Source organism: Pseudopodoces humilis, chromosome 8 (genome assembly GCF_049639895.1).
Source record: "Pseudopodoces humilis isolate 2021_Gansu_Grassland_sample_001 chromosome 8, ASM4963989v1, whole genome shotgun sequence".
Lineage (NCBI taxonomy): Eukaryota > Metazoa > Chordata > Aves > Passeriformes > Paridae > Pseudopodoces > Pseudopodoces humilis.
In genome coordinates, this window is record NC_142207.1 from 11,926,712 (window position 1) to 11,987,659 (window position 60,948).

The 60,948-nt window shown below is 44.1% G+C and overlaps 1 protein-coding gene and 1 long non-coding RNA gene across 2 annotated transcripts; both read right to left on the reverse strand.

Annotated features, from left to right (window-relative positions):
• Window positions 1-22,820: 22,820 nt before the first annotated feature.
• Window positions 22,821-36,360, reverse strand: LOC148183839 (uncharacterized). Its single transcript, XR_015773128.1, has 4 exons — window positions 36,137-36,360; window positions 24,560-24,863; window positions 23,325-23,425; window positions 22,821-23,223 (listed from the first exon to the last, which is right to left on the reverse strand). It is a non-coding gene; the product is annotated as an uncharacterized LOC148183839 (long non-coding RNA).
• A 4,681-nt stretch (window positions 36,361-41,041) lies between these two features.
• INHBB (inhibin subunit beta B) lies at window positions 41,042-46,744 on the reverse strand. Its single transcript, XM_005519665.2, has 2 exons — window positions 46,342-46,744; window positions 41,042-43,703 (listed from the first exon to the last, which is right to left on the reverse strand). Exons 1-2 carry the CDS (start codon window positions 46,742-46,744, stop codon window positions 42,928-42,930), a joined length of 1,179 nt encoding a protein of 392 aa, XP_005519722.1. The 3' UTR covers window positions 41,042-42,927.
• Window positions 46,745-60,948: the final 14,204 nt, after the last annotated feature.

The window sequence follows — 60,948 nt, forward strand, 5'->3', positions numbered from 1 at the left end:
AGAGAGTTAAAATCCATTGTAATTGGCCAGGTTGCCATTTTCAATACAGATGGTGCAAAATAACTTTACAAAAACATGACTTGCTGAGCCAACTGGACAGGAGATGTCAGTGAATATTAAATAAATGCTTACAGGTCTCTTGGGCAGCAGGTTATATATTTTTGTGGCTTCAGCAAATCAAACCCTTCAGTCCTGTCACCGCATTTAGTATGGATTATCCTAGGCCTGGACATTTGGAAACAAATTAAGAAAACAGAGCCAGGATTCCCTGGTTCCCTCCCCATTCTGCCATGGGCTTTGGCTCTGCCTTCATGCACAGACCCCAGGTTGTCACAGAAACCTGATGCAGGACTAGCTGATCCACCCACGTACAAACTATCCCCCAAAAAGGCTTCCCTCACAGGAATATGGTCTGATCCTGACCTTGGTCAAGTCACTTAACCTCTGCTAATCCACCTGTGAAATGGAACTAATGAAATACAGAGGTATTGTCAGGCTTAATTATTTAATACTCTTTCAGGTACCTAGAGATCCTTGTGGGAGAGACAGTGTACAGCTGCACAGCATTATTATTTTATTAAATGAAGTACCTATCAGTATTTCACCCTCAGCAGAATGACTGCTGAGACTGAATTGCCTCTTCACATTAGTTGTACGCCTTGATGAACAAAAATGCATTAAGAAGTGGTGCCGAGGGAAATGAACTTATGCTTCACCCAGCACTTCTGCAAAATGATGTCACCAAATCTTGGAAATGAAGCTTGAGTTTCTGGGGAAGGGGCTGCAGTTAACCCCCAATTTGGGGGACAGCCTGGGTAAGAGAGGCTCTTTTTTACTGTTTCCTGTAAGCAAAGAGCAGATGAGCAGGCAAGAGTTTCTAGTAGTGTCTTGGCTGTGTTCAGGTTTTCCAGTCTGATAGTGGTCCAAAAAAACTCCTGATCCATTAAAAGGAAGAATACACACAGTCTAAAACTCAAACATCATTAATGCACAGCATCTGAGAAAACAAAGACTTCTTGGACAATAAGTTACCCAAATTATAGCCACACATGCTGCAGGGGGAAGGACAGATGGTACAAGAACTGGAGATACAAGAAACAGATTTGTGACCACAAGGAAAAAGAATCAGGAGACATTTTTACCCAGCTAGAAATATCCAATATTTAGCAAAGCAAATACCAAGGAATCCTTCTTGAGGGGAACAATAAAAAAAAAGACTGAGGGGTAACAGATAAAAAAAAAAAATTATGATAGGAATTAAGCAGCAATGAAAGGAGGCCTTTCAGCATTCCTAAAAGGGCAAGTAATCCTCAAGGACTCCACAGTAGGAAATACAGAAAGAAAATTTAGCGACGTGCACAAAGACAACAGGCTGGTATGCTCCCTCCCCGAAACACAACCATGAGACAGAGGCAAAACTGAGTGGGAGGATGAAGTCACCTGGCAAACCTCCACTGGTGATGATACCTTTGGAATAAGTGACACAGCATCTCGTTGTATTACATGGCTTATATAAGACTTCAGGGAAATGTAAAGCCCAGATGGGGAAATCTTAGTCCACGTTATTTTAGACCACCAAAACACATCAGGGAGCAGGATGATTTAATCCTTGAACACTTGTTAAACGTTCAGAATTAAAAACTGCATTACATGAATCCAGTTTGCTGGAAGCCCTCACAGACGGTACTGAGACATTTCCGAAAATCACCGTTAACATTTAACACAACATTCATGCATGAAAACCTTTACAGACAGACTTTCTATTTTGTATTCACTATGTTTTTAAGGGTTCAAAATAAACTAGTCACCAAACCACGTATCAGCAGTTCCCAAAAGGACTACTCAGACCCAAACTCATTCAGCATCAGCACAGGCAGCCCATGGCCAGTAGTACTAATAAGGTTTTGTTTCAAAAGACAGGGATAATGCTTAGTAGATACAAGAGATGCAAAGGAAAGTCTGAATTTTTTAATGAGGAGTTAATCAGAAGGTCATAAAGCCAGTGCTGCTTCCTCAAAGAAGTAAAAACTATTTCTGCTGTTTCTGCAGTTTTTCTGACCATTTAACCACCTCCCTGTAGCAACCACCCTTCAATATTCTTACAGTTTATTCTTATGTATACGAACTACAAAGATTAAGTACTTCCCATTAGAAATTAAGACTTCCAATTTTTTCTATTGATGGGGAAGAGTATTCATTATTAAAAACTGTTAAGCAATGTTTATTAGTGAATAGGTCCAGATAATTTGTAACTAAAAATACCAAAGATAGTCAGCTGAAAAATGTCTTACTGATGTTATTATTTTTTAGAGTGGAACATCAAATCAGTCCCAGAAGATCCCAAAGATAAGGGTAAGTACACAAAGTGATAAATATTCAAGTAGAGTAGTCAAAAAACCTGTACATTTTTCAGAGTAATGTGGTTGAGTGAAAACAAACAAAAATCCCAATAAACTTGCTAACAAAAAGTTTAGATTATTGTTTCAGTCAACACCTGTCAGTATTATTTTAGTGAAAACAATTGTATATAACACAAATATAAAATTTTACACATGCATACACACGCACATATAAAATATATAAATTCTTTGCAACAGTGACAAGATCAATATAGCTACTTGCAGAAAAATACAGGGATTGCAGCATTTGGTCCAGTGTGACATTTTGACATTAGAATGTTGCAACAGTATGAGTAGCACACATTTCCCAACTAATGTATAATTAGCTATGGTACAGAAAGCAATCACAGAGGGGAGTTCTGAGCAGCTCTCCACATCTGAATGCACATCCAGCTTTGAAACTTTCACTGACATAAAATTATCACATACAAGACAAACCATCATAAAATGCATGAGACACCCCGCTAGGTTGACAGATAGTAAATAACAGTAAATGCACAGCTGCTGTACAAAATAATTCACATCAGTTGCTAACGTGGACTCACTCAAACACTGCATTTCAGTAGAGATATATATATAAAACTATGGGAACAAGGAAAATCAGATAGAATAGAGAATCAGGTACTTCTGCAGTTCTGAAAGCTGATGTTAGAGAAGTCATCCATGAGTAAACCATGCTGCTCTTGAGTTTGCGGGGGACTAGTTTTGCATCTGTTATACTATGATATGTCAAGTCAAAAAATACAGACAAAAATGGAAGTGAGATAGGATCAGATTTTCAGATGGTGTCAGCATAGCACTGCTATACCAGCTGAAGACAGCCCTTGAAGTTTGTAAAGGCCTTTGAGCCACGAGGACAGACAATACCATACAAATGCAAAGTGAGGTATCCCTGCACATTGGTGATGAATCACTCCTTTGTTCCTCCTAAGAACAAAGATAAACAAAGTGAGGGACCTAAGTCAATATAAAAGCAAGAAAAAATACATGCAGATACAGTAATGTCCCATTGAAATATACTTAAATGATCATTTTCCTCTTCTCTTGCTTCTGAACAAAGTTTCTCCCTCACCCCAAAAGTCTGCAATACTGATGCTGATCTCTCTTGCAATGGTAGGGAAGTCACGCACTTAGACATATTTTTGCACGAGGCGGCAAAAATCAGTCATCAGTTATTTGCTGGGTTGTTCCTTTCAGCAAATCAACAGTGCCATAAATGCAGAAACATTTTCAAGCTTTATCAAGTATAATCTGACAACCCCCTCTGGTAAAACCACAGATATAAATAAGCATATTCTTCACACGCATTAGTCTGCTCCTCATGACAAGACAGGGGTGACCTACAGGCTAAGAGATCCTATATGTCCTTTCTCTTTGGGCCATCTCAAGGTTTTCACTACTGTAGAAGTTTCACTCTCCATTCCTTTTGCATACATAGCTAACCTCTATTTTCAGTGTAACACTGGGTATCCTGAAGGCTTCCCTAGTGCATATAGAAGGTTTTCTGGTTCTAATTGCTTTTGCCCATTAAAAAATAAAAAAGCCTATTATTAAACCAACTGCTACATAATATTCTCCCATCCCCTAGTAACACTTTTCCAAGATAGGAGAGAATCAATTCTTTAGCTGTATGTCAAGGATAAGTCACGTAGGTCATGAGACCTACAGTGTTAAAGGAGGCCAGGGACCAAGCTCAAGCGGAAGAATCCCAGTTGTCCACTGTAGTCTGCTGTTAGTTCAGTCTGTTTCAGGCCACCTCCATTCCTTCCAAGACAAGCCTGTAAAGAGAGAACCACCTCTACAGCTGGAGGGGATCAGCCAGTGCTGCTTAAGCAGTACAGGCAGTAAGGCAGTAACCAACCCACATCTGTATAGGAACCCAGAAGAAAGGTCAGGTACCACACTTAGACTCATTGCACACCACTAAGAACAAGAACCACAAGTAGAAATACTTTTTTTTCATCAAGTTGAATGATACAAAACTTGGGAAGGGAAAGTCAATGTAATCTGTCTGTTGTTGCTACCAGTCCAGTCATATTTATTCCCTTTTTGAACTGCCTGGGTCACTGCCTATGAAAGCAGACCCAAACCCAAAGATTTCATGACTTTAATATAAATCATCAAATTATGCAGTTTAAGTGTGTGTGGCTCCATTATTCCTCTATGCTCAAAAAGTTTAAGCCATTTTCTCAGAAAGAATGAAAGTGCAGCCAGTCAAGCACATCATGAACAAATACCAGCTAGTTACAGAGCAGAGCCCTCATGAGCAACTCATCAGCTGAAAAATGTTCAGAAGCAATTTGGCAGACACTAAGAAGTTGAAAATAGAAGAGAGGACTGGATTATGAAGGATTTAAAAATGGAAAAAAACAATGATAGGTTTTGCCATTAGTTATTTGATCATCTTCAGCAATATGTGAAAAGATTTATCCATTTTGATGTCTGTTTATTCTTCTATTGTTCCAGAAAAGACATCTACGTGTTGCTACATGGCATTCAGTAATAACATTACTCCTGTCTTAATGTGTGTTTTTCAGCCAAACTGTACCTTAATTAAGTTATGTTATCTAATCCCAACAGCTGATAAATTATCTGACATATTTTATACCCTCTGGTATTGAATCTGACAGGACAGGATCTATTACCCTACAAACTCCTGAGCTCACATTTAAACTTTCCATTGTCCTGAAAACAAGTTCCCAGCATTTACTGCTTGAAACTCCGTGAAAAATGGTAACAGCACTGTTCATTTCAGGTCAGGAACTACCAGGAAAGGGTAGCATATAGCTCAGCATGCACTAACCCACACACACCCCAACAGCAGTGAAGTATTCAGTAGAAGAAACCTTACTTCATGGATGCAAGAATTTGAAATGATTTCTACCTCCATGGCTTCATGGGCAACACAATAGAGATTCCTGGTCAAATGTTATTTGAGTTATGATCTATATGGGTCCAGGGCTTCTGTATGAGAGATCCTTCCAGTAAGTACTAAATTCGCATTATTTGGGAAACTCCTTCCATGGAGCAGAGTTATCCACAATATCCAAAGTGTCCAGGTGCTATGATGAACAGAGAGCTGGGGGAGGGGGTGCAATCTCTGTGGCTGCCAGTACAAATGGATCTTGAAGTGTACAGATAGTGTATCTTCCCTTTTCCCAAAGGGCTGTAAGACACTCCACTGCTCATGATAACGTGTTTTCACAGGCTACTTTAACCCTTCAAGGAGGTACTTAATGAAGCAGAATAATACAATAACTTGTCTTCTGCTGGGATTTTGGCCTCTAGATGCCGATAGAAAGTCTGGCTTCTCATAGCCCCTTGACTTTGGCAGGATTTCTAAAAGCATCAAAAAGAACAAACGGCACAAACCCAAATGCACACCCAGATCCAGGCTTAGCTGTGTTTACTCTGGACATCTCTGTTATCAACTGTGAGTTACCACAGGAGCCAAGGATATTGCATTACCATCCCCACTTCACAGCAGTAAAGCTTAAGCACAGAGCAGTTAATGGATTTGCCCACGGTCCTTCATGTGACCCGACCCACCCCCCAGCGAGTCCTGCAGCACTGACCTTGCATTCCCCTTCATTCCCTCATCACAGAGGCATTTCTGCACCATCTCCCACACCTTCTCTCATGCTTGGAACAGCTTTCTAAGCTCTAGTCAGCACACATCAGCCCCTCACCTCATTCAAACTGCTCCTGAGAAATCCCTTTGCCTACAAACATCAAAGAGCAGGCCCTGCACCAAGCTCGTCGTTCACACAGCATGAGAATCTGGCCTCCCGTGTTGGTATAAACAGAGGACCCAATAAAAATATAGGTGCATCTAAACTCAAACCACAAATCTGCAAGCTGCAGTATGCTGCTCCCTCCATTTCTGATGTCTGTTGTATTGTCATTTGTCTCATCTGTCATTTAGATCAGTAAGTAATTCATGACAGGGTCTCCAGTCTCTGGCTATTTCCTAAATTATACCTAGAGCAAGCATGGAGATTACAAAGCACGATAGAGTTCTGAGTCTCGTGCTGTAACAGCAGAGTTACAGTTTCAGACAGCCTGACCAAAATGCCATGAATGCATGAAAGAAATGGAAACTTTCTTTTGAGAATGTGATGTCTGGGCACTTTCCCCTGCTTGAACTTATTTTTCTAAAGAGTGTGTGTTGAGAGAGAAGCTAAGCCTGCTGAATTTTCTCCAAGACTAAAGAAAGCATGTAAGTCCAGACATGAGTCGTCCCAGTGAACAATTTTTCTGACTCTGTCCCTGGGCTTCCTAACATCTCCACCAGCGGAGCCATCCTGGGCTGAAGCTGTTCCAGCAGCCCAGTCTGTAGAGGTCAGAGGTACCACACGATCAAGCTGCTATTGCAAACACCTCCCCAGGATTACAGCATACTGAGAAAGGGCAAACTCCCTGGTAATCTCAGCGTTGCTACACATGCCAGGAATAATGCAAAGTGCCTCTTTGATTACTCTTGGAATATACCACAGCATGCAGGAATCCTTCATTTTCAGCTCCCGTGGATGGCCTCCTGCTTGCTTTTCACAAAGATTAGTGAAGCCAACAGCACAGGTTAATCCCAGGTGTAATTCACTGGAATAACTAACAGGCTGGGAAACTTGTTTGTTTAGCAATGGGAAAAGAGAAAAAGGAAGCAGCAGCTCCCTATTTGCCACTGCTTCAGTGCAAAGGGCATTAGTTACTGGCACACAAATCACCCAATTTGCAAATCCCTAAAGTGTAGCTGTAAGAATACTTTAGAGAATTATCATGGTGAAAGGAATAATTTTGGCAGTGCTGATTAAAAATGTGATCTCTTTACCTAGAGGCACCTTTGCTGTCAGGCTATCTCAGCCCTACCCTGACCTGCAGGGCTAAGTTTCTCACAGGAGATGAGAGCAGAAGTTGGTATCTGCAGCCTTGATCTCTCCCGAGTTGCCCAGCTCACAGCAGTGAATTTGTCTGCAGTGTTGAAGCCACAACAGAGATTCCTGCAGTGAGCAGTCACCAGGCAAACATTGGTTTAATTTACTTTCTTACAACTGCTGTAAACTGGGCTGGAGTCAGACCTAAAAAAAAAAAAAAAAAAGAAAAAAAAAAAAAAAGGCAGCTTAATGCCATTCCATCAGATATCTAGGCCAAAAAAATCATTGGGTTTTGGAGAGAGATCTGTCTTTGGAAGGACAAGCCAGTATCAAGAAAACTTCAATATTTTGGAGCTCACTTGAGTTTGCAATGCTACACTTGCTGCACTCCCATGTCTTCTCAGCCAGCATCTCCACCTCTCTTCATTTTCAGAGGTTGATTTAATCAACTTTAGCAATTAATCAGGCATCTCAACTCCACCCAACCTCAAATGCCACCTTGCAGTACATGCTTCACTCTAAAATGATCCTTATAAAAGCAATTTTTCCAGGACCTTACAGGACTTTTGGCATACATGCCCCCAGGTGGACCATCCCTAGAAAACACCAAATCATCACATCCACAGAATAAGTCTCCCCCACTGCAGCTCATGAAAGGCATGTGTCATCAGGTGCATCAACCAAAATTGGTAGACCACAGAAATCCAGTTATTTGGAAATGACTGAACTACTACTGAATGCCAAGTAACCCCTCAATTGGCATCTTCTTGGATCTTGGCACACTGAACAATCTGCTATTCAAGGAGGACAGCCAGGTATGATAAAGATTCATTGCTATCACCTTCAGGGATCACATTTAGAGGGTCTTCCAAATACTGGAAGCACTGTCCATAGAAAAAGGGTTGTCATTGCCTCTTTGTCAATAAGACTATATTGAACATTTTCCTGTGGTTAAGTCACTACAGACACTTTGCTTCCTGAAAATAATGTGGAAAAGTGACAAAAATATAGGTTTATCTTAGCATACACTTGGATCCCCAGATCCAGCCCTGGCCAGTGCTCCCTTCCCAATTTCATATCTGCTATGATTATATGCAGAAGGATTAGTCTGAAAAGTCTTGAAGTGCACAGAAAGGTTATGAACAGTCAGTAAGGGAGCAGAGATTAGATCCCATGGGTTGTTAGGCACTAGTAGAGTGCATTTGCCTAAGGCTATTCTGTGTAGGAAAGGCTGTGTTGTGCATGACATTTTCCTAGTTGGCCAGGAACACAACAGGATATCTGACAGGAATATGACAGCAGGGTCTTTATATGGCTCAGCAATCTTCATACGGATCAATGAAGCAGCACCAGTCCAAGTCAGATTGAAAAAAAAAGCCAAAAAAAAAATTAATTACAAAAGTGAGAGGAGTGTCCCCCTTTTTCTTTCTAAGATTCCTAAAATCCACAAAGAACTACATACTCTATTTTCAAACTATTCCATGGCCCTTGAGGCTGATAATGCAGACAGGCTAAAAGCCGTCTCTTGTGTTTTGCTTCCTACCAGGTAGGAAGGATAAGCGCAACCCGAACCCATGGCCAAACAGGTCAGGGATTCTCAGAAAATGAGAAGGTGAAGAAGATGGACAGAGAGAGCAGCCCTCAGCTGGCAGCCCCACAGATCAGCTCTGCTGCAGCCAACCGTGAGCAGCCTCCTTCAGCATCCACAGCAGAGTGCTGACATAACTAGACTGTAGCACCAGCTCCCCTCTGAGCTCTCTGCAGCAGAAGAGACTGTGCTGGAAAAATATTCTTCATTCTGTGGGTGGCAACAGGTGCCAGTAGGGCTTCCAAAGACAATCACACTTGCTTAATCAAGGTCAGAGTTCCAGAAACAATTCATATTACATATTCAGCCAATTCTTTTCTGTCCAAACTAGTCAAACACTGCCACTGGTATTTCCTTTTGCACTGTTTAACTTTTCACCTGAAACCATAAGGCATAGATTGTATGGTCTGACCAAAAGATGGCATACCTTATGCCATGGGGCAAGTCTTGAAGGTAAAACACAGAGGTCCAGAAGGTTCTGCCACTCTCTCAAGTATTTCTTCAAGTAGAGGCAGTAGGACCCAAAGACACCAAAACTGGAAGCATAACTTGGGGGTCTTTGCTCTGGCTGCAAAAACAAGAGCATTCCTCCAACCTGGTCCCCTTGGGGAATACTGTGAATGTGCAAGTGGCCACACCATGACCAGCCCCTACTCTAAAGGATGATTATCTACCCATCATGGGCTCTAAACACAGTGTAAGGTTCAGCTGGAAAGGCAACCTGCAATAGCTTAGAAGTCAAATGCTGCCAATTAAATAAAATTCTGGTGGCCCACTTAACCTCTCATTAGGAAAAACAGAGCACCCTTGAAAATTTGGTTTGCTGAAGTTAGTTAAAATTAATTGCAGAATTTTTATTATTCAAACACAGGAAAATGTATTGTTAAATAAGTCAGAGATCTTGTAACTCCTGTCTTTTGGCCTAAACTTACAAGAGATGATGATGTTGGTCTTCAAGATGCCAGTCCTCATTTTGGGGACCTAAACCTCTTACAAAATAGACAAATCCTAAAAACAAGAACCAAATGCAGCTGGCACACAAAAGTCTACATGAGAAGGGCTTGGCAACAATCTTGACAACTATTTTATTTATCAATTTATTTAAAATCAACAGGGTTTGCTATTGCATGTCAAACTTGGATCTGTCTATCGAAAGAATTGAGAACAACTTATACTAGTCAAAATGCTTCCCTCAGGCTTTTAAATGAGTTCTGGGTTTGGGAGGGAAGAGCTAAAATACAAAATGGAGTTTCATTTGATTTTTTTTTTTAATAAAACTTAATGAAGGTTCAGATAACAAGAAATTAAAGACACTGGTTTGGCCAGAAGCAACTTCTGCTTGTGATGAATTTTCACTAAGAAGAATTAAGTCCATTTCAATTGACCCAAAGCAGACTTTTACAAGGAGATGCTAAATGGAGGAGTCAGGGGATCTTTGCTGCATTTAAATTGTCAGCATTTCTATCTATTTCATTTCCTATATTAAAAAGGGACAAAGGAAAAAAGAAATTAAAACAATGAAGCGACTGAGCAAAACTGGACAGTCCCCAGGGACGCCAGCAGAGACCACCTGGACACAGCTTGAGGCCAGTCCCCACTACAGCATGTGGACAGCCCTGGACCCCACAGCAACCAGTAAGCCTGTCCTCACTCTCTGTTCCTGCACCATCCTGGACACCCATGGTTGTACAAAACCACTGATGCAGGCAAAGGCTGGACCCCACCACCCACCAGTCCCTCTGCTTTTCCCCTGCCACGGGCCCATGGGAACACCAGTGTCACGAGAAGCCAGCCAGCTCAGAGAACCTGTGGAGCGAGCACGGCCACGTCCCACAACTTCTCCTCAGGAAGGCATGAGAGCAGGGCACACAGCCCTTTACTTATTTAAAGACCATGCACTTTGCGCAACAGAAACCACCTCACTCCACTGCTGCTCGCAGGCACAGAGGCTGATTTCCGCATCTGCAGCTACACCCCTGATCTTGCCCAAGAGCAGCTGCTCTATTTCTCCGCTACAGAGAGCGGTGGTTTATCTTGGCATGTTGTTCTTATTTTGTAAGAAGTATTTTGTATTTGTATATCCATATAATTTTGTAGCTGGAACTTTCCCTTCCTTACTTAGCAGGTGATGGCGTACAAGGGCATATGGCAGTTCTTGGTTTGACATGTTGAGGCTCATCAGTTTTTTGCTGGGGAACAGTCTGTTTCCAAGGTCTAGGCCAGAGAAAGACCCTCACGGCAATGTGAACTCAAGCCTCACAAAACAATGATGCAGAAAAAAACCCCAGTCTTCTGTGGGTTAAAACTGGATCTCGGGTACCTGCATTGCCTCTGGGCTCTTTTTGGCTCAGAGGCATGGAGCTAAGTCTTTCTGGTTCCCTCTGCTCTAAATAAAATAAAAAGAAAAATACATATTGAGAGACAGCCTGCAGCACACAGTGATGCTGAGGCCACTTCAGTTGATAAAAAGTTTTTAAGTGCATGCACATAGAAGCAGGCAAGAAGGTGGCAGATATCTATGGAAAAAGTACGAAGACAAGAAAACAAACCATGCCCAGTTTTGAGAGCTAAAGCCATGTCAAAATTCAATCCAGGAACAAACCTAAAATGCCCTGCAGTCCCAGTGGGAACAACCACCAGCAAGAGATGTCTGCTCAGATAAATCAGGAGAAAATGTTCTCTTCCACAGGGAACTTCTCTATTCACCCAGGATGTGGTTCAGGCTCTTCTGAGGAGAGGCCATAGTAACAAGTCTCTGATTTTGCTGGCAACAGAAAGGCACATGAACTTGGGGCTGTGACTCAGCCCATGCCAAAAAGAGCCCTGAGTCACGCCACTCTCACCCACACCTGACCTTCCCCAGGAGTCAACAGCTCCAGAGCCAGTTATGGCACCACAGGCTCACTCTACTTCCAGTTTCTTCAAGTAAGAGGACAGTTTCGATAAAATCAAATAAGCCTGCACCTGACACTAGTTTCTTTCATCATAGCTTTCAAACAATGCTCAGTTCAAAACAGTCTCATTTGTACTTGTTGCATAAAGCCATATATTTTACCTACATGTCACTCTGCTATGGTGCAGATACAGTTGCACCCAAGGCACATGAAGGAATCTCAGTTTCTGTCCAGCACACAGATGTTGGAGACTAAGCAGACATTATCGCTGCAAAAACACATTAGATCGGTTGACAAAGGAATGACTTAAATCACTCAAAGACCAAGGGGGAGAGTGACAGTCTTTCTAAATTTACATTTTTTACTCTTTAGCAGGAAACGAAACAAAATCTACATTAAGGACGCGATTGAGATTTACAAAGTGTAAGCACTTGGAGTTACAAACTGCCAGAATTTCAGATGTCAGTGTAATCTCAGTTCAACACTCTTGTGAATGCGCACTACGAGACAGGTTTTACTTATTCGTATCACCCACCAATGAATGCAGGCACCTCACGAGTGGAAAGCCGAGCTGCATTACCATAACACATTGACAGAAGTTTAGGAAGGGGAGAGAGGAGAAGAAAAAAAAAACACCACTGAAAATAAACTGGGTAACATAATACTGGAAAGAAACAAACTGAAAATGCATGAGGAGTTACTAGCACAATAGCCCATACCAGACAGACACAGTTAGAAGCCACACTTCTGCAGCCTACTAAGAGTGATCTTTAGTAGTTAAAAGTAGAGTGGACCTTGGATGTTTTTACTGAGGCTTTTTGTGTGCCTAATATAAAAACAAACCCAAAAAAACCCCAAACAACAGTATTTTCAGCACCATTGCCCCCTAAATCTCAAGGAGCATTTCTGAGCACATACTTCAAAGTAAATTACTTCACAGATGAAGCCAAGCAAAAATATAAGTAGCCCACAAGTATCTCCTCTACAACTGCTTATCTTAATTTTGATCGTCTACATTGATGCATACATGTTTTGAAGTCAAAAATGAACTTGTGTATTTCTGAAGCTCCAGACAAAACAATTGTTTAATATATTATCCAACTAGTATGGCATTGCTTTTTACCTCTAGGACTGAGAAACAGAACTTTTTCCTTAATTAGAACTGCAGCTTGGTTTAATTTTTAGGGCTACTCCTGGACATCCTTCTAAAACATATTCAAGAAAATGGCTGGTCTCAGACACAATCGACTACAGGTATGGCTGAAAGAAAAGTCCTAAACCAACCAAAATATAGAGTGCATCTCTAAGGAATAACTGTATATTCTTGGAACAGATAAATTAAACACAAATGTGAAAATGCCATTTCGGGCTTTTTTATTACATATTTTCTCTGTAACTGAAAAGAAAAACCCTACAAGATGAAGAGGTAAAATAGATTCTGTGGAGTTGCCCAGAAATGCACCCTCATTAAATGTCATTTTAAGTAGTGCTAGCTCTGCCAGCTCAAAGCATTTAAGCACCATCATGACTTTTCAAGCCCTGAGAATCTTGTTATTTGCCTTATGGCTTTTTCACACATTAAATGCAATCAGATCACAATTTAAGCCTGACTTCATAACCATCTCGGTAATATTGAGACTCAATAACATTTCAGTAGAAACTTAAAAGTCAAAAATACAGAAAACCAAAGGATTTTCATGTAACCATGATTTGATGGACCAGGGGGTGTGAACACAAAATACTGCAGAATAATTAAAATCACAGGAGCTGAAAGTGCTCAGGCAACCTTCTGAAATTTATTGTATTTTCTGGAATGGATTGAATCAAGCTCACATACCTTCAAGGGCAAGGGTATCACAGTTTTCATCAAGGTGTTACTGTCACCTTATCATCAAGATTTTGGTTTAGGCCTATTTCTTCCCCACAATTCTAGCTCACACATCTTTCTGTTTACTTCCCTCCTCCAGCATTGCAGCCATTCAGATATTAAGAGAGGGGCTTCCTAACTCGCACTCCCTCTGCTGACTCTCCAGTGGTGCAGTGTAAATTTTTTTTTTTTAAATTTTATTTTTAATGGTCTCTACACAACACTCGTCACTCTAAAAGCATCCTGACACACTCACACATGTTTTTCAAGCTGAAAACAAGACTAAAACACACTGATCTTTTAGAGCTTCCAGTCAGGTAGGTCTGTGGATTTTTTTGGTGACTTGATGCAACTGGACAGTGTCACTGATTTGTCTCTGTGTTTAATTATGTGTTCTGAGCAAACTAGAGACTATTCACAGTTCCTGTAGTATCAGCATAATGCATAAAAGCAGACAGCTGCTTGTTCTTCCCAGAGACCTTGATATCATCAGTAGCCCTGGATTGCACACACCACAACCTTGTTATATATACATGGTGTTGCATAGTGCTTGACCTAATATTATACTGATGAGCTCACTCTGTATCTAAAGGATGCTGTAGAGAAGGAAAGGATGAGAGGATTTGTGCCTAACACACTTGCAAGGTTGAGTTTTGTGGACCTCAAATTCAGGTATGGAAGAGGACCAGGAGGTCTCCTGCTCCGTCTTTCTTCACATGGTACGTGTGCATATATATAGATAGGTATAGACATAAATGCATGCATACAGACAGCTAACCTTCAGCAAGATCCTTTGTCTTCCCCACTTGACCATCACATATCCCACCTTCTCAGATGGTTGTAGTGAGGTCATAAAAGAAATACAGCACCTGCAGGTTCTTTTTTCTTGTCTGATATACACCCCAACCCTCTACCACTTTATGGTATCCTTGCTACACTCCTCTTATACCACAGCCTCTCCACTTGGTCACCGGGTTTGTGCCACTGTTGTTTACTTGTGGTCACAATCTAAGCTCTCCTGCTAACTTCCATCCATTCTGAATTTAACCTTTTCCAATTACTAAACCTTTCTGGTTTCAATTTTCTCCCCCCTCCTCCCCACAAGTTAACTTACAATTAAAATCACAATTTGACATTGCACCATAAATTCAGCAATCAACAAAGGAACAAAGGAATCACCCAGTACTTTACAAAACATGCACAGGCCCATTCCTTAGTACAACACAATTCTGATTCAGTAAGTGCTATCAAGAGGATTTTACAAGAAGCTGAGCCAATATCAGGGAAAGAAAAGAGATTTTTTTTTTTTCCTTAGTAACATACCATGAACATTTGTTAAAATTGAAAGGCAAATTTCTGATTAACCAGATTTATGACCTCTTTAACGTTCAAGCATTTGCAAAAAGTGAGTGCAAAGTTCTGCGCTCATGAATATTCTCCTACATCACATGAGCAAACTGTCACCCAAGGTAAATTCCAAATTGTTTGTGTTTGTAAAATCGGGAATGCTAATTAGTTATATAAGTCATAATGTATTGTTTCTGTTCCTTAACTTGATGACAAAACTACTTAACACGTCTTAAATTGCTAAGTGTGAAAATTACCGATATACAATTTATCACTCATTTTGGATTGGTTAATTACACAAGTTCCCACACAGATTGCCTATGGCATATTTGTCTAATGATCTAATTATTCCCTGAAGAAATTAGTGAATAACTTTACATGACAAACCTGACAATTTCACAATCTGCTCCTGGACAATTTGTAAATAGATAAGTTTGATGATATTTTGATTTTTATCTATTGGTGAACTAGTCAATCAGAATTGCGGGTCTTCATCACCTCCAGAAAAATCAGACTGTTTTTATTTAAAATAACTATTTCTCCCACAGGCGAACTGGGTCTGCCCCAAGCATTACACATTTGTGTGTTTGTTAAATGGGTTGAGAATATGATTAAAGTAAATGGAAAATAACCTACATTGAGTGTGCTTTAGAGAGCCAATGTCTATGGTTTCTCTTAGGAGAAAGCTAAGAAGTGTGTGAAAAAATAATGTATCTAGAGACTCACAAGGACTGTTCAGAGGTCAGGTGGAATCTCTCTGCCTAGAAACCCAGTCCCATGCAACTGCTACAAGTGGGATTTTTAAGTCCCAGACCAGCAAAGAATTAAGCATCAGTGTAATTTGCAAACGGCAAAAGACCCAAATACTTGTACTCTCAGAGCCCAGCTGTACCAAGGTCAATGCCTGGTATCAGGGGCCATATTCAACCCTGGTGCTCACAAGGTCTTTATGACTGGGGCACCATGATGCTCACTGTGGCTCTGCAGTGCAAGATGTTGTAAAACAGGGTCCTGTAAAAACTTCCAAAACCTGATCCCTTCCCCCCCTTGGATGGACTGGGCTGAGACAGTCAGTGTTACTGCCACCAGATCCACTTGGAACTACCAGCACAGGACAACCTTGCTATTACAGTCAGCTTACCAAGGAGTTACCTAGACTTCTAAAGACACTGAGGCTGCATTTCTTACAGTTTCACAAAAGAACATCTTAAGAGGGACTTATGAAAGTCAGTCACAATTCAAAAGTCTTCAGGAAAGGACAGGAGCTATTTTATACTGGTCATAACCCCACCCCACCCCCAAAAATCCAAAATGACCCAAGTGAGAGAACCACTGAAGCTTCTTTGTAGTACAAACGGTAGACCACATCAACTGCAAAAGGACACAAAAAACTGGCCTTTTGGAGCAAAATGAGTCTGGCTTGCTTACTATAGCAAGAAAGAGAATGGTTTTCCCTGAGTTAGCACTGGGGCACTGACTTGGCATGTAAAACCTATTTTTACCGAATATCATACACTTTACATAACAAAGTCTGACAACAGTCCATTTCAGTGGCTAGAGGCATAAACAGCTGGCAATGGAATACACATCTAGACACGTAATCTCTAGTCTACGTTATCTTCACTCTGCTAAATACATGAAAAATGGTGTCAGAAAACTAAAGGTCACCCTGAAATAAAACAGGGAAAGCGTATTCTACCCATATGTAGCCCTGCTCAGTCACGGAACAGATCCTGGCAGTCATCACCACTGCATGGAATTGTGCATCTTGGGAGTGGAAAAGAAGGATCACATCTGTGTCCCAAGGGGCTGTGATCCCTTACTTACAAGGTCCTGGAACCTTGAGAGAAGGGGATCATTAAATTACAAGGAAAAGAAAGAGGTGACAATCTTACTAGAGAAAGATCTCAGAAAAGCCATGGTGACAACAGGGTGACCTCATGGTGCTCTTGGATGCAAAGAAAGACGAGTGAAGTAGCTATGCTGCTTTCTCATTGTGACACTGCTGCTAACCATGAAATAGCAGAAAGTAACTCACAGGCTAATTCCATCTTGGCAGTAAGGTTAAATATTTTACTGTGTGTAAGTGCTTGTCAATTTTTTAACTAAATTTTGGATTAGAAAGAAAAACATGCTATCAGAACCTGCATCTTTAAGGACTGAAACCCCGGGGGAGGAGAAGGCTGGAAAGCCTTGTTGTTATGCACTGCCAGTTGGAACCAGACCCAGATTAAAGCAGATTTCTCACAAGAATGTGAAGCATTGAGTGATGGCTGAATACCACATGTATCGCACCTTCACCACCAGATCCTTGCTTCTGTCAGTACCTCCACGGGCTACCACGCTGCAGTCCCCACTGCAACCAGCGCCATTAAAAACCGAAAAATCACTCGAACGCACCAGACAAGTCACTCATCTGCACTTACCACGTGGTTATGCAAAGGCCCTCTCTCCCTTCCAATTTCAACACTTCATCTTTCATACTGAAAACAGAGTCCAAGCCCCAACGTTCCTGTGTGTACAACACCTACTTTTTTCCACGCTATCAAACCAGCCTGGCAGATCAATCACAAAAGACATATTCTATTCTTCAGCTCAGCACTCCCCTCTGATCACACAACCAGGTAGCACTCAGGCAGCAGCAGATTTCTCAAAGCGCATCCAGCTGTGTGCGACATAGCTCTGTTTTATAAGGGGTTCAGATAAAACAGAAGAAAAAAAGATGCACAAAATACTCTTAATTGGAAGGGACCCACAAGGATCATAGAGTCCAGCTCTTAAGTAAATGACCCATACAGTGATGGAACCCACAACCTCAGTGATATTGGCACCATGCTCTAACCAACTGAGCTAATTCAGGGTGACAACAAAAAAAAGCACAAGCAAACTAGCAAAGGGATGTGCTCACGCATATCAGCAAAGGCTGAGGATAAGGTACTAACAGAACCTAACAGGAAACACTTTGGGTGGCATGAAGCCCACTTCTAATGCACAGGAGGACAACACAGCCTCTGCTCCCAGTCCTTTGTCTGATACAGTTATCCACAGCGATGAGCCAGGGGCTTAAGGGAGAAGTGACAATTCTTTTGAAGACCAGATTTTTAATATCTGTATCTGTAGCTTTGCTCCAATGAAAACCTTCAGGGCTGTGGTAGGCAGAGCATGCTGCCTGCACCATGCACAGGTGTACTGTGAAAAATGGAGTCACCTTCACCCAAAAAGTACTGCACCCCAGGAGATCAGGCAGACAGCTGTCTCCAATATTGATATATTGGTCCTGGAAAGATAGCAAATTATATGAGGCTAGGGCACATACGCATCCCTAAGGGAGTTTGTTGACTTTGACTGACTTAAGTGAGATGAATCCAATAGTATTTGAGAATTATCCATTAACTACCTGTATTCAAAACTGTAGATAATAAAAAAATAGCCAGAATGCTCCCAGATGAAAAAAAAAAAAAGCTACAACTTTGCCTTCTCACATAATAGCACATGAAGCATGTCTGCAAGCCAGAAAGCAGGAAAATAGTTATTGCTTTCTGCATTAATGCAGCACACTAGTGGAACTCTGCCACAAGACATTGTCTTTCAATTGCTTGGCTGCCATTGGATGAAAGATTTTAAAATGGAAACTAATTGTTGGGGCTACAAAGACCCAATTGGCTTGTGTCTTTTGTCTCCTCAAAGGCCTTTAACTGGGTCTTGGTGCAAATGGGAAGCTTCAACAAGTGAACCTCTAGTTTTAGTCATCACAGCAGTTGCATTTATGAGTTTTGCTACTCTACACTGAAATAGTATCTTTGGAAAAAAAACAAAAACAAAGCGCATAAAAAAGAAGATATCTTGGAATAAGATCTCAGTGCAAACATCTTAGCCATTTTCTAGCTAATTCAACAGTTACCTATAGCATATACGACTATTTCTAACCACATGGTTATTTTCATAATTGCAAAGGTTGGAAGTTTAATTAGACAATCAGAAGGAAGCCCTCAAGCCAGCCCATTTTCTTAAACAGCTTTACCTAGGCAATGGGAGCAGCATTGTGTAATGCGGCGATTTACTCTGAACAGCATAATGCTTCCTTATCTTTTTTGCCCGATTAATTTCCTGACTGAAGTAGCACATAAAACCAAGCTGGTTAGACAACATGTGTCAGGAGCCACATGTCCTGTTCAAATTGAAACAGGGAGACGGAACTGAGAGAGCCCAGGTCTCTTCCCCTTTCCTTGCACATCTGTTCCAGGTACACTGCTCTTCCACCGTGACACCACCGAGACCGTCACCAGACCAGAGCTTCTGGCAGTCACTGACTACATGTGATAATATATATCTATATATTGCTTTTTTTGGGCTGGGGGGGGGGGGGGGGGGGTGCTAAAAGGTTATGGTCCTCAGGTACACAGACTGTAGCTCAAAAACAGAAATGAAGTGGAACAGGGTTTTGTGATGCAACTCCACAAAGCCTTGATGGCCTCGCAAGAAGCACTGGTGCAAGCATGAGACCATCGCAGCAGACCCTGGGCTGCTTCCCTTCACCACTTGCTTCTCAGCTTTAGTTGCCTCCCTCCCTAAACACACCTGCATGCAGGTACATGCTCACCCCTTTTCAGGAATTTCACTATTGTTTTCAAGATAGAAAAGAGAAAAAAGCCATCCTGAACTCTGCCAGGGCCTCCCGAGCAGAGCAAGGAGGGACGAGGGCCGCGCTGCCGAGGAGGAGCGCCGTGTCCCCAGTGACGCAATCCCCCCGGCCCAGCACGACGGCCTCACCACGGCCCGGGGAGAGGCTCCAGACCGCCCCCGATCCCTGCCGGCCTCCCCACGGACAGCAGCCCACGGCGAACTGCCGGCAAGCCGCAGGCGCGCGGTGTGTGCCTCCCTGCCGCGGAGCATAAACAGAAGCAGCTGGGCCCCGCTCGGCTCCGTCCCACATGTCGCCTCGCCACGGGCACCCACGCGCCGCGCGGGCCCGGCACACCGGCGGTGCTCGCCACGCACGTGACCGAGGTGCCAACGACAGCGCGAGCGCTGCCGCAGCCCCCGCCCGCCACGCTGGGCCCCCTCACCCCGCCGCCCCCAGCCCCTCTCCTCCGCAGGCTTCTGCTGCTCTCCTGCCTGTCCCCGCGCAGCAACGCGGCCTCCCTTGCAGGGGGCTTGTTTTCTCCTAAACAGCGAGCGATCGTCCCCTCCTCCCCTCTCACACCAGCTCGGGGGCAAAGCTCACTTTCCGCCCTCGTTACCTGTTTTGCTCCCTCTGGAGTCCCCCCCCCCCCCATTTCCCAGGGAATTTCCAGCAACAGTGTTTAACCTCAACGTTTAAAATCCCTGGTGGCAGAGCCTGACATTCAGTACACAGAAGCTTGCCCGACCTCAGCCCTGTGCACCAGGCTGCCCAGCATCCCTGCCTCGTTGTACCCATGAGGGTCTCTGCCCCAGACGGTCCCAGCAAAAGCAGCTTCAGGGCTGAATTCAGTCGGGTTTCACATCTTTTTCTTTTGCGGAGGTGATACTACATTGCCAGCTACGTTTTTTTACCATATGCAACACCAACACACTGGCAGTTAACAAGCTACAACACAGAACCACTTGGCAACACAGAGAAAATGGGCAGAAAATCCCCAAGCAAGAGGGAAGAGGGGAAAAAAATGCGATGAATTGACTGCATTAAGCATGCAAGAGAGAACTGTAAAGGAGAGCCTGCCAGGGAGCAAAGGTGCCCTCCCAGGCTTGTGCACAGCACCAAGTAGGGAACTTCAGCAGGGGAAGCAGCCACTGCTAGACCATCAGCGAGATGAAGCACCTGAATACTTTCTGGAGAGCAACAGAGGTGAGAAACCAAACCAATCTTAGTGTCAGTTTTCCTCTTGAAGTCAACTGATGTGGTTGCCTGCTGTAGCTTGGGATCCAGGAACACACGAGGTGCCACCCAGTCCCACGGGACCTCTGAATTTCACTGTCCCATAAGTTAGAGTACAAGCAATACTTGTCTGTAAGTGTGGTGTGACTGTACCAAAAGCATCTGTGCTGGGCAGCAATGCCCTGGGAGGCAGGGGCTCAGGCAGCCTGGCTCCACATTGGAGAGCACATTGGGCCAATGAAGATGAGCTCAGCCAGCAATGGATTCAAGGTGGGAGAATGGAGTTTTGTTGCTGCTGCAGGAATGAAGTTTGGAGCTGTCTTCACTTGTAACACCACATAATTCTAGGTGGCTGCAGATTTATTACTGTATTTTCCCAAATTTGGAAGGCTTCCACTTTTGACCACATAAAAGAAAGAAGCATTTTCCTTTTCTCAGTATGACCTCCATTTTCTATTCTGAGACAAAATCCATTATAGCAATGCCTGGAAAAGCCACACATCTAATCATTTTCCCTGAGAATCCCTCGGAATGTTGAGATGGGTTTAGCTTAGCCAGAGCTTTTCTACCCCCCAGCAAGAGAAACTGCTTGTGAGAGTCTCAGTTTTTAAAAGATAATGTCTGTGTTCACTGCAGGATTTTTCCTGTTACCAGTTTGATTTGCAATCACAGCTGAAGGCCTATGCCATGAATTATTTGCCAGTTAAGCAGTGCTTGCATGGAGGCTGCGTATTTTACACCTTGACAGCTATTACAGGCAGAAGGTAACTGGAGCTTTGACTTAAATGTAAATTATCAAACACTGAAAAGTCTGAAGCAGAGACCCAAGCTGACTTGGACAGAAGACACAACAGAGATAAATTTGCTGCTGACGTTTGATCTTTGGTGGGAGTAACAATGGTAAAGACAAAATCAAAATGTCCATATCTGCCTTACTCTTTAACAGCAGACTTTTTAATCCTTCCTGAAGACACCCAGAAAAATTATTTATGTCATGGAACAAATATTGGAAAAGATAGGTGCCCTCTGTTACAACTAATATGATTAATATCCTTGCATAATCTTTTTTTCTTAGGGAGAAGAGAGTGATCTCACTACTCCAGTCACATTGCATTGTTATATACCTTGGAAACAGAAAAGCAGGTATTAAAAAAAAGTGAAAATGGGATTTTATTAGTATTACAGATATGTGCCTCAAATTCGGTTCAGGATCCCTATAGTATCCTGTGGGTACTGTCCATAAGCACATTTAGGACCCAAGATGTTCTTCTCCTCCCTAGCAGAGACAGAGCAGTTGAACTATTTGTTTTGCTGCAGTTAAACCCTTTAACAAGCATGATGTCACTACAGTCAGCCAAACACTGGGAAATGTTTTATTTTTCATTTGTTTGTGAAAGTGAAATAGAAAAGCTATTTAGTAGATTCCCTTTGTTGATTTAATTTACTTCATATATAATATATGTAAATTTATTTATTTCATCAGCAATATAAAGCCTATTATCTGTTGGGTTTCAAGTCTGAGGTAACTCTTTGCAATCAAATACATGATTTAATAATAATTCTGTCATCAAGTGAAATCTTCCCCTGAGATAGATACTGAAAGCAGACTGCCCACATAGCAAGATATTTATTTTTTTCTCAGAGGCTTTTCAGCAGGGTCAGACCTGAAAATGGTTAATCACATTCCTATTATTTCACCTAAAGTTTTGAGCAAGATTGATTATAGCAGAGGACTCTGTCCAGCTTCCTATTTTGTTTGTGCTCCTGCCTGTGCAGGATCATGGAACAGTGTTTCTGTAATCCCCACCTAGAGAACAACATGAAAATATCAGCTTTTTCCAAAATGAGTAGCAGGAGTTGTTGACCAGATGATAAAGATTTTAATATTCATAAAACCAGAATGTCAAAGAAGAACATCTTGTATGAGAATTAATGTTTCCAAGTCATAATCGTCATTCCCAAATGCATGCAGTGCTGCTAGGGAAAGTCTTGCTCTCTCTCCTTCTGACATGTGGAAGTTTAGGCACCCACCAAAGACTGGGAATTACCTGCTAGAATTGTTCACCTCTTCTTTTTTTATTCTTGTCTATGTTGGCCAGCAAGCCAAACCAGTTTTGATTTCCATATCTTTTATTTGTACATTGTTCAATGAGGCACGGGCCAATTCCACATTAAAAATAAATGTACTTTGTCACCATCATAAACTGCACTGGCCAAAACCATAACATGCTGCTGATTAAGGCTGTGCAAATAGAGCATCCCCTTAAGCAAGAAAAATGGGCACTTGTGCTCATGGGAAAACAGGGAGCAGCCAAAGTCTGACAACTCAGCAGCTCTGATGACCCTGCAGAGGATTATCAGCTCTTCACTTTGCAGTGGAAAGATCTGAGCCTCCACAGCCTGCAAGGGAGGGGAAAAAACCCGTTTCACAGACCAAGGTGATGTTTCTAGCCATGGTTTTCCACACTGTGGGGAGAGGAAAAAATGACAGGGAATCTTACCAATTTGTAGACTAACAGTCTGTAAGAGAAGGTGACAGAGGATGGATCCAAGCAATAGGACAAGGAGCAATGGGTAGAAACTGATGCACAGGAAGTTCCACCTGAATAAAAGGAAGAACTTCTTTACTGTGCAGTGACTGAGCACTGGAACAGATTGGCCAGAGCTTTGGAGTTCCCCTCACTGGAGATATTCCAGAACTGTCTGGACCCAGTACTGTGCCATGTGCTCTGGTATGGCCCAGGTGATCCACTGAACTCCCTTCCAACCTCTCTGATTCTGTGAAACCTCAGTTCCCCAACACTACAGTATAAATACTTCACCCCTGACCTGCTCTCCAAGGGCTTGAGAGAGTCCTCTCTTGGCTCCCCTCATCTGCAGTTTTTACAGTAGGATATTGCATGACAAAGAACAAAACATTACCATCCTGTGCCGCTGTGCTCTGCATCTGCCCCTCTTGCTCTGATTTTCATACCATAAGCAGTGGGCTTTTGGTGTATGTGCTCAATTAGAAGAGCAGAAATCAGAGTTCAGTTTCCACTCTAAAATACATCTTATGTTTATAACTAAAAGCTGCAGTAATTCAAGTTGAAATTATTTTTTAAACTCTGGCAAGAGGTTTTGTACAGATTCATATTCCTATTTAGGCTAAGCTTTTTCAGGTGCAGTTCAAGCTTGGGATAAAAATTTGAAATAAACACTATTTACACTGCAGTAGATTGCATTTGCAGATTTCACATCTGAATCCATTTGATTCATATTGAATCTATTTAATCTGCATTTTTAGTATGCACACCCTTCTTTCTATGCCCCTAAGTGTTAAATTCTGTCCTAGTCATACAAAGAATTTCACATATTTATGCTAAAACTAGAAATGCAGGTTAAGGATGTTCAACTATTCTCCAAATTCTGCCATAAAACAAGTAGTTAAAATCATCACCAATACATTGATATTGAAACTACTACTTTTTCCAACAACGCCTTTCAAAATACTTTATAGCCCTTACAATAGCTGTGTGTAAAATCTGGGGGAGAGGGAAAAAAAAAAGCAAGATACAAAATATTTGTTTTAATTTAGTCACAAGCTGTGCTTTCTACTTTAACTCAGTTTCCTTTGTCTGGTTATACCTCCATTGCATTCCTTTCCTTAGGTGCTGGCCACCTGCACCACATCTTCACCAAAGGCCTCCTGTTCACATTATTGTGACTGGGATTTTAATTTTTTCCCCCTCTTTACCATTTTTTCTAGGGCCAGCTTTGCTCCTCCAAGGCAGATGAACCTTACTTCCTGCATTTTCATCGCTTTTCCATTAGTTTTTGACACTACTTCAACCTTGCCTCCATGCATTTCTTTCCATGCCATTGCATCATTTTTTTCCCCTTGAAAAAAGCAAGAAAAGATGGAGTATGGTTTCATCATCTTGCAACACTCTCCTACGCTCTGCTGGTCTAAAAGGTAGAAGCTTGAGGCTTGTAGCATGTTCCGTATGGAAGCATGAGTTTCAGTCTTCCCATCCTCAGCCTTGAGCAGTCATCAACACCTGCAGAACAGCAGATCTGTGTTTTCTTCTGAAAGCCTTGACACTAGACCTCTTTAACAATTTCCAGCTCATTATCCCCTTCCTCCTACCCTGTCTCTCCACAGTGCCAGTTTCTAAGAAGCATTGCTTGGGTCTTCAGTGCCTCTCCTCGTGTGCCACAGGTGATGGCACAACAGGTACACCCAGCCCTACCAAGGCAGCTTCTCCAGCAGCCTCTGCCTGGTTCAGCCGAGAAGTGTCAGCCTCTGGCTGGCTTGTCTTTGTGTGTAACAAATCTCAGCATGGGTAAAAATACCCTTTTAGCCTTCTCTGAAGTGATTCTTGCAAACTCACACATTTTCAGTCATCCCTTCTTGTCTGATCCATTGGCCTTTAGCTAGGCCTTAACTTCATCATTCTAAGTCCTCCTATTGACACAAAGTAGTGCATGCAGGTGCTTCCCAAGGAGTCTGACATACAGCCCTCCCTCAGCCTCTGCACAAGATAATCATGTGCCATTGGGTGTGTCACTGCTTTATGCAGCTTTGATTCAGTGGTGTTCTGCAGAATTCTGCTGCAAAGATCAATTGATCATTAACTACATTTTGTTCATAAGCTCTTTGGGGAAGCAACATATTTTGTTGTCTGCCTGTGTAATGCCTGGAGCATTAAGGTCCCTTCACACCACAGCAATGTCGATAATATATACTCCCAACTGTGCTAGGTGCTATACATAAATAGTGACACCTCATAGATTGGCACTACCATTTTTTTCTTTGTTGTCTGCTAGTCTAGGTAACAGATGATCACAAGACAGAAGAATAAGTGACCCTGCATTACATAGTTTCATGTCCCAAACACAGTTAAAATCAGGGAGAAAGGACAAGATGCTACTAAAGCAGGTAATCTGAATCACAATACAGAGTACAGTCATGATATCACCAAATTAATATCTAGAGTAATTTGAAATATTTTCTAATAAAACAGAATTAGTTAACCTGTGGACTCTAGGCATCAAGATATGGTAGGACACCCAAGATACAGAATCAAAATAAATGCTTTTCATTAGGGCATATAGCACCAACAGGAGCAGTCATGCAATATGAAAAAAAATTGACCTTCAGTATAGCATCACTGGGAGATCAATCATCAGGTATCTACTCCTACCTAGCTTCTCTTTGTGGGCCTCTCCACAATGCACAATGAAAATAATGAAGATACATCTCTTTGCCTTATTACAGAACAACGGTTCGGCTGCTTTGGGCTTTGCTGTGGAATAAACATTAATGAAGTGTGCAACTGGAGGTGCCATCCAAGCAGCACACATGGGTACCCACAAATTAATGCTACCTTCTTAGTGATAGCATACTGTTTAGGGGTCAAACACAATCAAAGCTCAGCCCTCTTTCAGGTTCCTCTGACACAGGCCATGCAGACCAGGCCGCAGAGAGGCTCAGAGCTGTGCTCACTGCTGCACACAGCCTGAGAGGGACCAGGAGCACTCCCAGTGTGCCCAGCATCACCTGCTGGAGGGACTGGCCAGCCGTGCCTGAAGCACAGTCAAGTGGCGTGTACTCGCTGTTCCCAAGCTCCTCCCAAGCATGAGATCAACATTTTAGTCTTACCCAATGAATAGATGCTTGCCAGAGGTTAAGTAAACATTTGGTGTGGTTTCTGTTAGCAGCAGATCAGGAGAATTGTCAGGGGCTACTGGCAAGTGTGGAAGCTCCTCTGCAGGGCTACCTTTCCTCTCATCTATTCCTTATTTCAGGGTATTCTTCTTAGGGTCCTTCATATTTTTGCACTGCTGCTATTCTTCTATGGTGCCTCTTACCCAAAAGCATTACACTGCAGGTATCAAAAAACCCCCTCAATTCCATAGTTCCTGTACTTTGGGGCAGAGGTTAAAAGCAAACTCTCCTGGTACCTAGCCTTTCTCATGACACCTCCCAAACTCTGCAGCAGACACAGACCTGGGATTAACTGCATCACCACAGCTACCACAGGTTTATTACACCAGCCCCCCCCCATATGGGAAGCAGGTACATGACAGGTCTCACACTAGCAAATCCAGCTCCCCATCTCCAGCAGCCTGAGGTAGGGTGTGACAGCACACCTCTGCCATCCTCATCTCTTAGGGAGCATCCCCACAAGAAGGGCACCTGAGAAAATGCAATTCTCTATTTGATGTCCTGATCACAGAAACAAAGCTTTCCCTCTTCTTCACACCACACTGGCCTTTCACTGTATCAGGGGGAAAAAAAAAAAATCTTATCTGAACTGAAACAAATGCCAATTCCATGCCAATTCTGCTTTCCTCAAAATACCCTCATAACACCCCTATTTCAGGCAGGCAAAGATGTTTCACAGTCATACAGAGGTCTTCTTCTAAACATATTACATCGTTAAAGAGGAATTACTCCAGTGGGAAAACCAGTGTAAAACAAGAAGTGGGATAAGAATCCCACCCTTCATTTCATTCTGTGTAGCTTTTTTTTCCCCCTTACATAAGCTTCAACACTCAAGTTCAAGGCAAATGCTTGCAATATTTCTACATTATCCTCAGTAATGTGACAAGAGCAATTACAGAGTCCAGGGAAGCTAAGTAACACTGCTAAAACAGTGGGTGGTCTAAAGGCTTGAATAGCTCCTGTGCGCTAACACTGCAGTGGAGTCCCCCAGACCCCCACTTTGTACCCTAGGCAATTCAACCATGCTCTGCAACACTGGCCTTTTTGTCTGGGACATTCTGGCACCAGCACTGCTTAGCTGACTTGAGACATACCCAAGTTCTTTCAGGTGGTCTGCAAAGTTAACTCACCCTTAAAGAGTTTGTCCTTGGTACCCACCACATCTCCTTCATTCTCCGTTTCTGTTGAAAGCTCTAGGCAGAAGCATGCTGAACATTTTGCAAGGAAAATCTGCTCAGAGACAGCTATTCCAGGTGCACAGGCCTTTGCTGAGTACAGCATTATTTGGGGTATTCTCTAAAAGAAATTAAAATCTACTTTTACAGTAAAAGAGCCATTTGCCATGTGCAATGTGCTGAAATACTTTGCCACAGCAAAGTCTGGTCTAAACATGTTGTTGGCCAATAAAAGGGGGGAAACATGCTGCCAGTAAACATTTGCGTGGTATGTCTTTGAAGGCTTCAAGGCAGACTAAGTGGAATAATTGTGAAGATGTATTATTTATAATACAACAAATCTTCCCCACAAGATATAGGTCTCCATTAACCTAGTACCCAACTGCTTTTAAGTGCATTTTTTAATGTGTTTACCCTGCTAAGGGAGTTATGTTTTATTATCTCCATTTTGCATTTGGGGAATTGAGGTACTGGGAGATTAATAGATTTGCTCGAGGTTACATAGCAAATCTCCAGCAAAGCACAAATGCAGACCAAGTGTCCCAGATTGTTCTTCTCCACTGGATGTATCCATCGATATGCCAGGACACATTAAAACATCAAAGGTCTCTTGTGAGGTGACTTTTTCTTTTGTAATAAAGAAGACCGATGTCATGCGAGCAAGCAATGACAATTGTATTGGAGTCAACAGAAGTTCATCTATTTACAGAAAAAACTGAAGCAAGGTCTAGAGCATTTTTCTAGCTATTCACTCCATTCAACTCAAATTCACAAATTTTTCACTGATGAGACCTGCTGCATTTGAAAAACTACCTATTCACTCATCAAGATTTAGTGATAGCCTTTACATTTCACATACCATTTAAAGTCAGATGCTGCTTCATGTCTCCCTCAAGCCAAGTGGAGCTGCAAAGGGGTTCAGCTTTTTCAAATCTGCTCACACAGTGAAGATGCTGAATGTGGATATGGGACCCTTACTGTGGTACAACGGTGTTATGGATTGTTTGTTATTGATTTTCATCTTGACTTACGGGAAGAAGTGATGGAATCTTAATCTTTTACAGTACCTTACACCAGCAAGCCTTTGGGGGAATGGTCTTATGGGGTTCAGTAGAAGACCACCTTTCTCCCCACATGCTCTTCACCAGCTCTCCACTAAGTCAGCCTCCCTGAAGATGAAACCTGTGCTGCTCTCCAGCCATGGTAGAGTTTGTGGAACTGAGAATCTCACAGAATCAGAGTGTTCTCAGTCGGATCCTGCAACCCCCTCTCCTACTCCCCAAACACCAGCTTAGTACCCTCTCCAAATCCTCTTTGGGAGGAAAATACCTCAATGAGTGCAACTACAACTTTGTATCTTTCAAGCAGATGATATGTCCATTAATTTCCAAGCTCCTGTTTAAATGTAAGTGTACATAGAATTGGAATGAATAATAGGGCTGATAACAATGAAAGCAGAATACATTGTGCTACGTATACCCTTGTCAGCATACAGATGTCATAAAGCATCCTGGTTCCACCATAAAAATGTTAAAGAACCTAGGGCTTTGTCTAAAATATTTTGGCTAGGAGCTTAATCACTTCTAAGACTAAAAAAAATCCCTTTGGTAGAGCAAAGTGAGTTGCACAAAAGGAGTTCTACAGAGAACATGTGAGACAGGTGACGTTTTTCATCAGCATGGAGAGTGGGCCCACTTTAGTTCACAAAATACCAGTGGCAGAGCCCAGTAAGTTTACTCTATGAAACATCACATCTAAGTCAGCCTCCTGACTGGAACAAATGAGATTTAGTCCTCACTGCAAAGCTGCCACCAAAAAAGCCTGCAAGCCAGTTTCATTTAGCAAATGGGCAGTACCTTCTCACAGCAGGGACAGATTTCATTTTCCATTTAGGATCAGGGACACACACAGGTAAACAGCAGTAATGCACCTCTAGGCTGTTCCATGCCTCAGCTCATTTTAAATAAAGCTACCTGAGGGAGGGGAGGTGGTTTTGAGGTGAAATACAAAATTGAGGAATTGCGGTATCTGTATCCTTCTTGAAGGTGAGCGCGACATGCAGAACATGATACTCCACCTCCCGCACAGTCTGGGCTGCTCAAGACACGATTGACATCCCCCGACAAAGATTTAAAGATTATTTAGTATCAAATGTTCACCAGTGTTTTGAACAGCTAAACAATGAATTTTCCCACTGCCTCTCCTGCTAATGATGAACGAATAAAGAATCCCCTAGGGAATTTCCCTTCATCTGCTCACGAGTGCCACTTCGCTAGTCACATTTATCTGACAAATCTTACAGATGGCTTGGCACGAGCTTGCAACAAGCACACCATCTTTGGAGCTGGGATTGGCCGCCCGAGCCATGCGACGCTTTCTGTGGCAAACTGGGCGAGCCCACAGCAGAGCCCCATACCAGCTACTGGAGAGATATCCTGAGGAAATTTACAGCTTCACCCAGCACTGTTTCAGCAGAAGACACTGATGATGACATTTCCGACACTGCAGCCACCCCATGAGGAATGGAGTCTCTTGGCATAGGAGAATTTTTTCTCAGACCCAGACAGAAAGATATCCTGGAAAATTACTCCCATTGAGCCCTTTTCCTGCTGTTTTTGTGCTGAATGCCTGTTAAAGATGAATTTTCCCCGTTAAAATAATGGGGAAGAGAATATAAAGATCCATCTGCAGACCACATTTTCAGAAAGGTTTTTGTTTGTTTTCCAACATTGTCTGTGAAACACTGGTTGAGTCTTTCGAGCTCTTTCCAGATGTGTACTCTCCTCGTGCTATGTCCCCAACTCTAATTCTAGTTGGAAAGCTGTTTGACTCAGGCAAATGAATAGCAGGATTTTAAAACAGATACAAATAGTAAAACTAGGGCTTTGTGCAATCCCATAGGTACTATAGATGGGACCGTCCAAACACAGATCCTTCTAATCCACCAAGAAAATGCCCTTAAGACCTGTTCAGAGTCAGACTTAAACCCATAAAATCCAGGAAATTCAGAGATAAGCCTGGATATCTGGACTGATATTCTGTCCTCAGTTCACCTTACTGGGTAAATGTTAATGAATGCATTTGTTTATTCCCTACAGTTCTATGCAGGGAATATCAACAATCTGATATTATGGGAGGAGGTGAAATTTTTTCTTCCGTATGTGTGTGTAGGAGTTGCTCAATATAATTTATTCTCTTTCACAATAAAACTATATAGCTCCTCAATCCTTTCAGAGCTACACAGGGTCTGTCTTATAAAGTTTTGGAGAAGAAGTCTCAAAGGAAAATCAGTTATTACAGGAAACAGGACTGATTTTCAGTACTCCACAATTTTGCCTTTCCATTCACACTAAGCAGGTATTCCAACATAAAACACCATCCAGATGCATTTCACAGAGACTCCGAACCCAGACCTTCACAGGCAACATGGGACCAAGTTTATCAATCACAAATGGAGGAGAACTGGAACATACAACACCTCTAAGAGCACTGACCCACATGTGCCTGCTGCAGCAACCTGCAGGGGCAGAGCTGTCACATCAAGTACGAACAGAAGAATGGCCATACCAGCCCATCTAGCCAAGCATCAAGTCTCCTATAGCTGGCTCCTGGAGCAAGCCAGAAAGCAGCAGAAGCAAGGGAACCACTTATGCTATTTCCCTCACATTTCTGCTAGCCTCCAGCTATTTTCAGATCAAGGTATTTCCTAAGCCAGATGTGGTTTCTAGCTACTTAGTAATCCTCCATGCATTTCTTTACACAAACTTGTCCAGTCATCCTTTGAACTCTAATAAGCTTTTAGCCTCCACAACCACCTTTGGCAGTGAATTCCTTGTGTCCACTACCAGTTGCATGGAGAACATCTTTTTGTTTGCTTTGAGCCTGGCTCCTTCTAGTTTCATTTAATGATTTTAATTGATACACTGCCACAGAACAAACAATCACTGCCCACCTTCTGACTTGAAGCATTCACTCCTACCCCACCAACATCTCATCTTCAAGCTGACGAGTTTCAGCCTAATCAAATTTTTCTCACACGGAAGGCTGTGGCAAATACAACTGAAGTATAACCCAACTATTTTTCTTTCCTTCTAAGCTCCCAATACACCTTTTTACTTCACACTCTGGAAACACCATCTTTCCCATATTAAAGGGAAGTAGGTGACAGGTTTGTAGTTACTTTTATAATCTGCAAAGTGGCAGAGAAGTAGACCAAAATCTGCAGGGCATATTATGACACGGGACTATGGTGCATTGAGCCTTAGTCCCAGTGACTTCACCAGGTATTGGACAAAGCTCACGTTACAATTTTTTTAAACTGTATGTATGTAGCAGTCATTTCATCAGTAATGGGCACCATGACCAATACATAATTCAGGTCCTGCTACAGTCACAGGATCATGTGTTTGAGCTCTAGGGGTGCTCAAGTCCCAAAGTCCTGATATTCTCAATCCAGAAACTACAACTGTGAATTCAGCTTCCAGCAGAAACATTGAATGAAACCCATGGTCACATTACCCACAAAAAAAGCACTGTACATCTTCACTACCATCAGCTGTTCTTCTCTCCCCATCCCCAAAAGACACAAAATATGAGAGAGTTTAGCCCAAGAAAAGATTTCTGCGGGATAAGAAGGCAGATGTGGCAGAGACTTTGTGAAGTCTGCTAAAGGTTTTGCTATTGCCAGCTAATTTGATGTAAAAGATATGCAGATACTATTGTGATGGGCAGCCCTATAAGCCCCTAAGATAAAACTCCCATTTATGACAAAATTCATCCCTGGTAAAAATGGCACTATTCCATTGAAATCAATAAGGTTGCACCTGTGAATGCCAGCTGTGAATTGAGTCCATGGTTCTCAAATGATGTAAAGTGCTTCAGGAGGAAAGATGCTATATTTAGGTGCCATATTATTGCTATGTAGACATTTTCATAACCCCTAATTATGGGGCTTTTTTTGCAAGCTCTGTAGTATTAACTGGATTGGATAAATATATAATTAGAGAGTGTTTCAACATGCACACTCTTGATGCTAGAAGCTTTATCAGCTCTTTCTTTTCTTCATGATCTGTTTTGCTTTTCTTTTAAAGCTGTTTCTATCAATTATGGTAAGATTTACTCAGAGCCCCAATAAAGGGTCACTGCAGACATCGCAGCCTAATAGAAGAGAACTACATTTATGTTCCAGAACTTTTCTGTTTTCCAGAAAGACACCACTGAGTTGTCATTGTATGACAACATTGCCAGAAGCTAAGCCAATCAGGAAAAAAAAAACAAAAAACCACAACAACAAAACAACAGAACAACAGCAACAAAGAACTTTTCAGAAGTTTCCTGACCCCAAATTGTTTATAGGTTAAGCATTTCTACTCTTAACAGCTTCAACAGAAGATCTGCTGCCCAAATATTTGCTGGATCTCTCCACTCTTTTGCTGGTAGACAGAAAGGAAGGACCCACAGAGGTTCTTCACATTCTGCACAGTGCCAGTGATGCACAAACAGCTTCAAAGATCTACGGATAGGATGTAGATACAGCCCTGTCTAAAATGCCACCACTCTAACAAATTACTAATTTTCCCGACTGGAAAAAGGCAAGCTAACTTTTTTTATAGCATCTGCTTTGTCAAATTAAAAGATACTATTAATAATTAAAATCCAACTAGTCTGACAGGAGTAAAAAAACAAAAACAGAAAAAAAGTAGCACCTGCATTTTCCTTTGTAGGTGTTGAAGAAACCTGCATAACCATTTATTGCAAACCAAAAAAAGTCCTAAACAAATATGCTTCTTGGTTTTCTGATCAGGTATAGCAAATAAAGTATCAGATTCTCTTAGATGTGTTTATTAACATTTTCCTTTTGCACCAGCTTATATCCAGTGAGAATTTGAAAAGCTAAATTACAAGTATAAACACTTCAAAACAGATGTTAATAATGGAAAGAATTAAGAACATTGCTAGAGTGATACAACACGGATGCTGCATTATTAAACAAATGGCTCACAATGGTGTTATGACATGAGTCATAATGCCTGATGCCGTGAACATAGTGCAGAAAAGAACAATAGCTATCACCAGCTACAGAAATACACAGAGCACCAGGAGCCTGACTGCTGACTGATCTAAAGCAAGGGGTTTGTCTACAAGCCAACATGATAAACTCACACCTGGTGCAAATGAGTGCAACTGAACAGCTCATGGAGTAATAGCACCTTCGGCTAAGGCTCTGATATTGCACCAAAAGTACTACAGGCTTTGCTCTGTACAGTTTTGAAGTCTGCTTTTGACTGTAATTGACTGGGGAATTCCAAATTCGTAGGATTTTGAACCTGCTTTCCACAGGTGTGAATAACTGGATCTGGCCCTACATTACCATCAACAGCTTTTTAAACCCAGCAAATAACAGAGTACATCTGAATTGTTTTAACATTCAATATCACCTCAAGAAAGTCTACCGGAGACAGCAAACTGCTGGCCATCAGCACAAGGACTGGTTTGCCATTCCTTTTGTTGCTTTATCTGCTAACAGGATGGTAACTGGTGATGTTGAAGAAAAAGATTACTCTGAGAGCTGGCACATCCACAAGCTTAACAAACAAAGGATGGAATCAAATCCTGGAGTGCATTTACAGCATGTGCTCCCCATAATTAAAAGTCTATTTGCAGCATGCAAAGTAGAAAAAGCTTTAATTTAGGGCAGAACTTAAACACAGCATTACTTTCCCTGTTTGATGCAGTAACCCCATTCAAGGGGGTACAGCCTAGGAGCAATGTTCTCCAAGACGCACATGTCTAAATTGTCAAAAGGACGGGAGGAGAAAATGAGAACAAAATAAGTGGAACCCACCCATAAAATGAAATATAGGGCTTGATTCATTGTCACGCACTGTTAACACAGTGATTCAACCACTGTGGTACACAGCTAAAAGAAACAGGGCTGGTTTAAATCCTGCATCTCTATGCCTATCACGTACTTAATAAGAAACACTCAGCACAGAGACTTAGATGGGTTCCACTCTGCTCAAGTGCCACCCAAAAGCTCCCAGTATAGGAAGCATGGCCAAATACAAGGCAAGTGGTCAGGGCACTATGGTATTCCAGCCCTACCTCAACTTTCACACTGGGGACCCCTGGCAGCTGTCCTAAAGGTAGCCTCAAGGTTGCTCCAAACTGTGCTAAAGACCAAACCAGTTTCTGAACTATTTCAAAACACAAGTTGAGCAAAAGTGGTTTGCTGCACTCTCATGGATGTGGAGCAGGCTAGAGCAGAGCCACATCTGAGAACAGGCTGCCTCTCTTCAGCCATCACAAGGACACCTACATACCTCATACTGAATGCAAGACAGCTTAATTACCAAGAATCAGGTACACAAGAGACAAGAAATCTACTCAAAATAGTCAGTAGCTACACTGCATTACCTCCAATCTCTTATCAGGATCCCCCAAAATAAATTGTATTACAGGAGCATTAACATGGCAGAAGACAATTTGCTTGGATAAAGCCTTGTGTTTCTTGTCTGTGTGTTTACAGGTGAAATGGTGCTCACCCATGCAAACATACCACCCTGATCAAGCCAAGCATACACAATGCATGTAAGGCATAAATAAATACTTATGAGTCACTGATAACCACCTCATAAATTATATGGTCTTAAGAAGTATCACTGCTAAAGATAATGCACACAATTGGATACAAAATACACATACACGACTCTCATTAAGACAGATAACATTGTTTGTTTCCTTTCACAAGAGCCCAAGGCCTTAATTTATAAAGTCCTCATTTTTGATAACCTTGGAGTCCCAACAGCTGAGGATCAGTTCCAAAATCTGACACAAAACCAGGCCATATGAGACCAAATGAGATTGCAGAGGATACAGTGAATAGGATATGGCACGTGGGGGTCCAAAAGTCCAAGAGCCCAGTCTGCTTCAGCTCACAGAAGCCAGATGCAGTATTATTTATAACCCTTTATCTTCAAATGGATAAAGCACCCAACTCTCCTACCTCACTCCTGCTGCACTGCCCTGGACCAGCTCCCCCATCACCGGGTGAGTAGCTCTGCTCCAGCTGCAGGAAAGTGCAGCTGCTGCAGCTCTTCCACAGCTCCTCACAAACTCCTCTACAGAAACGGGCACGAGCCACTCCAGCCAGCAAAGTGAAGAGGGGCGAGATGAGTCCAGCAGCCTCCACTTAGGCAAAACCTAAACGCCACTTTGGTGCCACTTGACTGACACAGCCCAAACACAACGTGTTTGTTTTGCTGACACATAGGTTTAAGTTTGCTCCCCAGCCACATCTTCTTTCCCCTTGGATACAATAGTCATCTTCATAGCACTTATTATAACATATTGCAGCAATAATGTGTAATTATCCTCAAAAACAAAGCAAAAGCTCAAGATAAAAATAACAGGCACTGAGCACACTTACCAGCTGGAGGAAGGCAGTGAGGCAGCACGAGCTGCAGCCCTAAAATGGCTGTGCTGTAGCCTGATTTCAAAGGCCAGACTGCAGGAGAACACACAGAAAGGTGAACCCTCTTCAAAAGCAGGTCCAAAATGAGAAAGAGCAGTAGTACACAGATTCTGTGGAGGTGTCCTTAGGTAGAGAAGTGCCTCCCCTGGGGCCTGTGCGCTGGCGGTTAGGTTCAATGATTGCATTTGGGCCAGGGCAGAACTACAAATGCACAGAACCTGTGAGGGCTGATCTTTTCTGAGGAGAGGTGCATCTTCAGTCATAGCTTTCACCTGGGTCTTCCTTGGTCTGACCTAGGGAAATCAAATCAGTTTCCTTCTTACCTTTTTTTCCTTTTTTGCTGGATGTGTTTCCTTTGACTTTCATGGACTCATAGAATGGTTTGGTTTGGAAGGGACTTTAAAGATCATTTAGTTCCAAGCCCCCTGATATGGGTAGGGATATCTTCCCCTAGACCAGGTTGCTCAAAGTCCCATTAATCTGGCCTTGAACACTTCCAAGGATGAGGCATCCCGAACATCACTGGGCAACCTGTTCCACTACCTCACCACCCTCACAATAAAGAATTTGTGCCTTACAGCTCATCTAAGCCTATCCTCATTCAGATTAAAGCCATCACTCTTTGGCTATCACTAAATGCCCTTGTAAAAAGTCCCTCTCCAACTCTCTTGTAGGCCATTTTAGGCACTGTAAACCTTCTCTTCTGCAGTCTGAACAACCCCAGCTCTCTCAGTCTCTCTTCACAGGAGAGGTATTCCAGCCCTCTGATCATTTTTGTGACCCTCCTCAGGATTCTTCAACAAGTCCATGTCCTTCTTATACTAGGGGCTCCAGAGCTGGATGCAGACTGCAGGTAGGGCCTCACCAGAGTGGAGTACAGGGGCAGAATAACTTTCCTCTGCCCACAACAGATACAGCAGAACCCTCTACTTCCAAGATTTCACAACAATGTAGCCTGAAAGCAAATTATGGTGGTGGGGAGAACAAAACAGTTTCAATTACCAAAAACTGAGAATCTATGAATTTAACAAAATATTGGTTTAAAATTCTCAATGGCAGATCACAAAGACAGTAAATCTGATCAAGTATTAAAAAGCTGTGCACATATCTCAGGGCTCTGATGGCTTCGAGATCTCTCAGGTCATGCAGTGGATATGTGTGTGTGTAAAAGCTTGACGTCTCTGCTTTGTACAAGGAAGGCTGGTTAGAGCTGCACACATTCCAGGAGGGCCTCTGTTGAATTGAATTGGCCAAATCAGATTAAAAACGCAATATCTATGGTGAAGGCTGCAAGCTGCCTGCTCAGAGATTCCACTGATGTGAACCAGAAGTTCCTTGCATGTGGTCAGGCCTTAAATTTGATACTGGAATTTAAAAACAAATTAAGATTCCCATGTAATATTGACTGGTTTGTTGGGTTGTTTTTTCTTTTTTGTTTTTTTTTTCAGAGTAAAAGATTTTACAGTATGGAATGCTATATGCAGTGGTTACATGAGTCCAAGTAATTGTACCAATTATATAATTTGATATAATTGCACTAATTACATAAACACATAATAATGAAATATAAGTTATTCCAAGAGCTAAACTGGAAGAACATTAAAGAACCTAAATCTGCTCCCACTTACTCTAGTACAAATCAGAAACAATTCCCTTGAAATCAATGAAGTTACCCAAATAAAATTGGCCCCTACTGTTACAAGCAGGCATGTAAATCCAGCTTTTAGTTCAAGGTTACTGACTGGGCAAGAAAATGGAAGCTACTGGGGCATTTTGCACTGATGCAGATTGTTAATTCCTGGCCAAATTCCAGTGTATGTAGGGAGATTCATGACAAAGTTAGATGTCTTCTGCTCTTGTTCTGATCTGTCACCCAGCATGTGTGGGTTTTGCTAAAACTTTTAGCTGCTGATTCCAAAGGAAGAATTACTTTTTTAAGAAATAGTGAGAGCTGAGAATGAGCTGGGCCCAATCAGAAATTCCAGAAAACCGGATTCAGGTGTGTCTTTACTCATATGGGTGCTAGCTTGAATTACAGCTGCAGACTTTTGGGGAGTTACTGGAGACTGACATCAGCATTAACTGAAACAGACTCCCCTCTTAGACAGAAATTTGTATTTCCGATTAATTTTGCAAAATATTCTCCTACCCTTCCCGGCAGAAACCACTTCATACAAAAATTATGCTTACAAAGGACGCGTTCGGTGAGGGGTTTCCCTCTTCTCCGGTGGCAGGGCAAGTGAAGCAATTAATTTTCAGCTGCTGTGTTCATCTCTCACAAGTGACAAAGCAAAGAAGGTGAGAGCTGGCAGTTCTGGAACAGGTGTCTATTATGTGTGGAAATACATGATGTATGCAGAGTTAATCCACAAGTGCTCTGTTGCATCACATCATGACAGTCACCCTGTTCACACCATCCTCATTAACAGCAGTGGGAGGTCCGGGATGGGGTTTTGCCTGTGTTAGAATATTTTAAAGGATGAAGATTTGCCAGCTACAGAGATTGATTCTGTCACATGATAGCAGACACCGATTTAGCATTTAGAGAATCGAGTTCAAAGCCTGTCAAAGACAAGAGAGTCACCAAGTCACATTTGGGTGGGGGGGTATGGATGTGACACAGCTGTTTTTTGAGGTAGAGTACCTAACCTGGTATAAAGCAATGAAACTGCATGCTCAGTTTTATGAGGATGGGAATGACAGATTGGAAAACCCCAAAATTTTTGAAAAGCAGCCATGAGGCTTGGGCATCTCATTTTTCATTTTGCCTGATTTCAAAAATGCAGGAGGTGGAAGCTGCACAAAGCGGAATTCCAGCACTCCCCTGTAAAAAGCTGGAAATAGCTGTAGCTTTGTCACATCTCTGGAAAACCAAAATCAAGCTCAAACTGTCTCAGATTGGTCTCACAAAAATAAAGATTTTATTTCATTTTAGCCTTAGAAATCTGTGTGACAGGTTGCTATCAGCACCAGGATACAAGAACACCTCACTGTCTGTAGAATGCCCAGAGCAGCAAAGGACTCCATGCTGCAGAAAACTCCAAGCATGTTCAGTTCACATTGATTTCTAGAGTCTCTTTCACACAAAATAAAAGGACCTGGGAGCCTGGACTATGATCCAGCTCTTCCTGCTCCCAGATGATGCCGCTTACACTATCCTGATATTCATGTTCTTCCTTGCATTTCTGTTTCTGTCCCATAAACACCATGACTCTAGCTACAAATCAGGGAGCAGAGAAGGCAGGGACAGGGGAAGAAAGCTGGGAAAGACTTTTACCAAGAAAAGAGGTGCTTTCTGATGGCCTCTGTGAAAGAGTTCAGGGTCCCGAGCTTGCTTGTGGGTTTGCAGCAGGATGCAGAGCACAGCCTGTTCCTGCCCCTCACTCCTGGCCAGCCCAAGCTCAAAGCATCCTGGCTGCCAGCAATTCCTTGTTCCCCAGGTCCAAATCCCTCACCGGGAGACCCTGATCTCCCCTCCTGAGCACAGGAATCCCAATGCCCAATGCAGGGTTTGGCTTTGACCCCAGGAACCAAACACTTCCAATTAAGAATGAAGCCTCCAGGGCCTTGCAATGGGCAAGACTTCTTAATCTACCCCGCTTTTTAAAGGGCTGCCCAGTCTTATTTATAATGATGATGTCATATTAGGACAAACATGCCTTCAGAGTGAAGGGATGGGTATTGGCCACCAATTTCAAGGGGAATTTATTGAACTCATCAGTTGCACAGCTGACCTGTGGTATGAAAACCAGAGAGAAGGCTGCTGAGAGGTGGAGCAACAACAGTGAGTGGTTAGTGGCTTTGACAATCAATGTGCAGTTCGAGGTGGTGAGAAAGCTGTGAGATATTCAAAAAATTCTATCTGGAGGACAAAGTTCTGAGAAGCAGATTGTTGACACAGTTACAGCAAATTACTCTTCCAGGTCTCCCGTTTAACCCCAGTGCCTGGCTGTGAGGAGACCTGGGCAGAGCTACACCTGAATGTGAATTTTAACTAGAACCCATCATTAGCTGTATGATCTTGCTTCTTCAACACTTTCCAGGTTTCAGGGTCAGATCTAACATTTGCTAAGTCAACAGAGGTCCTTCTGTCAGCTTCAAGCTGGCATTTGCTCATGTGTCCAGGAGGAAGAATTTATCTGTGTAAATCAATTAAATCAATATCTGAATATATGTGTAGCTGACTACTTGAATATTTCTCAACATTTTTTGAGGGCTGGTTAGTAAAAGGGAGATATTTTACTAAAAAGAAAAAAACCAAACCCTTTTCTTAGTGTCACCTAGTTTTGGGAAAAAAAAAAAATCAAACTTACTATTGATCTTTTATTCCTGGAAGTGCTTTCCATGTATTTTTTATACTTCTTCTGAGCAGTCAGGGAGTGACCCAGAGAAGAAGTTACATTCTTACACAGCAGGTGAACCAGGAACTTGCTGTAAATGACCTGCAGGTATGCGGAACAGTGCCGTTCCTGTGCCCAGAGCCCCTGCGCTGCTGCAGAGACAAAGAAGCAGATGCTTACATGTATAGACAGCAATAAAACTGGAGTGTAACATTTTTAGGATCGCAGCTGAGCTCTCAGACAAGGCTTTCTGCAGTGACTAATACGACTACGGTCTAATGCGACAGTTCACCGTCTGCAGCCTATTCAGTCCCGAAAGTAAGTGAGTTCCTCCAGATGTTACACACTGAAAAAAAAAAAAAAAAGAAGAAAAAAAAGCGTACATCCAGTTTTCAATCTTTTTTATTTATTTAAACTGTACACAAATGTAAAATACTTCAACAGCAAATCTAAGTGAAAATTGTTTGGTTTAAATTATTATGGAACAGAACCTAAAAGGAACTTTATTAAATAAACATAAAAATTGAATTTAAAGGATGCACATATTGTAATGTATTCTACAATAGTCACTTTTTTTTCACTCTACATTCCATGTGCGTATGGTATAGAAAAGACACTGAATAGAACAAACAGAATCCATTTTGTACCCTGAAACAATTGGTAGGCCTTGTGAGGGATTGCTCAGTATGACTACATGATATATGATGGCTTTGCCATCTCATAAAAATTATAACTAATATGTTGGCCTCTTTGGTTCCAAAATTTATGTATAATACATTTAACTGTATTCATTTTTTGCTGCTATAAAAATAACATTTTTTTTCAAATGGCAGTTTTTGACTAATCATGCAACTAAATCAGTGCAAACATTAAAAGCAATCATTCGCTTTAAAAAAGAAGCAAAAGATTTAATTTCAAGTATAAAAAAATATAAAAAAGTCATATCATAAGTCCAGTTTTGTCTAGTATGGGTCAACACTTTAAATTGCATAGCTCATGCGGCACCTGTTTACCTAGATAGTGAGCAAAGATAAGTGCACTATCAAGTACCACTTTTCAAGGCATTGAAATTTGCAAGTGCTATTATACGTGCATTCAAGCAGTTTGCAAGTGCTATGCTGTATCATTATTTTCTGATCTTTATGGCCATCCTTGACACCTCCTGGTAAGGAAACTGAAAGCACTCTCCTCTCTCCTCCTTTCCAAGACTGTAAAAATGTTCCTCGCCTGTTATTAAACGCACTGCATTTCCCAGAACGTCTCCACTCTGTCGCTGTCACTCCTCTTCAGGGTTCATTGGTTTAGCCGTGGTGGCCATGGCTTGTTTGCTTATCCCCCACGTGACGTAGCCTTGCTGAGTCCCCCATTGAAGAACACAGATTGCAACTTTTGACTTTTTGTTCTTCGAACAGTGAGAGATGCCAACAGTCAACACAGTCCAGATATGGTATCGATTCCCTTTTCCAAGACACAGCAGGTGTAGCCAACCATGGGTTGCTAGTGGGCAGTGAAAGCATCGGATCACGCCAGCCCAGCTTGTGACTCCGCAACGGCCAGGTGTTAGAAATACAGCAGTTTCTTACATGTCTGTCCCTTTTTTTTTCTCTCTCTCTCTCTCTCTCTCCCCCCGATGGAACCACATGATTCCTTGCTGGAAGTGCTGTAGGAAGAAGCGGGTATCTGTGATGTTTATGTTTAGATAAATTTAAATTAAGAGGAAGTGATCGCCTCCCAAGGCATGTGTCCTGCAGCTTCCTGCTAGACCTAAGAGGTGACAGTCAACTTTTTTTTTTTTCTTTTTTGTTTTTTATTTAATTTTCTAAGTTTGGTCATTTTGACACCTGCGTGCAAGAATACGTTGTGTTCTCACAGTCTGTGCTTTTGCCTGAGCAAAGGGAGCTCATTTCGGTCTGGCTTCGCCGGCAGGCGGGGAAACAGCTGCTCAGCCGTTCACTCGTACTGGCAGGCATTTAGGTCCGTCGTCACTGGTCACTGACTTTCTGTGCTCATGTCCCCTTTCTGAGCTGCTTCGTGTGTGTGTGTCTGTGTCTGTGTGTATGAGCGCATGTCTGTGTGCGTGCCCACATTTCGTGTGTGTGTGTGTGTGTGTGTGTGTGTGTGTGTGTCTTTAAGATATTTCATAGCATTAACTTATAAGTGATAGAATATATAAGTGTCCATGATCCACAAACTGCCACTGTCCTGACACCAAAGTGAAATGATTATTTTTTTTCTTTTTTTTTTTTTCTTTTTTTTTTTTTTGTCAAACTTTTCCACAGTGACTTTCCAACACTGATGCCTGGATACACAGTGAAACTTCCTCCAACACCATCTTGTACGGGAATGTTTCTCTCTCTCTCTCTCCCTCTCTCTCTCTCTCTCTCCCCCCCCAAAACACACCTTAAATCAAGCACAACCACATTCTTCCACAATCATATTGGGAACGTCCCTTTTCACAATGTTGTATTCATCATCAAAGTACAGCATTGACATTGTGCTAAGTTTGGTTGGAATGCAACAGGAGTTCACGGTGCCCGGGTTCAGCCCCCGCATTCGGTACTGATTCACGACAGCGGTGTGAAAGGAGGAAGCCGACCCCGGGACACCGGCCAAGTAGGCCGGGCAGCTCCCTTCACAGTAATTCCCATAGTAACCTGATGGTGCTATGATCCAGTCATTCCACCCAATGAGTCTAAAGTCAATGTAAAACTGTTGCCTGCAACATAGATTGGTCCTGCCATCGCACTCCAGGCCTCTTTTCCGGATCCTGTGTTTGTTATCAGCGAGGCGGGCTTGCACCACTAAAAAAGGCCGGTGGGATTCCTCCCCAGGGTCCACATAAATTGGCAGCACTGAATACTCTTCACAGCCCTCACATTGAACATCCAAGTTCAGTCTCCTTTCTCCTCTCTCAAACAGAGCCTGGATCGCCTCTGTCATGGGAAAAGTGTGCCAACCACTTCTTTTGAGATCAACTTTCTTTTCAACCACATTCCACTTGTTGCTAGTGTCCGGGTCTTGGAAATAGACTTTGACTCTTACTTTTCGCCTGCTGCCTTTCTCTAAGACATATGGAAGCAGCTTCAAGTAAAGCCACAGGCTGGCTTGAACGACAAACAAGTTCTGGTTCCCTTCATTCGAGATGAAGAAATAGAGGCGGACTCTAGATGAGGCCAGATCGTCTGCAAGATAAGGAGAGATCAGCGAGATTAAGTCAAAAAGGAAATGTTATCTTGTGTGCCTTTCTGGATTCAGGGACAACGCTAGAGCACAGCAGATCGAGCGAACGGCAACAAGGCTGTGCCAGTCAGAAGGCATGCACTGCATCAAATATCCCAAATTTGCAACTAGAATTAATTGAAAAGGGGACTTCCCACAGCAACCTTCAACACTGGACTGCATTCGGATGTGTCAGATCCACAGACATCACTAAGAGCTTTCCAGAATATATGTTTTTTCCAGAAAGCCAGATTTAAAGATGCTACAGCAGCACCTTGAAAAAGACCGGCACTAGGACTAGGACTCTGCTATCTCATCAGTTTAAGAATAGTTTTAACTTTCAGCTACCTGCCAATTCTCATGGGGAGAGCTCCTTCAATAACCACTAAAACGCCAATGCCAAACCAGGGATTTTGTTTCGATTTGCACATATTCTTGTCGCGGTTTAAAGGAGAGGATTCACGAGACAGAACGGAAAGTATTTCAGTAATGTGCCTGCTTGTCCAACAGATCAAGCTAACCCCCACTTATCTGGTAGAATATCTGCTATTATTAATCATTTCAATCTCTGCCTTTTCTCCCCGAAATGATGAACTCCCATACGAGGCAAGGCAGTGAAGCGGTTGTTCCCGCTGTAACGCCGTTATTGGCTGTTCTCAATACGCTTTTCAGCAACACCAGAATTAAAGGAGAGAAATTGTCACAGAAAACCAAATGTCACCAAATGCCTGACATAACCCCTTATTTGTAAACAGAAGAGCCTGCTGCATGAAATATTTCAGAAATACCAGCGGCCTTCCTGCAATTTTGTACTGTAAGTCCTAACTAAATTTGGCGTAGGTGATAAATGTGCTGGCCTTTATGGCGGAGACCGTAATTCTGGTCCCTGAATCAAAGCATCCCAATTGCTATTTAAAATTATTGCTGGAAAGGCATTTTCTCATCTGCCCTTATCGGTTTTGCTTCCGTCTGTACAGAGCTAAATGTAGATTTTTTTTCTGCCTTCCCTAAGAATCTTTAGCATTTTTGTCAATCTCTGAATGGGATTTTTTGCGTAGTCGGTGTCTTCATTTGTTACCCTAGATGCCTTTCAAATGTGCCTCCAGAGCCCATTCAGTACCTTGTAATAGTTCAGTGACAAAAATTTTCACTGTGTTTGTCTACGTTTTACATAAAGTCAATTTTGGAAGTGTTACAAAAGACTGCGATTGACTGAATACCAAATGGAAGTACAAGCCCACCCCCGATTTCCCAACAACATCCTATTAAAAAATAATAACCCCCAAAATGTACACTAAGAAAGCCTTTCGCATGTTAGTAAATACACAACTTTTTCGTAAACTGTGGTGACAGTGACAGAAAAAGAACAGTACGGTGCTGCTGCACCGATCCACATCACTTGTGTTGTGTGAGATTGTGTGCGCTCATAAATTTTGTATGTGAATATAACAAGCATATGTATAATGCAACAGATCCCATAGATACTGTAAATGTATATGCCTTTGGTAAGTGGGAGGGTAGATAAAGAAGATGAGTGGGCAGCGTACAGGATAGAAAGAGATTTATTTTGTGGACAAATGATCTATAGATGCCACAAGAAGATAGAGAGAGAAAAATGAACCGAGTGATAGAGTGATGAAGGAAAGGAGAGATGGGCAGATAGACAGGAGAGAGGTAATTTGCAGGGTGATGGTGTTCCAGCCAGATGTGCAAAGTTCACAGGGACAGTGGTTAAACTACTGGAAAGCTGTACCGAAGGGATTCGGTGACACATAACTGCAATGGCTGGACAGGACTGAGATGGCTGGTATCGCGGGGATGCAGGGCAGTTAGTGAAAGGACTGACGGACAGACAGGAGACAGACACACTTGGTAGGACACCGCATGCAGAGGACAAACAGACAAGGCCAGTGCTGCAAATGAAAGCTACATAAATGGGAAACAAACGGAAACAGAGGATGGGCAAATGCAAGCCTCAACAGACAGATGCAGGCAGTGAACCAGATGAATGTGCAGGGCAGACAGACAAGGCAAGGGATGCAAGAGATGGAGCGGGACAGGCAGAGGAGGGACAGTGGGACACGCAGGGACGGAGACAAGCCCCGGTGCAGCTGGAAGGACCGCCGGAGGGGAGCCGGGGGCAGAGGCTGCGGAGGGATGGAGGGACAAGAGAGAGGAGTTGCAGGGCGCAGCCCGGGGAGAATCCCGGGCACAGGGGCACAAGCAGGGAGGCGCGGGCAGGGCCAGGGCGAGACCGTGCGGGGCAGAGGGGAGAGCGAAGGAGGCTGACGGCAAGCGGGTGAGCTGGGAGGCCAGGTGCCTGTACCAGGCAGAAGGACAGGCAGGGTGCGCAGGAGGCCAGGCAAGGGCAGCCGGGGGACTGCCAGGGGTCAGGCAGGCGGAAAGAGAAGGTGGGCAGGAGGACAGGCAGGGCGAGAGGGAAGACTGACAGAGGTCAAGCAGGGGGACTGACAGGGGTCGAGCAGGGGGAATGACAGACGGGGCGAGGCAGGACAGGCGGGGAGCGCGGCAGGGCAGGGGCCGCGGCGGGTCGGGCAGGGGAGCGCGGGCGGCGGGGGCGCGCGGCCGGGCGGCGCCCACCTGTCTCGGCGAAGCTGATGATCTCGGAGACCGGGTCGTGGGCCGGGGGCCCGGCGCTCGCCTGCCCGTCCAGGCTGGGGATCTCCACGCGGCCGTCCTCCCGCACCTTGCCGGCGTGCAGCTTGCGCAGCGCCGTGACCATGGCCGCCTTGGGCACGGCGTGCGTGATGTTGGGCCGGTCCCGCATCTGCAGCCGGCTCAGGATGTGCCTCTTCACCGCCTCCAGGAAATCCCCGTCCACCTTGCCCGGCTCCTCGGGCCGCCGGAAGCCGCAGGAGGTGCATGTGTCCTGCGGGGAGCCGCCGGCGGGGGCCGGCGGGGTCGGGGTGGCCGCGGCGCCCAGCAGGAGCAGCCCGCAGGCCAGCAGCGCGGCCAGCACCCCCCGGCGAGCCGCCCCGTCCATGGCGGAGGAGCGGGGGGCCGAGCTGGGGGCCGCCCCGGAGCGCCGCAGGGAGCCCGTCTGCAGGCAGGGCCGCTCCGAGCGCTCCGCGGCGCGGAGGGGGCGGTGGCAGCCAAGCTGGGGGGCCGCAACCGCTCCGCGCAGGGGGGGAGCCGCGGCGGAGGGAGGGGGCGCCCGGGGAAGCGGCGTGTGCCGCCCGGGAGGCGGAGGGGGGAGGCTGCACGCGCAGGCACCGAGGGCGAAGTTGGCGGCGGGGGGGGGGAACAGGCTTGGCGTGCACGGAGAGAGCCCGGCTCCACGGGGGAGGGGGACGGCAGCAGGGGAGGGGGTGGCTGCGGAGCCCGGGGGGGAGGGAGGGGGAGCGGGGAACGAGCCGGAGGTGCGAGGGGATCCGGGGAGCAGGGGAGAGGCGGCGCCGCTCTGCCCCGGTGCCCCGCGTCGCTTCAGAGGGGCATCCCCGGGCGCAGTCGCTCGTGGTCCATCGCTCGCTTCGGCAGGTCCGGGCGGGCCGCGGAGAGGAGCTCTCTAGTCCAGCGTCATTGAGGGGGGCCAGGGAGATAAACGAAGAAGATTTATATACAATCCAATTTATAGCCTGGAAGGAGGGGGTGGGGGGGAGAAATGCCACTTGTACCCCCCCGCCCACTCCGCCCCCGCAAGACAATCCGTGGGTGCAGGTCTCTGAGCAGGTCGGCTCCGCGCCGCTCGGTTGTCCCCCTTCAGCGCCCGCTGCTTCTCAACGTGCCATCAAAGTTGACCCGGAGCATAGCTGGGGAGGGAGCCGGGGGCGGCGGGCAGGGGGTGTGCGGCTGGCAGCTCCACTGTTGCGAGTCTTCTTCCCCCCACCGTCCCGCTTATTATTAGAGAGATGCTTTTATTTTCAAAGCAGCGCGGAGGGTCCGGAGTCCGGCGCGGATGCGGTGGCGGCGCCCGGGGACCCCCGCCGCGGGCAGGGCACCGCACGCTGCGCGGCGCGGAGCGAGGAAGCGGCGCGATCCCGGCGATCCCAGGAGAAGCTGCACGGATCCACTCGGTCAGACCAGCTCTTCGGCTCGCTCCCTCGCTTGCTCTTTTAAACAATATCTCCCTTGTTGGTGGTTTGGGTTTTATTATTATTGTTATTATTATTTTAAGTGTGATTTTTGTTGTTGTTGCTGCTGCTGCTGCTCCAGTTAATCTGTCTCCCTCTCTGCGTCTTTTTGATCTTTCGCTCGCCTTGTGCTGGCTTGAACGCTGTGTTTTGTTTTGTTTGGGGTTTTTTGTTTTGTTTGGCTTTTTGGTTTTTGGTTTTGTTTTTTGTTTTTCTTTTTTACGCGTCTGATGTTCCCTCTCGGATCCGCAGCGAAAGGTCTCGGGGAAGCTGCTTGCTCCTCGCGTATCTTCTCTGATCTCCTCCTGCTAATTTTTCCCCCCTGCAAAATCACGACATTGTGGCACTTTCTACTGAAACTTTTATACAGGAGTTAAAACCACGTGGGAACTCCAACCTATAACAGAGACGCCATGGGTTCCTCACTATTTAGGAGATTAAGTTAAGTCTTTTGCCCCCTGGGCTATTACAGTAACTTCCTGATGTGGAAATATTAACTATGCTGTTTCTTTAACTCCCCCCGTCCCCTCCCTCCCTCCCGGTTCCTGCAAACACACCCACCGCACACCGGCTCGCGTCCCTGTCCCGTCGTCCGGCAGGACGGACGGACGGATGGATGGATGGACGGACTCCGAGCGGCTGCAGCTCTGTCCCCGCTCCCGCCCCGGCCGGGAGATGGATGCCCCCTTCTTCCCCTCCCCCGGTGCTCCTTGCCTTTTAAACACTTGGAAGAAGAAGCCATTAGAAAGTTTACCGTCGGTTGGCTTTGCGACGGGGCGGGTTTCTGTTTGTTTGTTTGAATGGGCCGGGTAGCCGGGGCGGGTGCTGCGGGGACTGTGTGTGTTTTCCGTGGGGCAGCAGGGACGCGGAGCCTGTCGGAGGCAGCGGGGGGAGGGGGACCGGGGCGGCGGCCGAGGGGAGCCGGGAGGGGAAATAACGGGACCGCCGCGCTCCCGCAGCCGTGGCGGGGACCGGCAGCAGCGCCAGCCCTGCCCGCGCCCGGGGAACGAGTTTTCCTGCGCGCCTTCGCGGGGCAGCGCCGGGCTTTGGCGGGTGGGGTGGAGCGGGCACCGAGGCACAGAGAGTGGCTGTGACACCTCTCGCAGGGGTCAGGAGGGATTCCCACCCGGCTCCCGCCAGAAAGCCCTGCCCGGGGGCGAGCGGCCAGGGACGGGGGGCGAGGGGGCGGGGGGGAGAAGCCCGGCTCGCACCGGCGGCCGCGGCAGCACCGAGGCGTCACCGCCGCGGCCCCCCCCCGGCCCCTCCCCGCCCCCCCCCCCCGCCCCGGCCGGGCCCCGCGGGGGCGCGCTCACCTGCGCGGGGGCCGCGCGCGCCGCCGCCGCCGCCGGGGAAGGCTGGGCCGAGGGCGCCCCCCCTGGGCCGCGCGGGGAAGCGGGCGGGGGGCCGGGCGGGGTCACCGGGAAGCGGCACCGGGACGGGGACAGCCGGCGTGCCGGGCGAGCCCTCCCACGCGCGGCAGGACCCGGCCGGGGGGGCGCTGGGGAGCGGACCGGGCTGAGCTGTCAGAGGCGAGGGGCTGGGGCTGGGCAGCGGGCGGTGCGCGCCGGAGCCGGAGCTCTGCGCTGGGCGAAGGAGCACCTTGGGCTGAGCCTCCTGGCGAGGCAGTGGGGCTGCCGGCCCTTCTAATGGCATCTACTTTCTTTCTTTTTTTCTTTTTTCTTTTTTTTTTCTTTTTTTGTTTTTCTTTTTTTCCCTAACAACAATGAAAAATTTACCTTCGGGAATGAAGACAACTCTAAAGACCTTCATCTTTTTCACCGAGCCAGATGGTGCTTTTCAAGGGGCAGATGCAGGACACACAAATTTCAAGCATGACAGCAAAGAACTCCCTTCTGCTCGTTTCATTTCGTAGAAGAAGAAAAGAATAAAACTCATAGATCCCTGGGCTGCACTCTGATGAGCGCTGTTAGCTGTCACTAATACAAGCAACTCAGGAGTGTGAAGAGGGCCAAGCGGACGATCAGCTTATTACTGTGATTTAAGAATGGAAGGGAGGAGAAGCGCTATTCTCATCACAAATATTTTCTCTTTCTTGTTCTATACTGCAAAAGGAAAGACATTCAGTGCTATACTTCAAAATCACATTGCAATCCCAATCTAATTGTTCATGTTGGGTTTAATATAAACAAAGTCTAATTGCATATACAGCTTTGTAAATCCTCAGCATCAGTGGAGCTACCCTGATGAGAGATCAGAATTAGGTACAGTATTTCCTCCCTGCCAGTAACAGGTTTTGAATGGAAAGCCTGGAATGTAAAAAAAGAAATAATGCTAAAAATCCAATCACTCTGACATCCTGTGAGCTAATAAGAGCACGTGAATGCAACAAGCTTAGTACTTCACAGTAATTAATTTGACAGCAAAGAGCTAACAAGAAAACAACAGGCAGAGCAGTGATGACTGGTTCATAGAGGTCACTGTCAAACAAGAAATAGGTGCAAACACAGTCAGTCTCTCTTTGGAAAAAACTATTTCATTGCCCCAGTGAAAATGAAATGCCAAAGACGGAAAATATCATGGGTTTAATAGGGATAACAAATCTGGGAAGGTATTTCTAGCGGTAAAACAAGGTACAGGTTTTCTTTTTTACATACAGGAATTTTTAATCATGCCTGTTACTCGCTGTAGTGGCATGTTTTGGCTTTCGCTTTTTTTTTCCCCCTTCTCTTAGTTAGCCAAAGCCATTTTGCATATTCAAATATTGGGAAGACTTATCTTCTCTCACAATTACTAACAAACTAATACTGTAATAACCTCTATTGTTATTTAAAGTGTGTCCAACACAGCATTCTGGAGGCACTTCTCACACAATGGACTTTCTCTGGCTTCCTCCTAGAGAAGAACTTAATCAAACCTCAGATGCTTTCAGGCAGAAGAGCCTTCGGGGAGAGCAAACAGGGTAAACAGAATGAAATGTGCCATCTGATTTCTAATCTTGCTCAGGGAGCATGGCCTATTGATTGAGCCATAAAGCTCTGTTAATTTTAAGATTTCCTCAGCTTTCAGTTCTTTCCCTTGGGCATAAACTTGTTGCTTACACGTAGTGGCTGAACTATCACGGAAAGGGCAGCTTCACATTTCCCCCACTCTACTCTCTTCCCCTCCTCCCCTCTATTCTATTTGTTCTGAGCTCATCTGCGTGAGGATACATTTTCACACACACCTTCTCAAACCGGCTGCTATTCATCTGATTCAGGGTCATGCTTTTCCATACATTAAATGCAGGGGAAAACTGGGAAGGAAATGGCTGGGATTTGTGCTTGACGGGCAAGCACACGATTAGCCAGGGAGCCCTGCTGTGAGCGTCGGAGGGTATTTTCTGTAGAATCATCAAGTCTCATGACTGGAATCTGATGCCTATAAAAAGCTAGTAGTATAATGAAAACAGTATAAACTGAGATCCTTAGGCAGTGTAAATCGCCATGTTCCCGAGACATCCAACTGCTACAGAATCATGGAACGGGTCAGGTTGGAAGGGACCACCCGTGGGGTCATCTCATCCAACCTCCCTGCTCAAGCAGGGTCTTCCTAGATACAGCTCTTTCTTTATAACCTAGATATTTACTTATGCACATTTTTCTCAGGGGTGAGGGTGCAGAAGTCACTCTTGGGAGGCCAGTCAGTGCAGCCCTGAGCTAGAAACTGAACAGGCAGCAATGGCACAAGGAAGCTCCCTCAGTGTTCTGTGTTTCCACCATGCCCTCAGTGGGACCATAAGCAATTTACATTAGCAAAGGATCCAGCTCTTCACCTTTAGCTAAAGCACCTTTTATGCTCTTAAACCATGATATCTATTAGGTAACCTTACCAATTCCTTTGAGGTAGGATTTTTCTCTACTGTACTGATGGCTGAACTGAATAAAAGCTTCACATATGAGAGGCCTGGTTTGCACTAGAAATGTTTCCCCTTTGATAACCAGCAAATACAAGTTTTACTAGCACAAGCATCTTTTTCTGCAAGCGTTTCCCAAATAAAATAGGCTATACTGGCAAAAGCACTTTTTTTTTTTGCTCATATAGCTGCATCTATATGGGGGATTTTTGCACGTAGTGAAACGCAATCTGTTTTAAATGGCACTTCAGAAGAGCATTGCTATCCCACTGAAGTTTCAAGGCTAGACCTTGAAGTATATACTTCTGCCTCATATCTGAAAGAGGCTTTTTACAAGGTGGCCATTGTCATCTTGCAGGAAATACAGAGAAACTGAGACACACGGATACAGAGGCAGGCTGGGAGTGCTGTGCTCTATCTGGAATTTGTATTCATAAAATTCTTTAGCTTCAGATAAAATTATGTATCCATAATCAGACTCATTCCTCACTACACAAAATTACTTCTTGAACAACTGTGACAAAGAGTGGATGTTTCAAAAGCAGCATAATTCTGCATAAAAGTCCTATTGAAAATCAGGTAGGTAAATGCCATTCTGAATGACCTGGACATTTTCTGAACTGTCAAAGGTAGACCTAACTTATGAAAAATAAAAACACTAAAAGGTTAATCTGGCTTCTTTGCTCCTGCCCATGCTTCTTTAATTGAAAACTGTTTATTAACAGAGATTTGCTCTCTAAAAGAAAAGGTCCTACTCTGAACAGCACTTGGAAAAAGAGGGGTTTAGCATTGAAAGGACCTGACCAAACTGGGAACTCTTTGTCTAAAGCAGGTACAACGAGAATCTGAAAGATGAGTCACAGAAAAATACAGTAGAGCGAGCCCTCAACAGGTTTTGAAGAGCACCTATTGAATGCCAGCTTTCAGCACAAGTGTCAGGCAGGATGGGTGACATGGGGGAGACAGCAGGACAGGGTGGCAGGGATATACTCACAGCCTCAGCCTCCTGCTCCCACTGCACCTGCTTCAGCACAGCTGGAGTCCCGCTCCCCTCACCTCAGCAACCTCACCGTGCTTCATGGGCAATGTGTTGACTGACTGATCCTCTTCAGTGACCCCTCCATGCTCTGGGAAGGTTTCCAGCTGAGCCCCAGGTTCACTGTGGGGAATGAAGCATGGCTGAATCTCGTGCCTGTGGTGCAGTGCAGTCAGGTCCCTGCCTCGGGCAGGTCTCCGCACACAGCAGTGTCCCTTTGCCTAAAGGGCTGACTTCAGGGATCTGCTCCAATCTCCAGAGTAAAGGCATCAAACACCATCGGCTGGATATCCTGTGTGATATTCAAGAGCAATCCACTGCTCGTTGACGGCCCAGAGTGTTCTTGTTTTCCTTGCACAGTCTGTCCTCTGCAGTCCAAAGCCGTAGCCTTGTAACCAGGCAGTGACTTCCTCTGAAGTTGCTTATATTGACCTAAATAGGTTGGGGCGGGTGAGGACACACAGAGAACATGAAAAAGCTGTGCTGGTTGCCCAACAAAGAAGTGTCTGCTTTGTGGTGAGCACTTTTAACATATAAGCACTTTTAACATACTGTAAAGAACATGATTTTCATGTTTGTTTAAGTTCACACCAAAAGGCTTGCAAAGTAGCAAAGTGGTAAAAATAAAATCTGCATTTAAGTGGTAAACAAAATAGTTAAAACTTGACTTTTTGTAATTTGAACGCTTCTTACTGAGGCAGCGCATTTAGAACTCCACGGGTGCTTTTCTTCTGTACATCCACCCATGACCGATGTATCTGATAGATCTAGAAAATGAACTTTAGGTTGGAGAAATGTTAAAATTAGCCGTCCTGAGAAAAGCAGTGATTATCAGGGAGTGGTGACAAGATGGAGATGTTTACCTCCAATTTTAAATGAAGCTCAGAAACAAAAAATGTCTGTGGCTTTGCAATGCCATAAGAGAAATGGACTACTTGACATGTCACAATGGATAATCAATAGCACTCCATGAGTACTTGAACATAAGCTACTTTTTTTTTTTTTTTCTCCACAAGCAAGTACAGCGTAGAGGAAGTATCTACACCTACTTCCTTTGGACAGGCTGCAGCCAGAAGTCCTGGGCTTAGGCCTGAATTTCTCTACCCCATTTTCACTAAGTTAGGATGACAGCATTCAGTTCCCTGTAAGTCGCTTTGAAATGAAGAAAAGAGGCATACAAGAATTTATCTTTTCTGTGGTGCTTGACACAAACAGCATGGCCTTGGTGCTGTATGTCAAAAGTAATTTTCAATCTGTTCGTAGTTAAGTTGCACAGTTTTGTTTCCATGAATCTTATTATATTAAACCAAAACTGTTGTGCAGTTTGGCTGTTTGCAAAAGAATGTCAGAGTGAGATTGGAAAGATGATTGTGATATGGTTGACTCTCTGCTAGGGCCGGGATCAAGGCACTCCTGTAAGAGCACAAAATGCCCGTTTGAGCAAGGAGGCTTTTCCACTGGGGCAGAGCAGTAGCACTGTCACAGTTAGTGGAGCTCTATAGATTTATCCCACCTGAGAGCTGCCCCACATGACTCAGGCTCATCTGCCTAGTGCTATTTAGCCACTGCAGGCCTCTGGCCAGAATGTTCCGACTGCCTCACCCACCCTGTTTGCTGCATGGACATTGGCTCCAAGCAAGGTCCTCTGCTACCACACTAAATCACAGGAGAAGATTATTAACAAAAAATTCTGAATCACCTTCTGCCCTGCTCAGTATCAATCCTAAATCGGTGCCTGAGTATGCTGTGGGATTAAAACAAAATGGGTTGCAAACACTGTATGACTTGGGTGCTAACCTCTGCCATTTCTTCCAAAACACATGAAAAAAGCACTTAAACTGTGACAGCTTTTTTACTGTCCAGGCTACAAGCAGGTCTTCTTGTTCTGTTATTTCCCTGCCAATGTCTTCTCAGAAGTGGGGGAGCTTATTAACAAAGAATAACCCTAAAACTTCTCCACAGCCCTTTCCCATTTCTGAATAATAGTCTTGCCCCCTCAGTGTTTACAGCTGTGGCTGAGATCCTTACCAAGAACATTATTAAGAATAAATTATCATATGTGGAAATATTACTGTGAAATATACTGATACTATTATACCAGGATAAGAAGACAAACCACCTCTTCAGAGATGGCAAGAGCAGAAGCACACAGATAATGTTAAGCAGACATTGGGTCTAACAAACCTACACAGGTACTGAAGTATTAGCAGGGTGCAGAGCTGCAACAGGAAAGTGTGTTGTTCTAGGGTTTTTTGCTTAAAAGATTAGAGAGAAGGCCTAGGGGAGGGGAATGCATGAAAAAGAAAAGGATGAACTTTTTTTTTCTTTTTTTTGGCTACTCCACATGGGGTTTTCCTCTGTTTAAATGCTGAAGGACAGAAAGATTTTTAAATTAAAATCTTAATAAATATAGCCCTGAGGCTAGTAACATTATTACATCCAAGATGATTACAGCAACCAAGCCACAAAATACATATATATATATTTATTTGAAGCATAATAGGCCTCAGTATTTAGTTAGAAGAAGGCTAGGCAGCTAACTGACTTCCAAACTAGTGAGTTTTCCACTCCACTCTACCAAAAGTATAAACCAACACAGCACCTGGTTTGCAGAGTTTGTTTCATTTCTGTACGAGATAACATTATTACTACTTACATTTTAGATACACATATGTATTTTTCAGATCATATGCATGAGAGTTGGGAGGAAGAAACCCAAGTCTGGAATAGGAGATATGGATAATTATTCAGCTTCATTGTGAAAGAAGGATCTAGATTGCTTGAGTGAGGCATGTTTTCCTTGAGACATTTGCCTTTTTCAGTTGATCCTAGTCTCAGTATAAGATTCTGCACTCTACATGTTTGTGTAGAGCATTGGGGGCTTTTTAATTATGGAAATTTTTTAATAAAGGATACAGGGAAAATATGGGATACAAAGAAAAGGATACAAGCTGATAAAGATGATTAAATCATAGAGCGACTGTGGAGTGGGTCATGAAGTGTTATAATCCCCAACTCCCCTCTGCTTTCTGCCTCAATGTGTTAATGCATCACACTTTAGTACAGTGACACTTTCAGCCCTAGGTGGAAATTCACACATGATGAAGAGGTGGAGGAGGATTTCCAGATGGTCAGACCTCAGGGAGTGCGAAAAGGTGGGGGGAGGAAGGGAGAAACTGCTGAAAGGAATCGGACTTTGGTCACATCAGTAATTTCCAGCTGAAAATGGAATATTGAAAAAACCACTCAAACCCCAAAACACAATCACCAAGGATCCCATATCGGGGCCAGGTGCATTCAGGTTTGGACATTATGTGTGATAAATCCTCACCAATACTGGTTGTGAAAGATCCCTAGGAAATATTGGTTTATTTGTGTGCTACAGAAAGGTGTGAGCTTCGTTTCTTTGGCCAAATTTTATCGTTGGTACTAAAGCACCCTGACACAGACCCAATTAGTTGTTTTATTCTCCACAAGTCTTCTTTACTAGAGGTTATTGTAAACTGGTACTTGCTCTGAATTGTGCACAAATTTTCACTACATCAGATGCTGTACTTGGCTGCTGCATCCTTTGGGACCCTCTTCTGCAGGGCCACCTCTACAAGAACAGTGAAGGGCACTGAGAGAAAATGCAAGGTCTTCATCCAGTTGGTCCCATAACACCCCAAAACAGGCCCCACTTTCTCTTTAGGGGAGCATAAGGCAGCAGCTGCTATCACACAGCTGGACTTCTCTAAGACAACCTCATTTACTGTGGTCTTTTGGGGCAAATGGGAAGGTAGTCACAGGCCAGAGTTCAAGGGGTCTGGTCCTTAAGGGTGAGAGGTGCTAGAGCTCTATAAAGAATTAGCAATAGATGGTATTTTGTACAGCCACAGCTTTTTCCAGATGTCAGGGCTAGAGAAAACTTAAGATAACCAGTTATTTAGGCATCACAGTACCCCTGTATTTTGTATGTGTGTGTTAAAGATAGTCTCTTCATAATGACATAAAAACTGAACATTAGGTATGATGGCTCAGACTGCATTTCTAAGGGTTTTTGCTTCATTCAGCTTCAGGTGTTCCTCAGGTCATAGGCATTTCCCCTACCACAAAATGTGCACTCAAGCTGCCAATGGTGTGCAGTCACACTGGAAAGGTGCTTTTGTTTAATATCATCAGTATGATTGTGTGCTATTTACCTGTATTTCCTGGACAGCAGCTAAGTAAATTCACCACAACTTGGTGAACTACTGAAACAAATATCATGAGAAATAAGGCTGGCTGTTGCACAGATTTCACTTTGGGGAAACATTTGTTGGATGTCCACTCCCTGTCACTCCCAGTACAAATCATGTTATGCATGCAGGTCAGGACAAAGTTCAGGGAGACAGAAGACACTTATTCAACTTCTGCTAGAGCAGCTTTAAATTTGTGAAATGTGTGGTTTTAATTGATGCTGAATTCCTAACCCCATTAATTTAACACTATGTTAAAATCACTTGTGTCATAGCAAAATGCAAAGAAACCTTGAGCATCTGATGTGGTGGTGACTTCCACGATGATCTATTTAAGAAGCCCAGGTGCCTGTCGCTGGCTTTAGTGGCAAACCAAAGAAGTCTGAGCCTTGTAAAGCCTGCAGCATCCATCTTGGACTACAGTCCCTTACAATGACTAGATGAACATCACTTTCTTCCCTAAGGACTCAGTGCAGCAGGTGTTTTCAGTCTGCCCACCTTCCAGATCAGGTGTCCAAAAATGCAGCAATAAATATATATTTTTTTTTTTCTTCTCTGTTTCTAAAAGAGCTCAAGGTGGGTGGACGATATGGGTGTAGGCTATTTTTATTCATACCTTAATTTAGACAGTAGTCCAACAGTTCATGAAGGAAAGCTGGGCTCAGTCTTCTTTTCTGCCTGACAGGAGTCCCAGGGAACATGAGAGGTAGCTCAGGTCATCTTGGAAGGAGCAGGCCATGGGGTGGTGCTGGGACAGGAGCACTCCCCAAGCCTCCAGTTGAGTCAGTGCATGACCAAAGGGAGCGGGAACCCACAACTCTGTAAATAGACAGTTCAGAGAGCCACAAGCCCAGGCCTCCCTTCTTCTCACCCTGCTAGCCAAAACATTTGGAACTAGCTAAATCACATGAGACCAGCTTTAAGACGATGGAGGCAGTCCCCTCCCTGGCACCAAGCATACCCTGGTAAGCGCACTCTGCTGGGAGAGGAGACATACACATTCCCTGGGGCAGAAGGGAATTGAGCCATGTGAAATTCCCCATGTTCGGCACTAGCCTTTTGAGCGCCGAACACAGTGTATACAAAACACTGCTGTGCTGCCAACCACCCTGCCTTTCCCTTGCATGAACGGACCCACGCTGTGTTCCTGGAAAAAAGCCAGGAGAGCCTAAATTGTGAAGCCCAAGGGATTTTTCGCCCCCAAGCAAGGTAGATGTAAGAGGCTGTGTTGCCCATGGCTTGCTCAGGCAGAGGAGCAGCCTCTTGGTTTTGGTGGCTGCCATTTTGAGGTAGAGCATAGAAACATCACTTCAAAAGGCAAAGATTTGTGGTGGCTGACAAGAACTGGCATTGCAACACTCCCCAGTGATGCCCAAGACCTTTCCTAAGCCTGCTTTGCCCAAACTAAAACATCACTGTCGTTGCCATGCTAGCACTCCAGAAAGCAAGAGCAGAGGCAGCCCCCCCAGAGTCCAAACCACTGCACAATAAGTTCTGTACAGACCCAGGTCTCCCCACAAAACAGGCACTACAGGAGAGCAGAGACACCACGAGATAAATGCGCCAGGTGACTCTCTTCCCTCTCAAAGTGACAAGGCAAGAACTTGCAGGATTAAGCCTGTAGCAAAATTAGTCCTGCTAGAACTTCTTTTCTGTCTAGGTAGCAAGGCTAAGCTTGTTTAACAGTAACGGTTAAAGAACAGTAACAGAATACAGGGGTAAGTAAGGGTGGATTTAGACAAGGCAAACCATTCACTGTCTGTATCAGGACTTGAAAGTAGCCAAGTGGTTGGCAGCTGTCAAGGAAGACAGTACTCAGAGCACAAGTGGAAGAGCTGAATGAATAGAACAAGAAATTGATAGAGTTCTTGCCCATAACATGGGACCACTGTTGTGAACCATTACAGGCATGCAACAAGGCAGGAGTAAATAGCTCCCCAGCCCCACAACTGGGATGTTTTGTTATTTAGCAGAGACTACCTGGTGCACATCAGAGAAAACTTCATCTTCTCACTGTGGACTTCCAGCCTTTAGAGGTTATACTCCGTTTTTGGGCTTCTGACACAAATACATGCAAAAGGCCTTCCCAGCAGGAAAGTGCCCAACTCCTTTAACTGGGAAGCCAAAATTAACAGTCTTGCTAAGACACCTTTCTTACCCTCACCCCTTGGTTATTTCCCAAAACAAGAGGAACCACAAAGGAGCCTGTGATGACTGAAAAGGAGACTCTGCCAGCAGCAGAGTTTCCTCTGTGCATGCGTCACTTGCTGCAGCCTGTCTGGGATGATGGTGCTGTCAGCAGGAAGGGGCTACCAGGAGAGGTGGGGCTGCAGAGCTTTTCACCTTTCAGTTCCCAAGCTTTTCTGCAGCTAGGAACAGGCTACAAAGTCCATTAATTTCCACGTTTAGGATATGTGTTCATCAACTTCTTTAGGCCTTGAAAAGGCTTTTTAGGAAAAAGGAAAGAAAACAAAGTAAAGCACACATCCCTCTGTCATACACTTGCATTTAAAAAACTCCAAACCGATTTAATACCTTTGACTTCACCCAATTTGTGTCTCATAGGGAAGACTGTTTCCCTGGAATCTATATCCCCATTTCTTTCCAAAAAAGAAGAACAAAAGATAAGTTTTAACTTGGTGTTGATGCAATATTCACCCCACCCAGAACCAACTTTGAAAGCTCATGTAAAAAACATGAAGAGCAATTTTTACTTAGCTCTTGTTATGAACAATTCAGAGATAAGAAACAAGGCAAGACATGTCTCAGCTGCAAGTGTGAACATGATCTCAACACTGCAACATTTTCCTTGCCTGGCTAGAGATGGGTTGGCAGCATGAGGTATATGAAGGTAGGTTACAGGTGACAAGAATGTAAAAAGCCTGTTATTAAACTAGGTGTAAGCAGTCTTGGAACTTCATTAGGGCCAGGGAATTCAGCCCTGGACATTGCACCTGCTTGATTATTCACGATTAAACAAATGCTGCAAACTTAGTTTCAAGTTGGAGACGATTCAGACAGCTCTTCCTGCCCTCTGACTGGGCAGCGCATGGAAAGCGGTTTGTGTCATGGACAAACTCCATGTGCTCACCTCTTTCAGGAGAGAAGCTAAGTCTTCAACACAAGTTTGCACCAGGTGCAGAGTACAAATCATTTGCTGTCCTCCAACTGCAACTATAGAAGAGGAGTGAACTGCAGTGTGTTAAAGGTACATTTGGGCACTGACCTATTTTTGTTCATCTGCCATGGGAGAGACATGTGGAAACATTGTGGTTTGATGGATTTGATTAAAAATATGCTAATGAATAAAGAAAATTAAGTGCATCCCTTGGGCTCCTGGCAAGCTGCCAAGACAGACACTGGGACCACCAACAGGGGATCCTTATGTTCCGGCTTTTGCAATCCTTCAGATTCCTACTGCAGAGGATGGTGACCCAGCAGAAATGGGGCTTAAAGTTGAGTGGTTTGCGTGTCCTGCCTCCACTTCTCTCCAAATGCCACAATATTTTAAAATTTATGCCCCAGGTGCTGGAATCAGCAAGCATAAGAACATCTTTGTTTTCATTGAAAAAAGTACTTCTGCCATCATTGTTGAAGAAATAAAGCTTGCAAACATGAAGCAAGGGTACTCAAAATGCTTGGAAACAAAAAAGACTGAAAGAGAACTCCAAGTTCATTTTCTAAAGCATCTCATTATTTCCAAATGCAGTTTTGGAGGCCTGGCTTATGGTTTTTCAAGCTCCTGAGGCAAAGCTGCAAATGTGGCCTTTATTCCCACGCAGGAGAAACTCTGCCTGCCCTCCTCCCTCTGTACTGTTCAGGGAGGGAAAGAGGGGAAAAAAGGCAAATCAAAACAACTCAATCAGGCACAGTGTTACCCTGTGCTCCACAAGTGTTTAGTGTACTACTGTCATCATTCAAGCAGATTTACTCAAGGTACCACCACATTAGAAAGCTCTAGTCTGGCTGCTGAAGTAGGTGAATCACATATTCTGCTGCTGTTCTTCAGGT

What these genes read in the sequence shown, in the direction of transcription:
- INHBB (XM_005519665.2), bottom strand. Translation starts at nt 46,744, where the DNA reads ATGGACGGGGCGGCTCGCCGGGGGGTGCTGGCCGCGCTGCTGGCCTGC. An exon ending in CATCAGCTTCGCCGAGACAG is followed by an intron (nt 43,704 to 46,341) that starts GTGGGCGCCGCC and finishes CTTATCTTGCAG; the next exon opens with ACGATCTGGCCTCATCTAGA.